This window comes from Cynocephalus volans, chromosome 13, assembly GCF_027409185.1.
Source record: "Cynocephalus volans isolate mCynVol1 chromosome 13, mCynVol1.pri, whole genome shotgun sequence".
NCBI classification, from domain to species: Eukaryota; Metazoa; Chordata; class Mammalia; order Dermoptera; family Cynocephalidae; genus Cynocephalus; species Cynocephalus volans.
The window spans coordinates 45,783,173-45,855,261 of NC_084472.1; the positions used below are offsets into that span (position 1 = coordinate 45,783,173).

A 72,089-nucleotide genomic window follows, 5' to 3' on the forward strand; every position below is an offset into this window, starting at 1 on the left:
GCTACCTGCTGCCTGCTGCCCAGGTGCTGTCTGTACATTTCTGTGTCCCCCTAAAGGGGGGATCCCACAATCAAAGTGACCTGCAAGGCCAGAGGGACCCACCTATGGGACATGTTACGAGACCTGGACTATAGAAAGCACAAAACCACCAAGACCAGGGTAGGAAGAACAGGCTTTATTACTTGCAAGTAAGGAGAACACTGGGGAAGACAGACTGTTCTGAAGACAAATTTGTATTTGGGCCTGGGAGGGAATGTGAACTTTGGGCAGCAGTGGGACTTCAGGGAGTTGTCACATGAGCTAAGCCTTGTGCTCTTGGCTAATACAAGTACAGTCCATAGGTGGTGAATTGATACTTCCCAGAGGTAGTTGACTGTTGGGCTGGATCACAGACCCCTCTACCTCATCCTGTGCAGGTCGCGTGAGTCAGGTAGTTGAAAAAAGATTCTGGCGGCAGATAACGGAATAGACATGCTTCATTCCAGATGCAAGCTCTGCCACCAGTGGTTCAGAACCACTGTCTTCCTTACAGAAAGTACACATGTGTGGCAACCAGCCAAGGGGTTACACAGGCACACATGTGCACTAACACTACTCTTATGTAACTTTACAACAGATGTGCTGAATCATAAGCAGCCAGATCGGAGGCGAGAGGGTCTGACTAAACTAACTCCATTTTCCTCACAGTTGACCCATGACATAAACAGGGACAGGTAGGTTGTGGAAGTCCCAGCTCCTGCTTGGGCAGAGGTGTTAGCATTACAATGAGGCAAGTTCATCTCTGGGGCAGTATTTCAGTTTCAGCCGGTGTATTTGAGGACAGTCCAGTATTTCATGGCTCATGACTTCCTGTCCCCTCCTGCAACAACAGAAACTCAGAACAAAGTGTTATGACCCGTTCACTTCCTCTTTCGAATTTTTTAGCCCCAGCGATTGCTTGGGCATTTACGAAATCCTGCATCCTAGCATACAGACAGGACTCTGGTGGCCATGGATATCCCAGGAAGCTTAGAGTGAAGGTGCCTTGGGTGCCCGGCCGCTGCACTGCAGCGGTGGGCACCATCACCATGGGCACCAGGGACGCGGGAACTCGCGACTTACCCTAGCGAGGAAGAGCCGAGACTCCTCTCAACTTCAGCCAGAGAGGCGGGGGAGAGCCTCGCTCACACGAAAAAGAAGTCCAGGTTCTAATTACAATCTATTTACCACCCGCAGTTTATACACTGTAAAAACCAACTGTAAAGCTCTAGGCAGATGGCATCTTCCTTAAAAGGGAGCAGCCTGGGATTGCATAGCACCTGGGAACCTTATTGTTACGATGCTCTTCATTGTGAGGGTTTACAATCTTGGAGCGACGCCTCCACGGTCCCCCTTATGTCCCGCAGCAGCCTCGACCCTCGTCCCTCGCCCACCTCCTCAGAATCCCCCTGGAACCTCTACCAGGGCATAAGGACTTCAAGAACTCGGCGTCCCACTAAGGAGCCCTGCAGAAGCCGGGTCCCCATGGAGTGGCTCCAACCCCGGCGCCCGCCTACGGGAGGATGAGTTTCCACGGGGAAATCCCGCGTCCCGGGCGCCCAGCGCGCCCCGAGCAGGAGGGGCCTCAGCTCAGCGACAGGAGACCCGGGCTGTCCCAGGAAGTCCCCGCAGACACTGTCCACAGCCCGGGTGGCCCTCTGAGGAGCACGCGGCCCTACCGCCTCTAAGTCAGGAGAGGCAGATGGCAGAGCCAGGCCGACCGGGCTCGGGTGCGAGGACAGGCGGGACAAGGAGCGCCCCCGAGTGGTCACAGGACCTTGACACAACCTGGAGCACGAGGCTGAGAAAACATCCGACGGGGGCAAGCTGGAGGCTGAGGCCCAGCCAGAAACAGGGGTCGGCGACCTGAGGCCACCCAGAGCAGCCTTTTCCTGGGGCATCTTTTGGCCCCTGAAACCTGTCCCCACATTTGGTCATAGGCCTACGTCACACAATAATATCCTTTGCACAGGTAATGGCCCTTACAGGGATTCAATCCTGCTATAATTTTACTTCTTTGTTTCATCTGTAATTTTTACATTGGAAGGATTGCAATTGATAATATTAAACTGTAACAGCTTAATCATTATTAAATGCTTCCAATTCTGAACTTTTAAATGTATCCTCAAAACAACCTTTGAGACAGCTTCTATTATTATCCAATATAAGGATGAGGAAGCTTAGTCACTGAAAAGATAAGTAACTTGCTTAATTAATTTAGCTCATAAACATTGGAATTGGAATTTAAACTGATTTGGTATGACCGTTTCAATAAAAACCATTTGCTATTATAGACCCTAGATCAGTGCAAAGCACTGTTCTTAACTCTCTGCACATATTAACTCATTTAATCCTCACAGCAATATTTTTAAGATGACTTGTTAAACATGAGGCGCATTACTGCACCAGCAAAAACTCAAATTTGATGACCAGATTTTTAAGTTGTATTTTTTTCATTTCTTAACCCATCTTAAGTTTTTTTTTTTTAAAGGAAATATGTATTAAAATTCAAAACTGATGAGAAGATATTTGTAAAAGAATCTGTTTTCCTCTTATTGCTAACACCAAAGTTGACATATGATTTGTTTAACTCCCAAATTTCTCTGAGATGTCTCCTCAGTCCTCAGATGTCGAATGATAGGATTCAGGAACTTAGTTTTTCATATGAAGTGTTCACCTGTTATGTCTGTACCAGTAACAAAGATTTGGTCTTTACAGGGAGAGTTATGAATGATGAACTCATTATCTTTTCAACTGCAGTGAACTAGTTTCAAATAATAATCATGATACATTTTAAAACTAAATTTGAAGCATGTGAGAATTCCTGGTAATATGGATTCCTTAACTCTTGTAGGTGAAGAAAAATGAAAAACTTTCATTCTGCTGGCACAAAATAAATGAAACATGCTAACATTAAAGTGAAAAGAAAAGAATTATTGGGAGACTTGAAGATATTCATTCTCTTTCAGCCAGTGTTTTTGCTCCTGAGACTATCCTGAAAAATAATCAGAATTGGCAGGAAAGATGTAAGCATAAACAATTTCACTGGAAATTATTTTTATTTGCAAGAAAGAAGAAACAACCCTTTCCTTAAACCCATAAGCACCTGAGAAAGAAATCCCATCATGCCTGAATACATTCTACTATAACAGTTATATAATGCAGTTTGAGAGATTGTTGATATGACAAATGTTCATATTATTTAGGTAGCTTGGTAGTAACTAATAAGAAAATTGAGGGTTTGGGAGCAAAGTGGGAGCCATTAATTTGTGTAGAGATCTAAAATTTTGCAGTTAATTAAGATAATCTTGGAAATACATGAATTATAAATTTAGCCTTATACAAAAATAGATTGTATAGATTGCGCAATAAAAAGAGGTTTATAAATACACCAGCCTTACAGGATTTCTTCATCCTATCATTGTCTATAGCAACAGTTATGGGTTGTGTGCACAGTTGAACAGGACATGAAAATAACCTCACTATACAGAGTTGACTATTCCAATAGTATGTAACAATGATTTGAGATTTACATTGATTGTAAATGAAATTTCCTTAAGGAAAAGAGAAGGAAAACAAGAGAATAAGCTTCCCTTCTCCCCAAGAGATGAGTGCATGTACAGCCAAGTGATAAACATTTATAGAAACTACATAGAAATTGACCTGTCTGGCTTTCCTGAAGCTTCTTATTATAGACCTGATTAGTAGTGTCTGCAATGAAATGATGCTGGAATTTTGATAAGCCTTACTTTTCTAAGCCCCAGTATTGGACTACTCTTCACTTTTTACTAATATCTCTACTAATTTACTAATAATATCTTTAAAAGTGATTTAAATAAATTACAAATAGACAATGTAGTTGTATAACCTATGTATAGTACTCAATCACAATTTGTGTGTTTGTGTGTATGTGTGTGTGTGATCATTCCTGTGTTGTAAAAATTGTCTATCAAGATGGAAATATTAGGTAGAAAATATATGTGACTATTTTTGTCCAACAGTTTTTGTCTTCCATTTTTGTTCAATAAATGTGCTGCTTACCCTTTTCCACCATACTCTGCTTCAGAGAGCTGATCTTTATGAACTGCTTCATGAATAGCCCTTCACTCCTGGCTTGCAGTTGGCTCAATCATTGGGGAGGACCAGCAGGAGGTCTAAGACTTAGAGGAGAATGAGGAAGGGTGCTTACCCTCCCAGATCTCTCCCTGCCAATTCTTTGTGGGTAATCACATCTTTTAGCAAATTCTGCAGCTCCCTGTCAGGTGGCCTGTCCATACAGCTGTGCTCACTAGGTTCCCATAAACTTTGCCCTTCAGGCTTAGATGTAGTAATGGCTTGCTGGTGTTGCAAACTGTAGGGAACTTACCACTGCTTGTGGCTTTCCCTAAATACGGTCTACACATTTTTTGCTGGGATTCTAACTAACATAGAGTATTTACCCTTTTTGTTTTTTGGATGAATTAACCCATGTTTCAAAGTATTACAACAAAATCTGTGACTAATAAAAACTGGAGTTATTTCCTACTGTAAGGCTCCTATATTGATTAATCTTCTATATCTTTTTTTAAAACAAGAAACCAATGCTCTCATTTCCAATCACCTCTGAGCCTCTCTAGCACCCAGCTCCCATTACAGGCTGTCAGAATTTGAGATCATTCAGTCCATAGTCATTGTTAGGGTTGGACATTCTACTCCCCATAAGTAGAAAAATGTCAACAAAATATATGAAGTATCATGATGTCTGCATCCTAACTTCAAATGGTTGAGAAAAAAAAAATCCTAAAGAAAATGAAAATACAAAAAGACCAAAACAATATAAATCCAAATCTAGATGAAGATAAACAAATGAGAAAAATACTACTAATTGGTAAATCTTGGTGACAGTTATATATAGTACTATTTTTTCCATTTTTCTGCAAGGTTGAAGTTTTTTGAGTAAAACGTTAAGGGAAAATTTTTCTGTGAAGAAAATTTTGGCCAGCCTGATTTTTCAGTTGTGTATGTCATTTTATTTTTCTGCTTCAAGGCTTGCATAAATCTCTTTTTGTTCCTGAAGTTCGTTACATCAATTAAATTGTGTTTCTGTGTTCAGAATCTTACATTAAAATTTCCCAGAACATAGCATTTTTTTCCAGATGGTGCACAATTGTGGTGCAGCTGTGTATTTATTTACTTACTGGTTTTCTCGAAGTGAGAATTATTAGAGATCTGGAATGGACAAATTAAGATACAAATTAAGAGTGACAAAGTGAGAGTCATTCAAAACTCTGTGAAAAGATGGGATGTCTGGGGGTGCAGCTGGGAGGCAGCACCATGATGTCACAGACAAACACAAGCATCAAGTCAGGGAAACTAGGGTTCAAATCCTCATTTCACCATTTACTAGATGTGGAACATTAGTCTGGTCATTGAATCTCTCTGAGCCTCACTTTCTCCATCTGTAACATGGGACTACAAGACTGGTACAGGATTAGAGACAGGGAATGTGGACACCTAGTCCGTAAGTGACACTCAATAAGTGAGTAATTAGTACCTGTTCTTAGTACAGTAGGGTCTAGGTTACTGCACCCTTACAAGTGCTTTCAGAAATTGGTGGGAGGAAGCCACATACATGCCCTCAAGCAGGGACACCATGCAAAGATACTATGCTAAGCAGCTAAGCAAGAATAGGGGCAGCTGATCGTGCCAAGGCTTCTCCCTTCCCCCTGCATTATTAGAGTAGAAAGAACAGGAGAAACACATAAACTTTTGCTGCAGCATTGCCCTTTCACACTTGGGTGCACGTCCTTATTCTAGAAGAATATATGCCAGCAACATTTGCTCATTCATTTAAGGCAGTTTTTCCTGCACCCTGTTAAGTATTTGTTTCTGTAGGGGGTTTATTGCATCATTAATTTATTCATTTTACTGTTCTAGTCTTATATTAAAATTGCATTGTGTGTTGCAGTTTCTAGAAAACAGAAGCTAAATTCTCTGCCTCATTGATATAAATCCATTTAATAAGTTTCCTGCAGTCACTGAGGTAACTGCCTCTCTTCTCTTCCGCTATGTCTGATTGTGTAAGAATGGATCCTACAGTGGCAGACTTCATGCAAACATTAGAACATTATAATTCCTTTGAAGAAATTAATTTCCCTCAATATTAAGTAGACTGTCTGCAACAATAGCATTTGATAAATGTTTCTATTTATTTATTTATTTATAAAATATTTTTGTATACAAACCTGAACATAGCATTGTTTTAATGGTGTTATGGATATATTTATGATAGTAAGAGGAAACTATAAAGAAAGTACTGGCTTTTTGAAAACAACAGAAATATCTGTGACATCTCAATAGGTGGGAAGATATTTTAAACACAATAAAAAATATAACCATACAGGAAGAGTCTGATCAATTTGACTACAGTAAAATAAAGAATATTTGTTCTGCGGCACCTCATTAAAGAAAGTTAAAAGACAAGTAACAAATAAAGAGATCTTTTGTGCCACAATTAACAGACAAAGGATAAGTAACCAAAATACATAAAAATAAAAATTCCTTTCAATCAATAAGATAAAGAGAACTGAAGTTTTAAAAAATGGGCAAATGATATGAACAGATATTTCAGTACAAAATAATTTTTACTTTCTCTTGAGACTTTCTCATTGACCCCTGTGCTGTTTGGGAGTGTGTTGTTTAATCTCTAAGTATTTTGAAATTTTCAAGCTATCTTTCTGTTATTGAGTTCTAGTTTAATTTTATTGTGGTCTGACAGAATACTTTGTATAATTCCTATTCTATTAAATTTGTGAGATGTGTTTTATGGCCTAGAATGTAGTATACATCAGTGAATGTTCTGTGTGAGCTTGAGAAGAATGTGTATTATGCTGTTGTTGGATGAAGTATTCTATAAACATCAATTAGCAACAGTTGATTCTGGTGCTATTCATCTCAACTATGTCCTTACTGATTTTCTGTCTGCTAGATCTGTCAATTACTGATGCAGGGGTGTGGAAGTCTCCAACTATAATAGTGGAATCCTCTATTTCTCCTTGTTTTTCTGTCAGTTTTTGCCTCATGTAATATGACTCTCTGTTGTTAGGTGCATGCACATTAAAGATTGTCTGTCTTCTTGGAGAACTGACCCTTTTATCATTATGTAATGTTCCTCTTTATCCCTTAATAATTTTCTTTCTTCTTAAATCTGTTTTGCCTGAAATTAGTATAGCTATCCCAGCTTTGTTTTGATTAGGGTTAGCATGGTATATCTTTCTCCATACCTTTCTTTTAATCGATCTATGTCCTTATATTTAAAGTGGGCTTGTTGCAGATAACATATATGGTTTTTTAATTCACTCTAACAGTGTCTGTCTTTCAATTGGTATATTTAGACCACTGACATTTAAAGTGAGTATTAATATAGTTGGATTAATATCTACTAAACTAAATCCAAAGCTAGCAGAAGGAAAGACATCATGAAGATTAGACTGGAAATAAAAGAAATAGAGAATGGAAAAATAATAGAGAAGATCAATAAAAACAAGAGTTGTTTCTTAGAAATGATCAAGAGAATTGACAAACTTTTAGCTAAAGTAACAGAAAGAGGAGGAGGAGGAGGAGGAGGAGAGAGAGAAGATGCAAATAACTAAAATCAGAAATAAAAGTGGGGACCTTACCTGCAATCTTACGGTGACATAGTTTTGTAACGGAATTTTATGAACAATTGCATACCAATGAATTAGATAGCCTAGGTGAAATGAACAAATTTCTAGAAACACAAAAATTACCAAAGCTGACTCAAGAAGAAATAGAAAATTTCTGAGGCCTATAACAACTAAAGAGATTGAATGAGTAACCAAAACTTTCCCAGATGCTTGGGAGAAGGAGGAAAGGGGAGTTATTGCTTAATGGATACAGAGTCTCAGTTTAGGAAAATAAAAAAGTTCTGGAGGTGGATCATAGTGATGGTTGCAGAACAATGTTAATGTACTCAGTGCCATTGAACGGTACTTAAAAATGGTGAAAATGGTAAATTTTATGTTGTGCATATATTACTGCCAGCACAACAAAAAATACATTTCCCAACTTGAAAATTAAAAAAAAAATCTCCCAACAAAGAAAAGCTCAGGACCATATGGTTTCACTGGTGAATTTTGCCAAACTTTAAGGAAGAATTAACACTAATTCTTCTCAAATTCTTCTGAAAAGTAGAAAAGAGGGAACATTTTCTAACTCATGTTATGAGGCCAGCAGTCCTAATACAAAAGCAGACAAAAACATCACCAGAAAAGAAAACTACATGCCAATGTTGCTTATAAATATAGATGTAAAATATCCTCAAAAATGCTAGCAAGCTGAATCTAACAGCATGTTAAAAGGATAATACACCATTATACTTCATGCCTGTTATGGACTGAATGTTTATGTCCTCCAAAATTCATAAATTGAAACTCTAATCCCCCAATAGTGAAAGACTAGATGCTTTTCCCCTAACATCAGGAACATGACAAGAATGGTTTTTCTCACTTCAGCTATTCAATATTTTACTGGAAGTTCTAGCCATAGAATTAGCCAAGAAAAAGAAAGAAAAGGCATCCAGATTGGAAAAAAAGTAAACTATTTCTAGTATTAGAAGACACGATCCTATCTATGGAAAAATCAAAAGAATCCACAAAAGCAAATACTTGAGCTACTAAACAAATTCAGCAAGGTTGCAAAGTGCAAGATACAAGACAACTTTTTAACTGGGTAAGGTACATCTACTTAAAAATCTGTAGCTAATGTCACACTTAAGAGTGAAAGACTGAATACTTTCTCCTTAAGAGTGCCAACAAATCAAGGATGTCTGCTGTTGGGAAAAGCAGTCATGCGCAGCTTCTCAATCCATGCATGGGTACATAAGAATGACCTTGGGTCTGGAACACTTCTTTACAAAGAGAGCCCTTACAGACTATGCTGGTGATATCTCTTTGTTTGGGAATATCTTTCCCTGTTCCAGGGTTGATGTGTACTTTTTCATTATGCCTAAGTATATGTATCATGTGGTACCTGGTCAACCCCACTGCTATGGCTTCTTCCTGCAGCGGGAAATGGGGTCGTTTACCTGCATCACAAGAGGGATATGTACAGACCAGCTCTCTGTGTTGGTTGTGGGTCTAGACCTGCTGACCATAGGGAACTGATATTCACTATTGAAGCTGATCTTGTTCTGTCTCTTCTTTATGTGAGTAAAGCCTTGTTCCATCCAGTGCTACTATGAACCATGTCTCTGGCAACCATGACACCTGCAAACCATGCAGTGGGTTGACATCCTGGGGCTGCTGCTTCTGGTGGTAGGTAACAGGTGTCAGTTGTTCAACATCTGTTCTCATGACTTCTATTCAACATTATGCTCATACCCTAGCCAGTGAAATAAGGCAGAAAAAGAAGGAAAAGCCATACCTATTGGAAAGAAAGAAATAAAACTGCCCCTATTCTCAAATAAGATGATGTTCTCTGTAGAAAATCTCAAGAAATCTTAAAAAAAAAAAAAAACCAAAAAACTCCTAGAATGTATAAGAAGTTTAGTAATGTCTCAGAAAAAAAGGGTCAACACAGAAAATTAATCGTATGTTTATATGGACATCATATCAACTTGGAACCAAAAAATTTTAAAATCATGCTGTCTTAGTTTGTTTTGTGTCACTTAGAATACATGAAAGTGGGTAATTTGTAAAGAAAAGAGTTTTATTTCTTACAGTTTTGGAGGCTGGAAAGTCCAAGGTTGAGGAAGCACATCTGGTGAAGTCCATCTTCTTGGTGGGGACTCACTTCGAAGTCCCTAGGCAGCCCAATTCATCACATGGCAAGAGGGTAAGAACACACTCATGTGGTAGCTCAGGTCTCTCTTCCTCTTCTTACAAAGCCACCAGTTCCACTTCCATGATAGCCCATTAATCCATTAACCTTTAATGGATTCATTCATGAGGGCAGAACTCTCATGACACAATCACCTCTTAAAGGTCCCACCACTCAAAACTGCCACATTGAGGATTAAGTTTCAACATGAATATTGGAGGGAACATTTAAGCCACAGCAAATATCATTTATAATAACTGCAGAAAAAGAAATACAAAGACATAAATTTTACAAAATATGTGCTATATCTACTTTTTTTTTTTTCTTAGCAGCATAAGGACAAACTTTATTAAGCCCCGCAACCCTAGTTCTCTTTCTCCTGCACAGTCTTGCTTCACCAGTCTGGCCCGCAGCAATGAGACCGACTATGCAGCCAGCAGGGGCATCTCTGCGGACCCGCAGCAATGAGACCGACTATGCAGCCAGCAGGGGCATCTCTGCAGTTGGTGGAGGGTTTACCGATGTGCTGGTGGTTGCTTCCTCCAAAAGGATGCTCCTTGGGGCTCATGGCCACACCCTTCATGCATGGCCAGTAGTTTCTCTTTGCCTTACACTGGTGGTAGGCTTGGCCAGCGTTCAAGATGGGTTTGTCAATTCGGCCACCTCCAGCCATCACACCGACCACAGCTCTGTTGTCAGAGATGACCTCCCTGGAGCTGGAGGCAGCTTTGTGTGGGTCTTCTTGGTCTCTGGGTTCTGTGAGATGGCGGTAGTGTAGTTCCTGGAGGCCCGGACCAGCTTGCTGTGGTCCCCAGACTTCTCCTCCAGGCAGCACAAAATCGTGCCCTCAGACATGGTGCCTACAGGAAGGACATTGCCAATGTTGAGCTGGGCCTTCTTGCCACAGTACACGAACTGGCCTGTGTGTGTGCCCTCGGCGGCGATGAACAGCCGGGTCCGCTTCTTAAGCCAGTACAGATCCTGGAAGAGCACCTTGGCGAGGGGTGCGGCACGGCCCCTTCACGATGCCCTTGATGTAGCCGTGCAGCTCGGCAAAGTCCGTGGTGGAAAGGCGCAGCGCGCTTGCAGTGCTTCATGTGCAGGTGGAACAAAGAGCCAGCACCCTCCCTCTGCCCGTGTATCACGTGGCCCATGGCGGTGGTCTGCTCACCAACGGGGCCCAAAGCGTTCTGTATCTATATGCTGAAACTTACAAAATTCTAATGAGAGAAGTCAAACAGGATCTAAATTAATGGAGTGATATATTATGTACATGGATTGGATGATTCAGTGTATTTAAGATATTAGTGATCCCCAAGTTGAGCTACAGATTCAACACCGTTCCAAAGTATCAGAAAAAATCTTTTGTGTGTGTGTGTGTGTATATATATATGTATATATATATATGTATATGTATATATATGTATATATACACACACACACACACACAAATTGATTTTAATATTTATATAAAAACAGAGAAACTAGAATAGTTCAACTAATTTCAAAAGAAGGAAGAAGAAATTTGGTGGATTCACGTGACTTGATTTTAAAACATAAAACTACAGTAATCGAGACAATATGGTATTAGTGAAGGGATAGAAATAGATCGATGGAACAGAAAAGAAAGTCCAGAAATAGATCTATTCACATGTGGCCAATTGATTTTTTGCAAAGATACAAAGGCCATTCAATGGGAAAAGGATAGTATTTTTCAACAAATGATGCTGGAACAATTGGACATCCACTTGCAAAAAAAGTGAACTTGGACTCAAACCTCACACCTTATAAAAAAAACTGACTCAAAATGGATCATACATATAGATTTAAAACATGAATCTATAAAGCTTATAGATGAAAACACAGGAGAAAAATCTTCATAACCTGGAGTTAAGCAAAGAGTTCTTAGATAGGACACCAAAAGTACAACCCATTGAAGAAAAAATTGATAAATTGAACTTTATCAAAATTCAAAACTTTTGCCCCATGAATGACACATTAAAAGAATAAAAAGACAAGCTAAAGTCTGGGAGAATATCCAACAAAAACATTTATTTAGAATATATAGAGAATGCTCAAAACTCAACAGAAAGAAAACTAAAAACCCAATTTTTTTCCCTTCCCCTCCCTCTCCCCCCTCCCTCTCCCCCTCCCTCCCAACAATGTCATTTCTGTTTGCTTGTCATATCAACTTCAAGGAATTGTAATTGTTATGTCTAAACTAAACAACCCAATTTTTAAAATAGGCAATAGATTTGAACAGACATTTTACAATAAATTCATGAAAACACGTTCAACATCATTAGCTCTAGAGTGTGATGATGAAGAGACAACACAAACAAATTGTTTTGGGTAATGAAACTCTTCTGGTTCCTGAAGTGATGGTATTTCCACAAATCTACACATGTGTTAAAATCAAAGAACTGTAATCACATAAAAAGTCAATTTTGCTGTATTTTAACTTAAAAATAGAATTTTAAAATTTAATTTAAAAAAATAAGGAAACCTCCTATGTCTGAAGACCAAAGTGGCATACGTTTTGTTTCTTTAACCATTTCTCTGTGATGTCTCTAGATGTGTTTTACACATACTGTATTAAAAAATGACAAAGTTTAGCAATATCAGTTTTACATGGATTGGTACCTGTTGCTATGCCTGAAACAGATTTAGTATTCATGGTGAGCACTATGAATGGTGAGCTTATTCTTTCACCCCCAGTGCTAACAAATTTCTGAAAATAGCCATTGTACACTTAAAAATGGGGGATTGAGGACTGGAATTAGGGTTGGCTTAGAGGTGGGATTAGGGTTGGGTTTGGATGAAAGTCATAGTAATTTGTATTCCTTAACTCTCATTGGTGAGGAAAAAAATAAAGACTTTTATTCTATTGGCCAGAGGTGAGTGATCCACATCATTAAAGAAGGAAGATAATGTTCTGTGTTGTTACTTTATAGTAACTCAAGAGCCTTAAGCAAATTTATCTTCATTGTCCTAGAAGCTATCCTATTGAAGTAATCAGAATTATAGTCAAAGCTTTTAGCACAGACATTTGTTGCAATGTTATTTGTAATAGAAAAAACTAATTAAAAATTAGATTTCAAGAGCATGCCCGGGGTCCTGAGGCAGGAGCTGAGAGCTAGCCCCCTCCTCTTGTATGCAGGCAAGAAACAGAGCACAACTGAGGTCCTAAGGCAGGAGCCGAGGGCAGCATCCCTGAAAGAAGCACACTGAAAATACCACTTCCACATGGATGGTCCACCACAGCCACAGCTGCCACAAAAGTGGCAGGCATCACAGCAATAGCCACAGCTACCATGTAGGTGGCCCACCAGACACTCAACTACATTGACACAAGGAGAGCCACCAGCAGAGACTGGAAAAAGAAGAGGATGTCTCTCTCCTCAAAGCCCACTCCAGAGTCATAGAAAAAGCAACTACCCTACCAGATGACCAGATGTCGACATAGAGATGCTAGAAATATGTAAACCCAAGAAAATATGACTCCACCAAAAGAACACAGTAATTCTCAAATACCAGACCCTATAGAGCAGAAAACCCTTGAAATGACCGAAAAAGAATTCCAAGCAACAATCTTAAGGAAACTCACTGAGATAGGAGAAGACTCAATTAGACAACACAATGAAACAAGACAAAAGATCCAGGATATGAAGGAGGAAATTTACGAAGAAATTAATACCTTAGAAAAAAATATAGCATTTTAATATAGGTGTTTACAAGTATAAATTTTCCTCTGATCCCTACATCCTATAAATTTTGCTATGTTGCACTTTAATTTTTATCTCAAAGTACTCACTAATTTCTCTGTGATATTTCTTTTTACCCATTGTTTATTTAGGAGAGTGTTGTATAATTTTCACACATTTTTGAATTTTCTAAATTTCTTCCTGTTATTGTGGTCAGAGAACATATTTTCTATGATCTTAGTCTTATTAAATGAGACTTTGTTAAGACTTGTTTTGTGGCCAAACATAAAAAATAAATAATTTTTAGAAAATTAGATTGCATTTAAAATAGAGGAAAAGGGGTGATTTTCAACTGGTTTTAATAACCTGGAAAAATTTTTAAATGAAAATATGAATGAGAAAGCAGAATATATTATTTTACATATAGTAATGTCTCAAGGAAAAACACCCAAATGTTCATGAGAAACACAGAGGGACAGTTCTGCTCCAGGCATCATTCAAGGCTGGGCTCTCTGTGGTTGACAGGATGAGCTCTTGGCCAACACAGTGCTCATATGTTAACAGGGGAGACAGTAAAAACGGATGTGAAACAGTGTCAGGTGTTAAGAATGAACAGATAACACGAGGGTGGCACAGGAGAGCAACATTAGATGGAGTGAGGAAGTGAGCCTGACACCGGCCAGGGGAGTGTTATGAGGAGGTGGGAGAGGACGGCATCCTGAGCAGGTAGTGTTGACAGAGGACGCCGGGAATGGTCCACACATTACCATTTTATCGTGATGAAGGAATTGAAGCAGCTTCCCAAACAATCTCCGTCTTGGGTTGAGTCTCATGATCTCAGTGTTCTCTTGTTCTTAAGAGAAGGATAGAATGTGGCTAGGGCCTAGAACAAACTGATTAGTGTGTAATTTGCTAACTGTGAAAGAAGTTATAAACAGTTTTAAATAGCTGAAGCATGAAGAATTTTTGCTTGAAACTGCACATTTTTAACTTTCTGATGTAACTTACAACCAATGACTGTAACATCTGTATTTGGCCCACCAATGAGAACGGAATAACTCCACTCTAAGGTGGTCTCTGAGCCTCTGTAACCTTCCCTGTAAAATCTTTGTTGCTTGTAACAAACTCCCAGAGCACTTCTCAACTATGCTGGCTGGTATTTCCCACATCGATCCTCACATTTGGCTCCCAATGAACTTTATAAAGTTATTTTGCCTCAACAGCCTGAATTTCAGTCCGCAGTCTTCAGGAGCAGCACCAGGACCTATTTCTGATGGGTAGTATAATGAGTTTTTGTTTTATTTTTATTCTTTCCTGTGTTGTTAAAATTTTCAGTAAAAAATGTGTGCTACTTTTATGATCCAAAAAAGAGAGTGTTCAAAAAAGAACAGAGTGAAGTTGAGCTTGATAAAGTTTTAGAGCACGTGGACTTCCTGTCTGTGTCTACGTAGCCCTGACTTTGCTTTTCGTTTTGCTGGTGTCCTCAAGAAGAATGGCATTGCCCTGCCATCTTGTGGCCATGTGATGAGCGAGACTTTCAGCCAGCATTACAATAAAGGAAAAATCCGTTTTATCAGGATTGAAGAAGACAACAAACATAAGTCTTCTAGGAAAACTTTGATTTAGTTGACACTTTATTGATACCCAGCACAGATAAGGTATTCTGTTTTGTGGCAATATCTCATCCTTTTGACATCTTCAAGGAACATAGCTTCTCCACTCAAAGCTTAACACTTAAGGAATTTCAGAATGATTAAGTGAATACTCTCACACATTTCTTAAACAGGATGTATTGAACACAAAAACTATTCCTTTATAGCTGATGGTCTTTTAAAAAAAAAAATCTTAGTCATAGCAGCAAATCAGAAATACATTTGAATCTAGGGGATGGAATAATATTTTCTTACTGTTACCCCCTGTATTGGTTTGCCACAAAAAAATGCCAAATGACAGGCTTAAACAACAGAAAGTTATTGTCTCACAGTTCCAGAGGCTAGAAGTCTGAAACCAAGGCATCAGTAGGATTGGGCTTTTCTGAGGGCTGTGAGGAATGGATGTGTTTCAGGCCTCTCCCCCGGGCTTATAGATGGCCATCTGCTCCCTGTATCTCTTCACATCATCTTCTTTCTATGCCCAGCATTAAAATTCAGTGCATGTCCTGCTGAGTTTCAGACTTGTCTGGGACCTGTTACCCCTTTCTTTTGGCCTATATCTCCCTTTTGGAATGGGAATATGTACCCTATGTTTGTCCCACCATTGTATCTTGGAAGTAGATAACTTGTTTTGAATTTCATAGATGGGACTTTGAACTTTGGACTTTTTGAAATTTGGACACATCTCTGTGTCCAAATTTTCTCTTTTTTATAAAGACAATAGCCATCTTGGATTAGGTCTCACCGAATGACTTCATTTTCACTTAGTTACCTCTGTAGAGACCCTATCTCCAAATAAGGTCACATTCTGAGGTATTGGAGGTTAGGACTTCAAAACATTAATGGGGCAGGGCACACTTCAATTCCTAATGCCCCTAATGTAATGTCACATTTCAGTAGGAGCCCATGACGCTCAGGTAGGTACCTGCAAATCCCCGTCCCCATTTTTCCTCACATCTTCTCTTTCTTCTGCCTCAATGGTTTTTAACCCTAATACATTTTAGAATTTTTTAAAATCAGAGGTGTTAACTTTTTTTTTTTTTTTTTTTTTTTATCCTGGACCCCACTCCTACACCAATTAAATCAGAAAAAAAATTTCAGGAAACACTAACCAAGGAAGAAGGATCAAGGAAGCCTTTCAATAGGAGGGGATTCATTAGCTCAGTTTTAAAATCTGAGTGGAAATTATTGAGATAGAAAATAAAGAGGGATGTAGACAGAAGAACATCATGAACGAAGACTTAGAGGTGTTAAACAAAATGGATAGGCTTGTGTGAGTCTTTGTTTCTGGGAGTGTAAATCTACTGTGTCTGGGTTTGTCCTCTCTGCTATAACAATATTGTAATGTCGTGAGAGATTTCTGTTGTAATTTGACCATTCACTAGATTATCTGGGAAATTTATTTGGAGGTTCTAATGATGTATGATAAATCTTTGATGTGAATATTTAAAACCTTACAGTTTATCATAAGCATCCTTGAAATACATGAGTTATTAATTTGGCCTTATATAAGATTTACACAAGATTTATAAATATAATTGTTATACAGAATGTGTACTTCAGTATGCTTGCTTGTATCCACGTAGACAGGGATTTTCCAAAACATGAAGTTTACCTCATTATACAGACTTGGACATTATAGTGGCAGTTAATAAAATGAAATTCTAACTGTGTTTTCCTTTTTATTGCTAAATTGTCCTTAAGGAAAAGAACTTTCAGGAGGTAAGCAAGAAAAATACCTTGGTTCCTGGAGTCTAGAACATATTCAGCAAAACGAAAACATTGATATAAATGATAGAGAAATGGTCCTTTCTGGCATTTCTGTGATGTGTTATTAGAGATTTGATTGGCAGCTGCTTCCACAATTAATTGATTCTGAAAAATTTGGCAAGTCTTACTTTTCTCTACCTCAAAAATTGGACAACTGCCCACTTTGTAAATATCAGTATCATAATATCCTTTTAAGTGTTTTAAATGCTTTGGGAGAAATCTCTATCAAATAAAAGACATAGTTATGTAACTTATTATAGTACTTATAGTATTGATGCCTGTTCTGAGAAACAGCTTATCAAACTCACAAAGGATTCAGTATGTGAATGACATAATGTAAGTGCTGGCTCTCTTCCACCTGCCCCTCAAGATCCACTCTCTGTGGTTTTTATCCAGCCTCTGGACAGCTAGGAAGTGGTGGAGGGAGGCGGGGGGCCCTAAGGGAACTGCCCTGACTTATATGGAATGCTTCAAGGGTTTCCTTTGCCTTCTGGCTTCAGGTTGGGGTCCAGCCAGTGGGAATGGGGTTATCAGCAAAAGACCTATAGGTGGGAGGAGAATGGAGGTGGGTATGTATCCTCCCAACTGGTGTGCTCTGAAGCTATACCAAAGGCCACAGTTCCTGTCAGGTGACCCTTCCATGGAGCTGCCCCTCCTCCATTCACATGGCGTTTACTCTTTGTGCTTAGAGGTAATAGCTGCTCCCTGAGGTTGTAAACCCTGGGGAATTGCATCATCACTAGTTACATTCCATAAACTCTGCCCACACATTTTAAGTAGCGCTTTTTATTAAATTCTCCTCCAGTGATCCAATTTGAGTTTTCCGTCTGTTTCTTGCCAAGACCTTGAATGATACAGCATGTTTACTCTTTTTCTTTGTGTGGATTAAGCATGTGGTAAAAGGTGCTAAAACACATCTCTGATTATAAAAAACTAGAGAAAGTTTGTATCATAAAGCTGCTATATTAATATATGTCTTCTTCCTTTTCTTTAAGTAGAAATCAATGCTCCAATTTCCAATCAGTACTTAGTCTCTCTTGAGGTCAGCTCACCCACAGCCTGACTGGGTTAAAGGGGTTGTTCATACATTGTTATTGTTGGGCTGGGCATTTTATACCTCCATAGGCAGCAACCATTCTTTAGAATATGTGAACTAGAGGAGATTTCCAGTCAAGATGGTGGAATAGATGGTCCCCAGTGTCACTCTCTCCCACAAATCAACCAATTTACAACTATAGAAATGTAACATCAGACAAACTGGGGCTTCTGGAGCTCAGGGTAAGAGGAAGACAGACCTATGGAGTCATGAAGGTGGGAGAAACCACAATGAGAGAAAGAAAAACTGCTCTGAGTGTTTTGGGCAGTGACTGCTTTAATGCTGGAGCTGCTGAATACGTGGAGCAGAAGCTGGCAGAAGCCACAGCTGTGCCCTTCAGATGGAGTTACTTGGAGGCGGCAGGGAAGAAGAGGGCCTTGGTAGTCCCCAGGACAGCAAGACCACTAATAGGGTTCCAGTGGACCCATGCAGGAGCAAGGAGCCAGAACAGCTGAAAAAGGGGAGCCATTCAGAGGCCAGTGAGTCATCGCAAGGGACCACTGCAGGGCCCATCCCATGGGAAGTATTTGGAGCACGGGCAGTGGGGGAGACAGGCCCACCAGGAAAACACTGGGACACAGCAAGGACAGCTGATCCACCCCGCAATCAGCACAGGACCACTCAGAGAAAACTAGTCAGGAGTGCAGAATTTCATGGGGTGCAGTTTGATGAAAAAACTCAGGCCCAGATCAGAGTTTCTACACAACCCAGGTGCACTGAGTCTCTGGAGAGCTGGAAGTACCTATAAGGTCAACCATTAAACCTGAACTGCACAAAAATCCTTCCCTAGGGAAACAACAGCAAAGCAGCAATTTAGCTCAACCACACAGCTCAAGTACTGGTTCCCACAGAAAGTTCCCCTGAGTTAGAAGTAATTAAAAAACAAAAAATTAGTTCCGGCCCAGGCACATCACCAGCACCTTGGGGCCTGCCAGGGTAGGCCTGAAGTGCACAAAAATCCTTCCCTAGGGAAACAGCAGCAAAGCAGCAATTTAGCTCAACCACACAGCTCAAGTACTGGTTCCCACAGGAAGTTCCCCTGAGTTAGAAGTAATTAAAAAACAAAAAATTAGTTCCGGCCCAGGCACATCACCAGCACCTTGGGGCCTGCCAGGGTACATGAGGTATGGAGCCAGGGACAGGACCCCTGCCCACAACCACTCACACCGCCAGCACCTCAGGGCCCACCCAGAAACCTGTGGCTTGGATCTGGGGACCAAAATCCATTCCCACATCCAGGCATACCGCCAGTGCCTCAGGGCCCACCTGGGGACCTGAGGTATGGAGCCAGGGACCAGATACTCTCCACAACCAGGCACACCGCTGGCACCAAGGAGCATGCCAAAAACATCACCTTCATGTGGGTGGGCTGCCACAGTGACCACAATAACCATGGCTGCTATGAAAGTGGCTAGACACCACAACAACCACAAAGATGGTCCACCAGCCACTGAAGTGCATTGACACAAGGAGAGTCACCAGCAGAGATAAAGAAAAGAAGAGGATGTCTCTCTCCACAAAGCCCATTTCAGAGTGACAGAAGAAGCATCTGATCTATGATAATATTGGGGGCCCTGATCACACCTCTCAGCATTGGACAGATCATCTAGGCAACAAATCAGCAGAGTAACCATTATTCTTTCAGAAGAAGAGAAGAACTCTAGGGTAATTAGGGTGGGAGGGGGAGGGGGGATGGGGAGAGATTGGACAAGGAGCATAAAGAATAATTATGATTTGTAACAATATATATGCTAGTAATATTGATTTGATCAACATATCTCAATGTTGAACCTCCAAAATATGTGTAATCAACTTTGATTCAATGAAAAAAAAAGAATATGTGAACTAGAAAGAGGATGGATTTTCTTATTATTATTGAAAAATTGTTAAGTAAATATTGTCCTGTATGTCTTTGTCCTTTCCCCTTAGCAGGCAGCTGGTCCTCTCATCTTATCCTCTTATTCTTTCTACACTTTGACCACATTAATGCTAGACTTTAAGGGCTGGCCCATGGCTCACTTGGGAGAGTGTGGTGCTGATAATACAATACCAAGGCCAAAGGTTCGGATTCCTATATAGGAATGGCGGTTGGCTCTCTTGGAAGAGCGTGGTGCTGACAACACCAAGTCAAGGGTTAAGATCCCCTTACTGGTCATCTTAAAAAAACAAAACAAAACAAAAAAACTAGACTCTAGCTTCTAGATATATAAAAGGTTAGCCTTTTATAGTAAAAAGTATACACACACACACACACACACATACATATACACACACACGTGTATATGTATATGCTATGGACTGAATTGTGTTTCCCCTAATGTGACTGAATTCCAAGATACAGCATTTATAAGGTTATAAGGTCATTAGGGTAGAGGCCTAAACTAATAGGATTGGTGGCCTTATAAGAAGAGGAAGATCTCCCTCTCTCTCTCTCTCTCCCTCCCTCCATCTCTCTCCACCACATGAGGACACAGTGAAAAGGCAGCTGTCTGCAAGTTAGGAAGAAAGCCCTCACCAGGAATTGCACCAACTGGCACCTTGATCTTGGAGACTTTCCAACCTCCAGAACTATGAGAAATAAATGTTTGTTGTTTAAGCCACCCAGCCTATAGTATTTTGTTATAGGAGCTGAAGCTGATTAAGACAGTGTGTTTTCTTTTAGGATATTGACAACACAAAAAAATTCTATAATAGCACTAGCAATGTATGTAACTTCTATTAACCAACTTGGCATATTTGCTTCTAGTCAAACCTTCCTTTTTAAAAAAAACTTGTACTGGTTTACTTTTCCTTTAAAATATAGATGCTGAATGAGTGAGAGTGGGGAAAAAAACAAACCATAGTGTTTTTCCCTCTGTGTTCTTACTCAACAACAATAATCACAGAAGACCAACTTCTGTGACAAAATGTATGGAAATTTCTCCCCACTAACAAGCAGGCCAGCTATTCTTCATTAGACACCAGCTGGGTGTCCTCCAATTTAACTCCGACTCTTCAAACTGGAGATAGTGTCAGATCCCACAGCATGAGGGCTCAGTACTCAAGACTGCCATCCCCTCACCCCTCCACACACACCTTCAGATGCCAGTTCAAGTTCAGGCCTCTGGAACTTCTGACCAACCAGCTATAAATCAGGGTTTCCACAACCTCTTCCTTGGGTTCAATGAATTTGCTGAGTGGCTCACAGAACTCAGGGAAACGTGTTTATTATAAAGGACATTACAAAGGATACAGATGAAGAGATGCATAGGGCAAAGATGTGGAACTTCTGTGCCCTCCCTGGGCATGCCACCTCCCAGGAACCTCCACCTGTGAGCTATCTGGAAGCTCCTCAACCCTTGTGTTCTTGGGTTTTTATGGAAGTTTCATTACATAGGCATGATTGAAGCATGTATAACCATGTAGAAATGTGGTTGGACAAAAAGAATATGATCTAACACTAACAGACTGGGTAGGGAAACCCAGCAATGCCTGTTTGTTCAGATTATTCTTGGTCTCTCTGTGAAGTGTTCCTTCCTCCTGGGTATAGGGCAAGACACTTCAGGTAAGGCCCTGAAGTGAAGGTCTTATGACCTACAATCAGCTAAGATAGGTCAGAGAATTTTCTGCCTCCGGGAGAAAAAGGAGCCAGTGAAAGAAGGGCAAGAGAAGGTTAGAGAGTAGTATTAGCCAGGAACCTTGAATGAAAACTAATATATAAATATGATAATGTCACAGATGCTTACATAAATTTAGAGAGCATCAAAATGCATAATAAAAATAAAAATGTCACATCACATCCCACTGCCCAGAAGTAATTGTAGTTATTATTAGTTAGCATCATTTCACACAACTTTCTTATCATGTATGTGATTAAAGAAATATCTAGAGAGAAAGAAATACTTTTGTAAGAATGGGACCACATTATAACTATATCGTTTGCCCTTAGGACCATTTTATAGGCTTTAAGTGGTTGTTTTAAAAATACTTTTCACCAATTTCATTAGGGATAGGATCAGCAGAGCTTTCCACACTGTCATGACAGAAGTCAATCTGTCAGGCAGGGATAGAGGTAATTTTGACGCACTCTTTGAAGTTTATTTTGACCCCAGGAGGGCTCTTCTTGGCTGTCTCTTTCCCTAGTTCTCTCTGGTGATCTAGCTGGCCTTTGTTTTAGCTTGTTCTGCTTAATTAAGAAGAGCTACCAGCATTCTATTATTTACTTCACACCAAAATCTCCATCATTTCTGAGGGTACCCTTAGGCTTGAACTTCCCCACACTGTTTTAAATATAGTCAGTTGCTTCATGCAGAGCTTCAGAACTCTCTTCTTAAAGGCTACATCTTTTCACCTGGGAAAAACCTCTGAACCACTGCTCTAGGCACTGGATAGAGGTGGTAGCCTCTGGTCTTCTTGGCTTGCCTCTCCCAGCATGTAACCTGTGAGTGAGGGATAGGAACTCCTGTGAGTGAGGGGAACTGTGGCCCTAGTAGTCTTGTCCTGCCGAGCCTGGGGTAGACTCTTGACCCTATGAGTGGGAACTGTGTAGAAGAAGGGAGTCCTTTAACTTTCTGAACATACTCACACTCAGAAATTTAGCTATCTTGGTATGTTTTAGCTACTAAAACAGATTGCCATAGACTGGGTGGTTTATGAACAACAGAAATGTATTTCTTACAGGTCTAGAGGCTGGGAAATCCAAGATCAAGGCACTGGCAGATTCAGTATCTCTTGAGGGTCCACTTCCTGGTTCACAGATGACTACCTATGGCGAACATCCTCACATGGCAGAAAGAGTGAGGGAGATCTCTAGAATCTCCTTAATAAGGACACTAATTCCACTCATGAAGGCTCTGCCCCCATGACCTAATTACCTCCCAAAGGTCCCATGTTCTAGTACCAGCACATTCATTCATTATTTAAGCTTCAACATATAAAATTAGGGGATGGGGTGGGAATAAACATTCTGTTTATAGCATTAACCTTGGGCACCAAAGATGATTGTCCTAATATAAAGAGAGCCAGGTGGAAGCTCTACTGTCTTTTATGAACTAGCCTTGGAATTCACACAGTGTTGCTTCTGAAGTATTCTATTCATTGGAAGTGAGTCACTAAATCCAGCCTATTTTTAAAGGGAGGGGAATTGGACTCTACCTCTTTATGGAAGAGTACCAAAGAATTTGTAGACATGTTTTAAAATCACAGCTGCATATGTATAGATATATATGGAGCAAAATGTTGTAACATGTTAACATTTGAAAAATTTAAGTGAATTGTATATGAGTATTTATTGTTCTGCTCTTTACATTTTTATATATGTTTGAAATTTTTTAAAATAAAAAGTTTGGGGAAAATGTTACTGTGCAGTTGTCTGAGGTCAGCCAGATTTTTTCCCCCCTTTTGTACCCAATTTGCTTTTTCTTCATGCTTGAAGAATTCTTTCTTTATCCTTGAGGTTGAATAACTTAACTTGGATATTTCTAGTTGTAGAATGTCTCTTAATAAATTTTCTTGGATTGCAATATGCACCTCCATCTAGAGGTTCAATTGTTTTTCTAGGTAATAACCTTTTTACATCTTCTGGTCCATTTTTGAGAGGGGCACTTTGCATTTAAAACACCGATTATCCTCATATTGGATTATTCTATATTCTGATTCTCTGGGCTTCCCTGTATTTATTTTACATTTTTTTCTTTTTCAGTTGCATGTGCTGTGATCATCTTAAGCTTTTCTTTTAACTTGATATTCAGTGGTGTCTTTTTTTATTCCTTGCTGTTTGTAATTCAGTGTATTAGTTCTGTAACGGCATTGTTTGGATCTTCAATTTATACATTAATTCACCCTTTATCTGTGGGAGATATCTTTCAAGACCCCCGTGGATGCCTGAAACCCCTGATAGTACTAAACCCTATATGTACTATGCATGATTTTCTTTTTTATTCTTCACATTTTCATGGAAAGGAGATTGGTTGTTGACATAGATATTAGCAACCTCAGAATACAATTTTTTTTCTTTTCTTATTAAGTAGAGACTTTTTACCTTTTCACTTAAAGGAAGCACTTTATGGCTTCTCTTTGGCATATCTGGATTGCCAGCATCACTACTCTTACACTTTGGGGTCATTATTAAGTTCATTAAGGGTTACTTGAACACAAGCACTGTGATACTGTACAGTTGATCTGATAATCGAGAGGGCTACTAAGTGACTCACAGGCAGGGAGCATATACACTGCAGATAGGCTGGAAAAAGGATGATACACATCCTGGGCAGGAAGGAGCGGAATTGCTTGAGATTTCATCATGCTACTCAGAATGGTGTGAAATTTAAAACTTATGAATTGTTTATGTCTGGAATTGTCCATTTGTTATTCTCAGACAGTGGTTGACTGTAGGTAACTGAAACCACAGAAAGTGAAACCACGAATGGGGGAAACTACTGTGTATTAGTCCATTTTTGTTGCTTATAACAAAGTACACTGAACTGGGTGATTTATAAAGAAAGTGAAATTTATTGCTTACAGTTTCTGAGGCTGGGAAGTCCAAAGTCCATTTGGTGGTAGCGACAGTGACCCAGGGGTCTCACATTGCAAGATGGTGGAAGCAGAGAGAGTAAGAGAGAGACAGACTTTTCTCTTATTTTAAAGCCCTCAGAACCACACCCCTGACCACCATTTTTAACCCATTCACTACTGATGGTCCTACAATCCAATCATCTCTTCAAGGCTCTACCATTCACTTACCATAATAGGATTTGCCACCCTCCCAACAGTCACAGTGGGGTTAAGTTTCTAATACACAAAACTTGGGGGGCACAATTCAAGCTTCAGGGAGTTTTGGGGGCACATAATTCAATCCACTACATACTGTATTTTTAAGTCTGATGATCTCCTTTTACCTCTTTCTGTTGCTTCTATTTATATTCTTTTCTATGAGGTTTTATTTTTAATTAATGTATATATAATTCATATATATATATAATTTCTTGCTATTCTTTTAATTATGTATTCTCCCATGTCAGTTTCTTTATCAATGTCTGCATGGTTTGTTTCTTGCTTCTCTTTCTGTTACACCTCTTGCAGTATAACAGAGAAGAAAAAAGATTACTCAAAGCAACATGAATACAATGAGAGCCCAAAGGGGCTGCATCTCAGCAACTCCTCTGTTAGAAGGAGAGACTGGATAATAGCCTCAAGTTGGTTTTTGCTTCAATTTTCATTGAAAAGACAAGGAAATTACAGGAAAAGAACAGATGGTTAATCAATAATAGTAAGAACATACAGAAATTGGCTATGTAACAATTTTCATCCAAGCATGCATTGTTCAAAATAGTTTAAACAATATACCAACAAAAGAGTCATGAATCTAAGTAACATGCAAGAGAAACAATAAAACAATCATGAAAGTGCCTGACTTCTCGAGAAACTCACAGAAACAGCTTACAGCAAAATGTAGAAAAACCCCCATGTACTAAGTAATCTAGCAAAACATCCTTGCAAATCTTAACTCACAAGTTTTCCCATTATTTAAGCTTTGTTGTATTAAAGGTTATTGCCCACAGAACAATCCTTGTTCTGTTTCAGTTCTCGTGTCCACATCAAAGGCTTTAAACCTGTGTGAGTTTCCTTTTCACAAAATCTTCCAATGAACCCATTATATTAACAACCAGTGTATATAATCCCTTACCTAAACACTGATTAGAATTGATTCAGTGGGCTCTTGCCCCCCTAGCTATAAGCTCTTGCTTATTGTCTGAGGACTTTTGTCCCATGCATGCATTACCTTAAAACCCTATCTAATAATCAAATAGGAATCAAGATTTCTAACCCTCTACACCTTTCACTTTTTTTCCTTTCATTTTCTTTCATTGTTAAATGTCCTGAATGAATGTTCTGCTTTTCACAATGTCAATTCCTTCTGGGGAATACTGCCAACTTTTTGGTCATTTTCTTAATGGGAAACTAGACTCAATTAGAAAGAGACATGGCCATGAAGAGGGAAGAAAAGAAAGGCTATCTCCCAGTTGCTAATCTTCAGATTTCCTTCAACTCTCAGATATGTGGCTCTCCAGGTGACTTCATGGGTAGTGTGTGGTTAGGAGCCAGGCTATGCTGTACCTATCCTCTCTGTTCCAGAATCCTGTTTCCCTCCTTGATATCAGTTCTTAAAGTTTATCAACTTACATTATCTCCCTTTCTTTGTTGGAAAATAAATTATTAATAATTGTTCTGAGGTTTTCTTTGGAGAGGATTTTTTAAAAAGAAATTTTATTTTGGGTGCCTTTAGTTAAAAAGTAGGATAAGGAAAATTTGTGAGGCAGTTTCAATTCTTCTTTTCAACTTAGAAGCCTATTATCCTCTACTTCATCATATTTGTATTATAAAAGCAGGCTACAGGAACTAGGAGATACTTTTCACAAGAAAGGAAACCCAATGCTTTGAGCTGGAAGTGATCTCAGATGTCATCTCTTTTCCAAGTCCACAGAGCCAGTTAGTGACTGAGCTGGGACTAGGAAAAGGTCTCCTGACGTTTCTTCTCATCTTCTTCTGTCTCTCTAATGGGTGGAATTTTAGACATCAGAAAGAGAGAGACAGAGAGAAAGAGATCTTTCTTGCCTCTAATCATATTATATACCTCTGGGCCTTTCTTTGTTAAGGGCAGCTCTGGTGGCACAGAAGTTGGGACTCTGACTATAATACTAAAAAAGTATACATTGGATAAGGACTCAATAAAGTTAAGAAGGAACACTAAGGAAAAGTGTAAGTCTTTCTTTTTTCTATTCTCTCTGGTTAAAAAACAAACAAATAAACCAATACCACCAGGATGATAAATCATTTTATGGCATGAGATGTAAAAATTAGGAGTTTAATTTTCTGGGATGATTCAACTCAGCTGCTGTGACAGCTAATGAGAATTGAAAAATGATCTCTGTGAGAACTGTACTACAAGGACATGTATTGGATTTTAATTTTGCCAGTTAGAAAAAGACTTTTGAAAACAAGCCAAAGGACTGTAGTTTAGTAGGACATGTAAAATCATAATCTGCTTTGGGTCAGATCTGATCAGTGAGGCATCTCAGCATACACTCCATCTATTACAATGGATGTTCCCTCTTCTGAAAGGAAGACCTCTCAGCACCAGAGAGTTATGAAGCTGTCCCGGAATATATTAAACCAATCTGTCTTTAGTCATTGGTCAAAACCATTGGGATAAATATTTCCCAAGCTGCCAGAAATACAGATTTCTGTTGCTTAAAGAGATCCTTAATCTTTATTCTACAATGTCTTAGTTGAGTCTGACTTAGGGACATCCAGAAGTTAAACTTGACAACCAGGTACAAGAAAAAAAAAAAAAAAAAAAGAGAGTTACCAGACTCAAGGAATCTGCTTCCTGGAGAGTATATTCCAAACTCTGCTGAGATCAGATTGAAGAAAGAAAACTTTATTACTAGTAAAAAGTAAGGAGAATACTGAGGATAGCTCCCAAACCACTTTTATGATACAATCAGGGAAAATTGAACATTGACGAGGTATTTTAAATTCAGAAGTAATTGCTAAAATATTTACATGCGATGATATAAACAGTATTTTTAAAGAGTTTTTATTTTTAGGAGATAAATATGGATATATTTCTGGATGAAAAAATACAGTGTTTGAGATTTGCTTCAAAATATTCCAGTAGGCAAAGGGTGGGAGGAGAGGAGCTATATATGAAACAAGATTTGTGATAAGTTAAAAATGATTGAGGCTGGGTGATAAGTTGAGCATGGAGGTTCATTACACTATTCTAACTTTATGTTTTTGAAAATTTCCATAATAAAAGTTTTTTTTTGTTTCTCCCTTTTAAAAATTGTGTTAAAATGTGCATAACATAAAATTGGCCATCTTAACCATTTCTAAGTATACAGTTCAGTGGTTTTAAATACATTCATAATGTTGTGCAACAATTACCACCTGCTATGAGTTAAATGTGACCCCCCAAAATTCATGTGTTGGAAACAATCTCCATCATAACAGTGTTAAGACGGTGGGAAATCCTATTATGGTAATTGGAAGCTGGGTTCTTTAAGAGATGATTAGATTGTTATCAGTTTGTGAATGGATTAATCCATTGATGGGTTAATGGGTGGTCATGGGCATGGTTCTGATGGCTTTATAGGGAGAGTGAGAACCTTAGCTCACTCTTCACTGTAGAAGGCCCTCACCAGATGTGCCCACTGAACTGTAGACTTCGAAACCTCCCAAACTGTAAGAAATAAATTTCATTTCTTTGTAAATTACTCACTTTCAGGTATTCTGTTATATGCAATGGAAAACAGACTACGACACCACCATTTATCTCCATAACTCTTTTCATCTTGTAAAACTGAAACTCTATACTCAAAAACAATTCCCCATTCCTCCCTATCCCCAGCCCCTGGCAATCACCAGTCTGTATGATTTTGATGATTCTAAGTACTTCATATAAGAGGAATCATATGGTATTTGTCTTTTTGTGACTTCCTTAGTATAATGTCCTCAAGGTTCGGCCATGCTGTAGCATATGTCAGAATTTCCTTTTTAAAAGCTAGATAATATCCCATTGTAGGTGTATACCACATTTTGCTTACCTATTGATGTTGCTTTGCCTCCCATGGATTTGTCACCTTTTTTCCCCTGGGTGACGGAGCCACCAATGGTTACTCAAAGCCCATCTCTTCTGAGCAGTGGGAAGACCCAAAAAGGGGTTAATCTGGAACCCTCAAAAGAGAGGCATTCCTTCCATTTTGGACATTAACCCCAAATTGGGGTTCTCTTCCTGCATTTATTCTCCAGACCAGGAAGTTACAGGAAGAGAACATAGAGGGGGGTTTTGCTAAGTATAGTTTAACAAGTTTAACAATAGAAGTTAGTAACATTAAGTAAAACAAGCAAGGTGGCATTCCATAAAGCAATTTTCAAGTTAAGTTGATCCACCAACAAAAGCTTGATCTTAGCAAACATTCTCTTCTTACAGCAATTTCCCAGTATCTTTACATATCAATCAGTAACCTGTCTGTCTTTGAGCCAGCAACCTTGCTGTGTTACAATTCTTTATCTTACAACAAAGACTATAGCCTGGGGAAAATTTCCTGTCCTTTGCAAGGTTAACATTTGAAACTGCAAGGCTTTGGAAAACCAGGCCCTGTGAAATACATTTGCTTTATGTATACTCCACACGTTGATATGTAGATGGACACTTGGATTACTTCCACATTTAAGCTATTGTGAATAATGTTGCTATGAACATGAGTGTATGAATATCTCTTCAATACCCTGTTTTTCACTCTTTTGGGAATATCACCAGAAGTGGAATTTCTGGATCATAAGTAATTCTATTTTTAATTTGTTGAGTAATTACCATACTGTTTTCCAAAGTGGCTGTACCATTTTACATTCCCACCAACAGTGCATGAGGGTTTTAATTTCTCTACATTCTTGTTAACACTTATGTTGTTTTTGGTAGCAACCATCCAAATATGTGATGTGGCATCTTATTGTGGTTTTGATTTTCTTTTCCCTAATGATCAGTGATGTTGAGCATCTTTTCATTTGCCATTTGTATATCCTTTTTTCAGAAATGTCTACTCAAGTCCTTTGCCCATTTTTGAATTACATTGTTTGTTTTTTTGTTGTTGAGTCTCAGGAGTTCTCTATATATTCTGGATATTAATCTCTTATCATATATATAACTTGCAAATATTTTCTCCCATTCTGTAAGTGAACTTTTTACTATGTTGATATTTTCCTTTAATGCACAAAATTTTTTAATTTTCATGAAGTCCAATTTGTCTATTTTTTCTTCTGTTGCCTGTGCCTTTGGTGTCATATCTAAGAAATCATTGCTCAATACAATATGGTGAAACTTTTGCCCTGTGTTTTCTTTTAAGAGTTTTATAGTTTTAGGTATTACATTTAGGTTTTTGAACCATTTTGAGTTAATTTTTGTTTGTGGTGAGAGGTAAGGCTCAGAACTTAGGGAAACATGTTTACCATTTAATTATAAAAGTTATAGGCCAGCCCGTGGCTCACTCGGTAGAGTGCGGTGCTGATAACACCAAGGCCATGGGTTCGGATCCTATATAGGGATGGCCGGTTTGCTCACTGGCTGAGCGTGGTGCTGACAACACCAAGCCAAGGGTTGAGATCCCCTTACCGGTCATCTTTCAAAAAAAAAATAATAATTATAATTATAAAAGTTATTACAAAGGATACAGATGAACAGCCAGATGAAAGAGGTACACGGGGCAAGGTATGAGGAAAGGGGCATGAAACTTCCATGTCCTTTCCAGGGCCAACTACCACCCTCCCAGCAACTCCATGTGTTCAGCAACTTGGAAGCTCTTTGCCAGAAACCAGGGCAGAGACCAAATATGTATTTTTTATTATATTACAATATCACAGAAAGTTTTCAGTCTTTCACTATTGGGTATGATGTTTGCTGTGGGTTTTTCATATATGGCTTTTATTACATTGAAGTAGTTTCCTTCTATTCCTAGTCTGTTGAGTTTTTTTATTGTGAAAGGGTGTTAAACTTCATCAAATGCTTTTTCCACATCAACTGAGATGATCATGTGGCTTTTCCCCTTCATTTTGTTAATGTGGTATATTACAGTGACTGACTTTCATGTGTTGAATTATCCTTGCATTCCAGGAATAAATTACACTTGGTAGTGGTGTATAATTCTTTTAATATGCTGCTGATTTTGTTTTGCTAACATTTTGTTGAAGATTTTTGCATCAGTTTTTATAAGAAATATTTATCTGTAGTTTTCTTCTCTTGCAGTGGTATCAGGATAATTTTGGCCTTATAAAATTAATTAGAAAGTGTTCCTTCCTCTTCAGTTTTTGGGAAAAGTTTGAGAAGGATTGGTATTTATCTTCTTTACTTGTTTGGTAGAATTCCATCAGGTCCAGGGTTTTTCTTTGTGGGGAGACTTTGATTAGTGGTCCAATCTCCTGACTAGATATGGGATTATTCAGATTTTCTATGTCTTTTTGATTTAGTTTTGGTGGGCTTTATGTTTCTAGGAATTTATCCATTTCATTTAGGTTATCCAATTTGTTGATGTACAGTTGTTCACAGTATTCTCTTATAATAGTTTTTATTTCTGTAGAATCAGTAGTAATGTCTCCACTTTCATTTCTTTCTTTCTTTCTTTTCTTTTTTTTTTTTTAAAGATTACTGGTAAGGAGATCTGAACCCTTGACTTGGTGTGGTCAGCACCACGCTCTCCCAAGTGAGCGAACCAGCCATCCCTATATAGGGATCCAAACCCATGGCCTCGGTCTTATCAGCACCACACTCTCCCAAGTGAGCCATGGGCTGGTCCCCCCCACTTCATTTCTAATTTTAGTAATTGAGGCTTCTTCCTTTTTTCTTAGTCCATCTAGCTACAGCTTTGTCAATTTTGTTGATCTTTTATAACAATCAGCTTTTGGTTTCACTTATTTTCTCTATTGTTTTTCTATTCTCTATTGTTTTTCTGTTCTCTATTGTTTTTCTGTTCTCTATTTTATTATCTCTGCTCTCATCTTTATTATTTTCGTCCTTCTGCTGCCTTTAGGTTTAGTTTATTCTTCTTTTGCTAGTTCCATAAGTTGTAAAATTGGATTGTTGATATAATGTCTTTTTTTTTCTTTGGCAGCTGGCTGGTATGGGATCTGTGTTTTTTAATGTAAGCATGTATAGCTGTAAATATCTTCCTTTGCATTACTTTCATTGCTTGTCATAAGTTTTGGTATGTTGTGTTTCCAATTTTCATTCATCTGTAAGTATTTTCTAATTTACCTTGTAATTTCTTCTTTGATCCATTGGTAGTTTATAAGTGTGTTGTTTAATTTTCACAAATTTGTGAATTTTCCAGTTTTTCTTCTGTTATTGATTTCTAACTTCATCCTATTGTGGTCAGAGATGATACTTTGTATGATATTTACCTTTTAAAATCTACTGAGGTTCTGGTCAAGGTGGTGGAATAGATGGTCCACAGCGTCACTCTCTCCCACAAATCAATGAATTTACAACTATACAAATGTAACATCAGCCAAGCTGGGGCCACTGGAGCTCAGGTGAAGAGAAGGAGAGACCTACGGAACTCATGAAGGCAGGAGAAACCACAGTGAGAGAAAGAAAAAAACTGCTCTCAGCGTTTCAGGCTGTGGCCACTTTAATGCTGGAGTGCATGGAGCAGGAGCCAGCAGAAGTAGCAGCTGTGCCCTTTAGATGGATTTACTTGGAGGCCCCCAGGACAGCAAGACCACTAATAGGGTTCCAGTGGACCCATGCAAGAGTGAGGAGCCAGAACAGCTGAAAAAGGGGAGCCATTCAGAGGCCAGTGAGTCAATGCAAGGGACCGGCACAGGGCCTGTCCCATGGGAAGTGTTTGGAGCACAGGCGGTGGGGGAGACAGGCCCACCGGCAGAACACTGGGACACAGCAAGGACAGCCAATGTGCCCCCCAGTCAGTGCTGGACCACTCAGAGGAGACTGATTGGGAATGCAGAATTGCATGGGGTGCAGTTTGATGAAAAACTCAGGCCCAGATCAGAGTTTCTACACAACCCAGGTGCTCTGAGTATCTGGAGAGCTGGAAATACCTATAAGGTCAACCATTAAACCCTGAACTGCACAAAAAGCTTTCCCTAGGGAAACAGCAGCAAAGCAGCAATTTAGCTCAACCACACAGCTCAAGTACTGATTCCCACAGAAAGTTCCCCCAAGTTAGAAGTAAGCAAAGGACAAAAAATTAGTTCTGGCTCAGGCACACCACCAATGCCTTGGGGCCCAGCAGGGGACATGAGGCTTGGAGCCAGGGACAGGACTACCATCCACAACCATTCACACTGCCAGCACCTTGGGGCCCCACCCAGGAACCCAAGGATTGGTGCTGGGGACCGGACCCCACTCTCACATCCAGGCACACCACCAATGCCTCGGGCCTGCCCAGGTGCCCCGCGGTTAGCAGCCGGGGATCAGACCCCCTTCCCACAACCAGGCACACCATGATAGTGCCTCAGGGCCCTGCCCAGACACCTCTCCCACAACCACGCACCCCATGCCAGTGACTTGAGGCCTGCCTGGGGACCTGGGGCATGGAGAAGGGGACTGGATCCCCCTCCCAAAACCAGGCACACTGTGCCAGCACCTCGAGACCCACTCAGGGATCCGGGGTATGGAGCCGGGGATCAGACACTCTCCACAACCAGGCACACCACCAGCACCAAAGAGCATGCCAAAAACGTCTCCATGTGGGTGGCCTACCACAACCACCACGATAACCATGGCTGCTGCAAAGGCAGCTAGATGCCTCAATTACCACACAGACGGTCCTCCAGCCACTGGAGTACATTGACACAAGGAGAGTCACCAACAGAGATAAAGAAAGGAGGAGGATGTCTCTCTCCACAGAGCCCATTCCAGAGTGATGGAAGAGGCATCTGCTCTGTGACAACATTGGGGGACCTGATCATGCCTCTCAGCATTGGACAGATCATTTGGACAGGAAATCAACAGAGTAACCATTATTCTTTCAGAGGGCAAGAAGAAATTTAGGGTGATTAGAGGGGGGAGCGAAAGAGGGATGGGGAGAGATTGGACAAGGGGCATAAAGAAAAATTATGATTTGTAGCAATATATATGCTAGTAATATTGATTTGATCAACATATCTCAATGTTGAACCCCCAAAATATGTATAATCAATTTTGATTTAATAAATAAATTATAAAAGGAAATAAATAAATAAAACAACACTAGCTACCAATAATAAATAAATAAATAAATAAATAAATAAATAAATAAATAAATAAATAAATAAATAAAATCTATTGAGACAATCTGTGGCATAACATATGATCTATCCTGAAAAATCTTCAATGTGCATTTGAGAAGAATGTGTATGCTGTTGTTGGGTAGAGTCTGTTAGATCTAGTTGTTTTATTGTATTGTTTAAGTTCTATATTTTCTTACTTTTCTTCTGTCTGGTTGTTTTATCCATTATTAAGAGTGGGGTATTGAAGTCTTCAACTATTACTGTAGAACTGTCTCTTACTCCCTTCAATTCTGTCAGGTTTTTTTTCGTATATTTTGATGGTCTGTTATTAGGTGTATAAATGTTTATAATTATTATATCTTCTTGCTTTATCAAACTTTTTATTCATATATAATGTTTTCCTTTGTCTTGTCACCTTTTTTGATTTAAAGTCTATTTTGGCTGATGTTACTATAGCTACCCCTACTCTCTTTTGATTACTATTTGCATGGAATATCTTCTCCCATCCTTTCACTTTCAACCTATTTGTGTCTTTGAATCTAAAGTGAGTCTCTTGTAGACACCATATAATTGTATCATGTGTTTATTCTGCTAATCTCTGTCTTTCATTGTATAATTTAATTTACATTTAAAGTAATTACTGATAAAGACTTCTGTCATCTTGTTATTTGTTTTCTATATAAGTTATAGCTCTTTTGTTCTTCATTTCCTGCATTACTATCTTCTTTTGTGTTTAGTTGATTTTTTTGTAGTGAAATGTTTAAATTCCTTTCTCATTTCCTTTTGTGTATATTCTATAGCTATTTTCTTTGTGGTCACCATGGGGATTACATTTGACATCCTAAAAGTATAACAATCAAATTTGAATTTCTACTAGTTTAACTTCAACAGAGTACAAAAACCATTCCTTTACAGCTCTGTCCCCACCCCTTTTGGTTGTTAATATAGCAAAATTACATCCTTATATGTTGCATGTCCCCAAACAAGCTAATAATTCTTTTAAATGCTTTAGTTTCTTAAGTTATGTAGGAAAAAAAATGTGGAGTTGCAAATCAAAGTTGTGATAATACTAGGCTTTAGACTAATAATTGTTTATTTTTAAATGTATTAGTTACTCATACCAGCCAGCCACCAAAAAATAAAAATAAAATAATTTATTAGTCTCTTAAGTCATATTGAAAACAATAAAAGGAGTTATGAACCATTGTTATAACAATACAAGCTTTTATAGTTGCCCACTATTTTCCTCTATAAGACTTTATTTCTTCATATGACTTTGAGTTACTATCCTTTCATTTCACCTTGCAGGACTCCCTTGAGCATTTCTTACAGGGCAGGTCTAGTGATAACAAACTCTACTCTTCTTTATCCAGGAATGTCTCAATTTTTCCTTCATTTTTGAAGAACAGGTTTGCCAGATATAGGATTCTTGGTTTTACATTTTTTTCTTTTTTTCTTTTAGCATGTTGAATATATCAGTCTACTGCCTCTGGCCTCCAAAATTTCTGATGAAAAATATGCTGATATTCTTATTTCAGAATGCTTGTATGTGACAAGTTACTTCCTTCTTGCTGCTTTCAGGATTCTCTCTTTGTCTTTGTCATTTGGAAGTCTGATTACAATGGGGTTTTGTTTGGGTCTCTTATTGCTTTAAACTTGGAGTTTGTTGAGCTTCTTGGGTGATTATATTCATGTCTTTCATCAATTTTGAAAACTTTTCAGCTGCTATTTCTTCAGATATTCTCTCTGCCCCTTTTTCTCTATGTTCTCCTTCTTGGTTTCCCACAGTGTGTAAGTTGGTCTACTTGATGGTATACTACACACATGTTCCTTAGGCTCTGTCCGCGATTCTTCAATCTTTATTTTCCCCATTTCTCAGACTTGATAATTTCCATTGTTCTATCTTCAAGGTCACTGATTGTTTCTTCTTCCTGCTCAGATCCCCTTTTGAATCTGTCTAAATGAATTTTTTATTTTAGTTACTGTACTTTTAAGTTCCTGTAGAGCTAGAGCTAGGGTCTGGAGCTCACAGACCTCTCAAGCCCGTTCACAAACCCTTCACACACTGGTCTATGAGCTGGGTAACCAGCAAAAAGGTCCTTGGAGCCTTGGTTGAAGAAGGAATAGTCTTTATTCAGCACACACAACACTATAAGCTAAGCAGTCCACAGGAGAAACTCAGAACCTCAACTGCTACTGGCAAAGTCCAAAGAAAAACTGAAATAGAGCTGCTGCCAGGAAAGTAAACATGCTCTATTTTTAGACGTGGGCTCTCTGCCACCACCCTGCTTCACAAACTGCAGAACACACAAAAGCTACAAAACTAAAAAGATACATCGGCACACATGTACACTAACTCCAGCCACACACAATATTTACAAAGAATTAAGAAGGTGCTACTCAACCCAGCCATACCTGAGCCGAGGGAGCCTGACTAAATTATTCTATTTTCCCCACAGCTCCAGAATTTCTTTTTGGTTTCTTTTCAGGTTTTCTGTGTCTTTATTGATTTTCCACTGTGTTCATACATTATTTTCTTGACTTTCTCCACATCTTTCTTTAGTTCCTTCAGCATAATTAAGACAGGTATTTTAAAGTCTTTGTCTAATAGATCTCCAATCAGATCTTTTTCAAGGACAGATTCTGTTGATTTTTTTCCTTTGAGTGTACCATCTTTCCTGTTTTTTTTGTATACAATGTAATTGTTTGCTGAAAACTGGCCATTTGAATCTAATGATGTGGAACCCTGGAAATCAGATTCTTCTGATTCTAGGGTTGTTTTTTGCTATTATTTTTGTTCATTGTTTTTGTTTTTGTTTTTTATTGTTGTAGCCTGTCTCTGTGCCAAGAATCAGCCTGAGGTGTAAACTTAAAGTCTTCTCATGTCTTTGGAGCCTGCATCTTTCCCTGGGCATGTGTGGTCACTTTCTGATTTTCCCCATATATGCAGTTGTTTTTGAATGTTCTAGTTTTTAATGTCTGTCTCCCCAAAGGATGGAAAATGGATGCTAGCTCTTTAAATCCCCTGCAAGTCACTTTAGCCTGAGGTGGTGGGGTTTGCAACAATTCAGGGAGGTACAACAACAATGGCAGTTGTCCTTTTTGTCTACATCTCTGTAATCAGAAGCTGCAATCAGTGATCAGAGCCCAGATCCCAGATATTTGGATGACAGGCTCCTTTTTGCCTCCTCTGGCTCCTGCAAGTTGTGTGCAAGCCACTCCAGAATCATATGCACAGCTGCCTGCCATGGGGTTGAAGGTAGGGAATGGGTAGCTGCTACTGTGTTAAGAGTGAAATTGATGGAAATTAACCACAATTTAACATCCAAGCCTTCTCCTGGAAGTCCAGAGCCTTCAATAGACTCCAGAGTTCCAAAATAGTTATATCAAACAGTTTCTGCCAGTGAGGTTGTTGTCTAGGTGGGGAGACAGATTCTGGTGCTTCCTACTGCACCATCTTCCCAGAATTCTAATAAAAGATTTTTAAAAGTAATAAGTGTAAATGGCCAAGGCTTCTATTTTCCTATGTAGAGGAGATAAAATTTTCTTTCACCCTCTTAGGGTCTTTGGCTGGGGCTGACATAAAACAGATTAATAGGAGAAAAGCATACACATTTTAATAATATTTTTACATGTACATGAGAGCCCTCACAAGAAAAATAAAGACCCAAAGGAGCAGTTAGAGCTGAATGCTTAAATACTAAATTGGACAAAGAGTAGGAAATTGTGAAAATGTGACCAGACAAGGGGCTTGGGCTAGGGCTGTTAATCGTGGAGAAGTGACTAGGAAGACAGGCTTAGTTTAACAAGGTTTGTCTGTATGGATATCTCTTGGCCTCAGCTTCCCATCTCTGGTGTTAAAATGTTTCTTTCTTCTTGACATAGTGAGGACATCTTTCACATGGGACTTTCAGTTCATCTCCTGCTTTCAGGAAGAAAAAGGAAGGTCAGGGTGCTCTTCTTTCATCTGCTGTTTTTCAGGTATCTTTAACTCGAAATAATCAATATGCCAGAGTGACATATTTTGGGTGGCATGCTCTGAACTCCTTCACCTACCCAGTATCTATGCTCTCCTTCTCCCTTACAAATAGAACCCCTATAGTTTTGAGGAGGCAATGTAACTGTCCAGATTAAATTTTCTAAAAAATATCTTTTTGAGTCTCCCTTGCAGGTGTGACCACTGACGAGCAGATAAAAGCCACTGGGTGTGGCTTCCAGGAAAGTGCTTTAAAGGTGCTGGCTCAGCTAGTAAGTGAGCCTGTTAGGCTTGCCTCTTCCTATTTTTCTGCTGCCTGGGACAAAGATCTGATGACAGAGACCAGCAACCTTAAGGTCAGAATGCATGCTGCTACCGACAGCAGAGCCCAAAGATGGAAGGCATCTGGTACCTGATGACTGGAGCTACCACTCCGGCCCTGGGATGCTTTTCCCTTTTATTCAACAGGGAAACTTAAACAACTTGCACTTTATTTAAAATTTTTATTTGCTCTTACAGACGCTATAAGCCCCAGGAGGACAGTGTCCCTGTTCTTTCAGCTCAGAAACGTGTGGCTGGTTTTTGCAATTATTTGGAGTGTTGGCATTGGGCTGGTCAGTTAGCTCATTTGGTTAGAACACAGCCTTATAAACACCAAGGTCAGAAGTTCAGATCCCCATATCGGCCAGCCGTCCCCTCCCCACCCAAGAAATCCCAAGGCTTGGGGCGCCATCTCCCCAGTGTCTGATTTCACTGATTTAGGATAGTCCTAGGCGTTGAGTTGTTTTACATGTGCAGCCAATTTCGAGAACCACTGTTTTAGCTCGCCATTTTATCTCTGGTGCCTTCATCCCTGGGTGGGCAGCGGTCCGGACTGGGTGACTGACTGAGGCCCCCGGTGGCCGCCGGGAGTAGGAGGGGCACCCGCCTTGGCAGTCTTTCCCCCGCCCCTCCCCGCCCCGTCCGTCTCGGCCCCGCCCCGCCCCGTCCGTCTCGGCCCCGCCCCGGCCCCGGCCAGCTGTGGTCCCTGGTGACGCGCAAACACGTAGTGGAGAAACCGGCGTCCGGTAGCGCGACGTGCGCCTGCGCAGTGCCTGGGCCGGCGGGCAATTTGAATTTTGCTCTCGGCGTCGCGTCTCGCGATCCCCGGCTTCCGGCAGAGACCGTGGCGTCCGCAGCTCGTGACCCAGCCGAGAGTGGGCCCGATGATCCCAGACCGGCGCGAGGTTGGAGTCGGGTGTTGGGGACCCTGCCCTCGGAGGCAGCCGGAGGCATTGCTTGGCGGGTGGGGAACTCGGATGGGGCTGGACATGCCTCCGCTTGGTTTAGCTGGAATGGGTGTTTTGGACGGACTCTCGGGGTGAATAGTAATCGAATTCTCTTTCCGCCTCCTTACCGACCCCAAACTGTAAAACCCCAACCCCCCACCCAGAGGAAAAATGCTTACCGGGCCCTTTTCTTTGAAATTATAGTGTTTCTTTAAAATGCATGAGCATTTTACGTTTTTAAAGAAAATGCCAATGTTGTCTTTATATGTAAGTAGTGCTTTTGTCCTCCTCAACCCTTAGGGAAATGGCCCGGGTTTATCCCCTGTACGCTGATTTGGGATCCATTGACTGCAGAAGGCTCTAAGACAAGTCAGTTCTGTACTTTGATTAGAAAAGGAATTTGGTATTATTGAAAGAAATTGCTCTTGAGTTTTTGTACTTCCCTTTCAAGGATGTGATTTATTCGATATTTACTATTGCTGGATTTTGAAAGTGAGCAGAAATTTGTTTGGCTTTTCTTTTTTTTTATATATATTCCTTTTCTTCAGCGGCTTAAAAGATGGCCTTCTCAGACCTGGAGCAATTATGCTTTCATGTTAATGAAAAGATTGGCAATATTAAAAAAACTCTGTCATTAAGAAACTGTGGTAAGTAATACAGATTCCACTGACTTTGTATATGCAAAATGCATTTTGATTTTTGTTCCACTTTGAATGGCGTCTTATGTCTGCTTAAATGCATGTATCTTAGAAAGGTAACTTTAGATTTCTTATAGTGATTTTTAAAACATTCCAGTGTTAGTATTTTGAGTATTCTCAAATGTATGACTCTAGAGAGAGGTGCTAGGATTTGGGGCTGGGAGGATTAGAACATGCTGCTTTAAATGTCTTGTGTTTCTCTCTGCCAGGTACTCCAGGGTTATCACCAGACTTTTATACTACTTTCTCCACTTAGGGGTTTTGAATGGTGTGGTTAGTGTGAATATGATTCTCAAACTCAAATGAATCCCAAACCTACATTACAAATTCCCAAAGAAAACTCCCTTCAGCCTCACCCCCACCCTCTCCACAAGCACCCACCTGAGTGCCAGTCCAAAGTGTAATAAACTTATCTGCCTGGCCAGTGATTAGGATTTTTCAGGTTTGGGCTTTCACTGAAGATCCATCCCATAAAGAGGGCTCCTGGACTTATTTGAGATTCTGCTTCCAACATCCTGTGATTTGAAGCCCCAAAGCCTTGGATCTTATCCTCATTAAAATCAAATATACGGGGCTGGCTGGTTAGCTCACTTAGAGTGTGGTGTTGATAACACCAACCAGGGTCAAGGGTTTGGATCCCCATACTGGCCAGCCACCCAAAAAAAAGAAAGTAAAAAAAAAAACAACTAAATATATTCAGTTGCTAAAATGGACAACCTCCTTGCCAGCATTCCTCCAGATTAGGGCTGCTGCAGCATCAGCTCACACATACCGCCTGGTTTGTGGTTCCTTTCATATTGGGACCCTTGGAGACTTACCTTATTGTCATGAAAGCTCTGCTATGCGTGTAGAAGGGTGTTTATTTTATCTACCATTTCTAGGTGTTTTATCGTAGTGGAGGAATTTGCCAGAAACACAAGACTCAGGGGACACTTTGTACTTGCCTGTCCCCTCCTTCTCTTCCATACTACTTAGAAATGAGGTCTTAAGATTATCTACAGAGACAAGGGATGAAAGAATAGTCCTTTTCCCACCCCCAGTGTCTGCTCCAAGTGTCTACTTCATATGGGTACTTGTTATTGCTTTTCTGTGAACCTTGTTTTCTATTTTACCTTTGTTTATAACAGGCCAAGAACCTACCCTGAAGAGTACCTTAAATAAAATAGGCGATGAGATCATTGTAATAAATGAACTTCTAAAAAAACTGGAATTAGAAATACAGTATCAAGAACAAACCAACAGTTCACTCAAGGTAATATTTTTCTAATGAAGAAAAGGCAATAAATGCAAATTTCTTAATCCCCAGGCAATTCTTAAGGATTCTTTAAGTTTATAATGTTCTTAGCTTTATAAATTATTAATGGTACAGAGTGACATTTGTGTTTTATTTTTCTACTATAAAGGAGTTCAGAGCTCCATAGCTACTTCTTTCTTCATGCTGATGGCCAGTGGAATGGAGCTTTATTAAAAAGGAGGGTTTTCTAAATAATTCTTGGTAGTTTTAACTTAAACACACGGTATCCTGGTAGACTGGTGTGTAAAGAACACCTGCCTTGGGTTAGGAGATGTGGATTCTCACCTTGGCACCCCCTTCCACCCTGAGAAAGCCATTTTTACCTCTTGGGATCTCAGGATCCTCATTTGAAAAATAATGAATCATACTGGTCTGTTTCTTAGCTCACTTGTATTTCTGTGTTTTTATATTTTTGTAAAATGTAGTACGAGTATAAAGATTCTCAAGTAAAGGAAAACTTGAGCTTCATTCATATGCACTTTTTGTTCTAAATATGCCTTCTACTTGACTTCAGCTATTAAAAGTGCTTGTGAGCTTCCTGATGGGAAAATACTCAAGTCTGTACCATATTTACTTCATGTTGTTAGAACCATTGAAGGATTCATTGGGATTGCACAAGGTGGCCTCTACAGTCCCATTCAGCCCTATAATCTTTAAGGTCTGTAAAGATTTTTCAATTGCAGGAATGGGCTTGATTATGTCTATCCAACTATATTAATAAAAATGAAATTAGTATCTGTGATGAACATCATTCAGCTCTTCAAAAAAAAAGATGTCATATAAATTCAAAATGGAAACCAATATTGGTATTTCAATTCCAGTTGCCCAAGAACGCACAGGCTTAGGTGCAGGACTAGAAAATGTTCAACTTAGACCTAATGGTTATTTGGAATTTCTGTTCACATTATGACTGGGAATCAGATGACAGGAATCCAAAGGCACAGAATATTTTCCTTATTAAAATTTGAATGAGAGCGGGCTGGCCCATGGCTCACTTGGGAGAGTGTGGTGCTGGTGGCACCAAGGCCAAGGGTTCGGATCCCATATAGGGATGGCCGGTTGGCTCACTTGGGAGAGCGTGGTGCTGACAATACCAAGTCAAGGGTTAGGATCCCCTTACCGGTCATCCTATAAAAAAAAAATTGAGTGTGTTCATAGCCACATGTTCTAATGAAGTTAAATAAAGATCAAAAAAACCAAACAAATCCAGTTATGATCAAGAAAATATTTTCATTAAGCTGGAATGTATGGATGTCAGCAATGGAGGTCATTCCAAGCAGCATCATGTGCTGGCCATCTGAGCATGCATTGTCACTCTGGTGCTGTTACATTAGTAATACTGGGGATCATTTGCTAAGTCAACAAAGCAATTTACTGGAATGAAAAGCATAAATCATTCATATATTTCTTAGTTGCCTCTCAAGGTTAAAGTATTTAGGGAAGACTTAACTTCAACCTTGCCTTGTAATTGTAATGTGATTATAGTGATTGTTATCTGAAAAATATCCAGTAGAGAAAAATATTGTATCACCATCTAGAAACAGCTCTAGAAACCAAAGGGCTTTTTTTTTTTTTATTGCTACATCCAGTGCTTTTTCACTTCATTCTGTATTCTCAACACTCAAAATCACTGTGCTTATGGTCACGGTCCTTCCTGCTTTTTATAATGTGTTAAAACACAAAGGGAGGACAGAGACTTATTTGTGAGCGTTTTTTAAATTTTAGGAACTCTGTGAATCACTTGAAGAAGATTATAAAGATGTGGAACATCTCAAAGAAAATATTCCTTCCCATTTGCCTCAAGTAACAGTAACCCAGAGCTCGTAAGTGTATTTATAATTATTCTTGTTATCTGAATGTATAAACCCGTGAAAATAAATATCTCAGAGCTTTTTGTTCTTTCGTGTACTTGCAGTTTTATCAATGATTATCCAGTTTTTTGTAACTCATACTAGAAACTATTTCTCCAATTGTCACCAGTTTTCTTGTCTTGCTGTCTCTGAGGAAAATGTCACCCCTCTTTCCCAAGAGCAAGTCTCTCTAGGCTCTCCTTTTTCACTCATTTCTTCCCTTTAGAGCGTTTTGTCAACCTCAGCTCCATTGACATTTTAGGCCAGATAATCCTTTGTTGTCAGAATAGGATGTTTAAGAGAATTCTTGATCTCTGTCCACTACATACCAGTAGCATCCCCCTACCTCCACCCAGTTATGACAATGAAAAATGTCTCCAGACATTACCAGATGCCCTCTAGGGGCAAAAATCTCCTTTGACCTTTGAAAACCACTGCCTTAGGGTAAAAATAAGCTTAATGAACTACTCATCTTAAAGATAGCCAAAGGCATTAGCTCTTTTTCCCCTCAAAAACCATCCTACCTCTGTATGTCTGTTCACTGACAGTACTAGTTTGTCGTTTGCCTTTCTCCCAAAGGCCCTAACTTCCATCTTTGTGTGGATTACCTTTGCTTGTTCCTCTGTTAGACCTATGTATCCTGGATCTGGGGTCTTCTTTCTTGGAGTAGTCAAGCCACTGTGGCTTGACTTGCTGCTGGCAATAGAGGTTGGTTCCTTCCCTGGCTGTTAAGCCACCTAAAAGCTACATTTGTGTTTCTAGGCTCCATTTGCTAGTGGGGCAGAAGCTATATGAGGACACTGCAGAGAGTTCGTGGAAAAATGGAATTGAAAGATAATATAAATCTTTCCATGAACTTTTAGGAGACCTCTCATATTAGTAGGCTTCTCACTGACTCTAAAATTTGGACAGACTGAATTCAAGGGTGACCCATGCTCAGTGCTGGCAACGAAAATGAGTTTGCAATAGGCAGAGACTGACATTAGCGATCATCAAGGTCAATTAGAATAAATAAAAGTATAAGATAACTGATGTTTCCAGGTTTAGAACTGGGGAAGTCAGGAAGAGAAGCTGTTTAGGGGTTAAGTTAAACTTTATACATACTGACTTTGAGGAGCCAGTGGGACAACTGATGAAGATGTCTAGCATATGTACTACTTATACTGCATTTGGGGTATGTAAGTAAATCTAGCTATATTACTGAAAATTTGGGACTTAATTTTTCAACATTCCTTTCACTATTTAGATTTTCATGAACAACAGGTAAGGATAGAAATAAAAATGTTGGCTATAAAATCTGTTATAACAGGATGAATCATGTGTTTAATATTGATTATTTTCAGCTGGGAAAACTTTCAAGTATGCTGCTTAATTCTTACAATTACCTGTATGTATGTACATCTCTATTCTGCAGTTTTAAGGCATCAGGTCTTGACCCTGAAAAACCAGTCAAAGTTGAGGAACCTGTACCCACAAAGAAGCCCCCAAAAGAACAAAGAATTATTAAAGAAATGCCTTTTATAACTTGTGATGAGTTCAGTGATGTTCCTGCGTAAGTATATAAGATAAACTTTAATGTTCATCTCCTTAATAATCAACATACTTGATTGTATAAATCATAAAGCTTGATTATATTAATTGTAATATGCTGTGTTCAAATATTGATCTTTTCTAAAATAGTTTTACATTGTACTGTGAAAATGTAGGAGATTTTTTGCTGATTCTTAAAATCATGTTTTTTGTTTAGTTGTAAAACCTCTTTTTACAGAAAGATATAGAAATGGATCAGTTTACTGCTTAGGTCCTCTCCGGGACAGTTTTGTGATGCAGATTTACCAGTTTACATTTTAGAAGTAGCCTCACTTTTGCTGTAATTTTAAGGAAATTGAGTGTGTTGGGTAGATTTGGGAATTAGAATGGAGAATGTATGTGTGTGTGTTTGGTTTCCATTTGTCCTTTGTAGCACACACCTGTTTGATTCAGTGCTATATATGGGCCCTGGGTTACTCAGGAGAGTATGGGAATGTATAAGGCGAGATGCCTCCCCTGAGGGAGGTCTCCTTTGCTTTTTATAGATGGCAATAATGTCTTTAAACTCTCATAATTCTGGGGCTTTGCTTAACTTCTAAGCTTTAAATTATATTACATTTCTTGTTACTTTTTTATTATACATATAATGCATGTTGTTAGGAAGTGACTGTTGTCAGAAAATAAAACTCATTTGTAATTCTTCTATTCAGATAAGATAGGGCGTTTCAGATTTTATTTGATTGCACGTGTATAACGGGGTATTTCTAATTGTTATTATAACAATGTAATTATACTAGAAATACAATCGACTTATTCTTTTATTATGAGCATTTTTCCATCATTAACAATCATTGAAAACTTGGGTTTTCATAGATGTAGAATATTTCATCCTGTGGCTATCCTATAACTTATTTAAGCATTCCCTTATTAAGTATTTGGGAGATTTCATTGTTATAAATAAATGGTACAGTGAAATTTCTTTTAGACAAGTCTATTTAGCAATTCCTTATTTCCTTGGGATACAGTCCTAGAAGGAGAGTCCCTGGAGCAAAGGGCATTATTATTTTACTTCCCAGAGGGTTGTCCAGACCAGTTTCCTGTTCTCATTTTTGGCTTTTTGTTTTTTAGCTAATAGACTCTGTTTGTTAGAACTCTGCTAGTTTTAAGTTAACAGAAAAATTGAGCAGATAGTAGAGTGTTCTCATAGCCCTTCTCTCCTGCATACAGTTACCTCTATTATTAACATCTGGTATTAGTGTGGTACATTTATTAAAATGGCTAAACCAATATTGAAACACTATATTAACTAAAGTCCATAGTTTACATTAGGGTTCATTCTGTGTTGTACATTGTATGGGTTTTGACAAATGCCTAATGTCATGTGTCCATCATTACAGTATCATACAGAAGAGTTTCACTGTCCTGAAAGCGCCCTGTATTCCACCTCTTTATAGCCCCCACTGAACCCCAGAATGTTATAAAGTTGGAATCATACATTCTGTAGCCTTTTCTGACTGGTCTCTTTCACTTAGCAATATGGATTTAATATTCCTCATGTCTTTTTGTGCTTTGGTAGTTCATTTCGTTTCATCACTGAATATTATTCCATTGTTTGTACCACAGTTTGTTTATTCATTCAGCTGTTGAAGGACACCTTGGTTGCTTCCAGTTTGGGCAATTATGAATAAAGCTGCTATAAACATTCATGTGCAGGTTTTGTGTAGACATAAGTTTTGAACTCATTTGGTTAAATACACAGGAGTGCAATTGCTGGATCATATGATAAGAGTATGTTTAGTATTGTAAGAAATTGCCAAAGTGTCTTCCAGAGTAGTTTTACAATTTTGCATTCCCACCAGCAATTAATGAGAGTTTCTGTTGTTCCACATCTTGGTTAGCATTTGGTGTTGTCAATGTTCTGAATTTTGGCCATTCTAATAGGTGTGTAGTGGTATCTCATTGTTTGAATATGAAGTTCCCTAATGACATTTGACATTGAGCACCTTTTCATATACTTATTGTCCATCTTTATATCTTCTTTGGTAAGGTGTCTGTTCAGGTCTTTAGCCTGTTGTGTTTTTTTCTTTCTTTTTTTTTTTTTTTCCATAAAGATGACCAGTAAAGGGATCTTAACCCTTGACTTGGTGTTGTCAGCACCAAGCCAACCAGCCATCCCTAGATGGGATCCGAACCCATGACCTTGGTGTTATCAGCACCACACTCTCTCGAGTGAGCCATGGACTGGCCCCCCGTAGCCTGTTCTTTAAATGGGTTGTTTATTTTCTTATTGTTGAGTTGTAGGAGTTCTTTGCATATCTTTTTTCCTTCTCCTTCTGGTATTCCAATTATGTATATGTTAAATAAATCTTTTGTAATTTGTCTCACAGTTCTTGATTACTTTAGTCTTCAGTCTGATTCTTTCTTTAGTCTAGACTGCTGACTGAACCCATCAAAGCATCAAAGGTATTCTTAATTTCTCTTACAGAGTTTTTGATTTCTAGCATTTCCTTCTGATTCTTTTTTAGAGTTTATATCTCTCTGCTTACTTTGCTCACCTGTTCTTATATTTTATCCTTTTTCCATTAGAGCCCTTAGCATATTAAACATTGTTATCTGAATTAATTTTTTGATACTTTCAAAATCTCTGTCGTTTTTGAGTCTGCTTCTGATGCTTGTTTTGTCTCTTCAGACTGTTTTTTCTTATTCCTTGTAATTTTTTGTTGAAAGGTGGATGTATTTAGTCCATTTCTTTTGTTTATAACAGTACCTGAAACTGAGTAATTTATAAAGAATGAAATTTCTTTTATTTATTTATTTATTATTTTTTTTGGTGGCTGGCCTGTGTGGGGATCTGAACCCTTTATCTTGGTGCAGCACTCTAACCAACTGAGCTAAGTGGCCAGCCACAAGAAGTGAAATTTATTTCTTACAATTTTGGAGGCTGGGAAGTCTATCGTCCAGGAGGTGCATTTAGTGAGGGCCTTCTTCTGGGTGGGAGTTCTGTACAGGGTCCTGTGGCAACACAGAGTATCACACGGCGAGAGAATAACCAGAGAGCTCTCTTATGTGCTCCTTATAAAGCCACCAGTCCACATCCATGATAATTCATTCATGAGGGCACAGTCCTCATAATCCAATCACCTCTCAAAGGCTCTACCTTTCAAATATCATAATTGGATTTCTCACTCCCTTAACACTGTTACAGTGGGGACCAAGTTTCCAGTACATGAACTTTTGGGGGACCCATAGCATTGGACAACATGTATCTGCCAACAGGACCTGAGATAAATAGGCTTTTGGTGTAAGGTTTTATGTTGGTATGTAGGAGCTGGGCTGTGTTTAATGCTTTCTGTGGCTGTAGATTTCAGAGGTTTCAGGTTCCTCTAATTTCCATTTCTTTTGTCTCCTGTTTTTGGGTTTCCCTTGAATCTCCTTTTTAAATAGATTCTGTGTCTTGCAACTTGCTCAGTTTTAGTCCATTGTTACCCTGAATACCTGTCCTACTGGTGGTAAGGTTTGGGGAAGAAGCATTCTATAATCTTATGATTAAATCTCAGACTTTTGGGGGGCCTTTGTTTCTGGACAGTGACCTTCTGATGTGTTTCTTAGCTAGAGAGGGCTCAAGCTGTTTAATTACCCTAACCCTAGGTCAGATAAGGCTCTGGTGAAGTAGTTTCCCTTGAGTGTAGATCTTTGTTTTAGAGAACAGAACTGCTCTAGGTGCATTTCACACTGGTTACTTTTCCCTGACCTACTTCAGAATGATTACTTTTTCCCTCCTCCTCTCCTGCTGAAGCTCAAGATCTTCACCATGAAAACCTGGGGGGAATCCAGGAGGTAAAACTCATGAAAGTGTGTGGGACCCCCTAAACTGGGTCCCCAGGGGTTTTTAACTTTCAAGCTAGTCCAAACTGAGCCTCAGCAATTTGTCAGTTACTGTTTAAATATTCCTACAGTTACTAGTTCCAGTGGCTTCTGCTCCTAGGAAGTGGTGATTCTCTGTATTTGAGTGTCTCTCCAGTTTTGGGGGCAGTGCTTTTGCCCTGTGATCTCAATTCTCTGATAGATCTAAGAATAGTTATTGATTTTTCAGTTTGTTCTTGTTCTGAAGACAGGAGTGACGGCTTCCAAGTTCTTTACAAGTCAGAGCTCTATATTCTATTCCTGTTAAGCAGTATATGAGAATACCCATCTCATCTCACCCTTGCCTCACTACCTCCTGTTTAAAAATTGTTACCTCTAGAGGCTGGTGAGCTTAGTTGATTAGAGCATGGTATAGTAACACCAAGGTCAGGGTCAAGGGTTTGGATCCCTGAACCAGCCAGCCACACCCCCCCCCCAAAAGAAATTGTTACCAATTAGCCACCTGAAAGATATCTGGCTGTTTCATAATTCTGAGACTAGTGATAAGGTTGACATCTCTCTTTAGTTTTTTTGTTTTTGTTTGGTTTTTGTCACTCAACCATTTCCTTTATTGACAGCTTTATTTTCATGAAAATTGTTTGATGATCTGATGTTATTCAGTTTTGGTTTTTGTTGTTATTGTTGTTGCTAATCAGCTCAGCTAAAGGGAATAGCAAATGGCTATGAAGAACAGTGGAGTTGAAGGGTTTTTAGAAAATGCTTCCGTGGAGATCTATAGGAAAGAAATTAGAATGGTCATGGTAGAGTATTCATTCCTCATCTAAGGGGCTATTGGCAGAGATAGGGGATGGGTATTGAGGAAATTAAGGTGATAGTTGAGAGGATTTGAAGGAATTCAGAAGTGCATTTATGAATTGTGGAGAGCTGTGGTGTTGAGTTTGGAAATCATGGTTAGAAAAAACAGGACAGCAAAAATAAATTTAGAAAAGAGATGTATAATGGAAATGTTTTTTGAAAATATGAACATTCTCTTTTAAATAAGTTTCTATATTTTATGAGTGTATTAAGGAAGTTTTTATTAGAAACTGCCACTTTGCATAGAAATGAAGGACAGAGGTTAACATAATGAATTCAGAATTTGTTGATGGGAAAAAATTGAGGCAGATTCTCGAGTATTGTTTTTGGTGTGTCTCAAATAGAGAGCCTCCTCCATGGCTACTGGGAAGATGGGCAAGAGGGAGACCCAGACTGAAAGAGTGGAACTTAGAGTGAAATAGACAGTGCTCTATGGGAGTTTGAGCTGGGGAATAAAAAGGAACATGGCTGCCCACTGTCTCTTCTCTGCCCTGGCAGATCAAATTCAAACTCTCTCATTTCATTGCATCCCAGCCCCATCAGTTTTTCTTGTCAATCGTCATTGCCATCTTTTTTGTTGTGGTCTTCTTTGTCATCCTTCATCTACCCCTCTCCTCCTCCTTTTTTTCATCTTTCTTTCTCAGAACAGATCATAGTTTATGCATAGCACTAGAGTACTATGAGTTGTATAATTTCTTAATATTTAAATTTTTAGTTCCTTTGCTCACAAACATTTAAAAATGTTTACATAAGCATGGCTTGCAGTTAATCAGTCCATTTGAATCAGAATTGGAGAGCAGGGCTGGCCAGTTATCTCAGGTGGTTAGAGCATGGTGCTGATAACAGCAAGGTCTGGGGTTCGTTTCCCATACCGTCCAGCTGCAAAAAGAAAAAAAAGGGGGGGGGAGATTTTGAGAGCTTATTTTAAATTGTAATATTAATTCTCCATAGGTAAATAATAGGGATTAATCCATCCAAACATAATTAAGGAAGATAAGCTCTGATATGTTGCTATCTATAGTTATTTTTTTAGCTGTTGAGATATGTCTGGTTTATTTGGAAGCTGATATAAAATTGTTTTTATAAAGGGTACTATAGCTTTGCTACTGTACAAAATCATCGTACTTAATGTTTTCCTCTTTTCTTTTCTTTTTTTTTGGTGGCTGGCTGATACAGTGATCGAACCCTGGACTTTGAGGTTATCAGAACTACACTCTCACAAACTGGACTAACTGGCCAGCCCTGTGTTTATGTTTTTCAAAGAAAGTAATTTTGTATGATTTTTTAAAAATAGTTAACCATAGGGCCGAGCCCGTGGCGCACTCAGGAGAGTGCGGCGCTGGGAGCACAGCGACGCTCCCACCGCGGGTTCGGATCCTATATAGGAATGGCCGGTGCACTCACTGGCTGAGTACCGGTCACGAAAAAGACAAAAAAAAAATTAGTTAACCATATACTTTTTTGCAGGTACATGAAATCCCGCTTAACCTATTCTCAAATTAATGATGTCATTAAAGAAATCAACAAGGCAATAATTAGTAAATATAAGATCCTACATCAACCAAAAAAGTCTATGAATTCTCTGGCCAGAAATCTCTATCACAGATTTATTGATGAAGAAACGAAGGATACCAAAGGTAAAATGACAGCATACATGTGTGGTCAATAGAGTATAACTAAATCATGAGGAACAAAGCTAATTCTAGAAAATTCTACGTCTAGAGAGTTAATTCCCAACCAGGGGTAATTTTCCAACCAGGAGACATTTTGCCATGTCTGGAGACATTTTTGGGTGGTACAGCTGTGATGGGGGTGCTCCTAGAATCTTGTGTGTAGAGGCCAGGGGTGCAGTGACAATGCCCAGGACAGCACTCACAAAACAAAGTATCTGGCCCCAAATGTCTGTAGTGCTGAGGCCAAGAAACATGGGTTGAGAGTCTATTGTGGAACTATACCCAATGTTTTGAGAATTAGAATAGTAATGATAACAGTTAGTCCTGTTTATATAGCACTTACTTTGTGCCAGATAGTGTACTAAGAGCTTCAGTCCTCACAACATCCTTATAACATAGTTACTGTTATTACCTCCATTTTGCAGAGTTGGCAAAGAAAGCTTAACTTGCTTGCCCAAGGTTATCTAGTAAAGTGATAGAGCTGCTCTGGGTTTCATCTATTAACCACTATAGCATACTTCAAAAACTTCATGGAATGACTTATTATATTTTAATTCTGTTTTTACACGAACTTTTTGAAGTACCCTCATTATTGCCTCTTGAAAAGTGAATTGTTCAAGAGATACCAACAGGTAGCTAGTGAGCTAATAAGCAGGGCTACAATTCTGAAATGAAACAGTAAATATCATGCAACTTCAGTTGATAGAATATTATCTTAGCAAGAATACCAGTTCTTACTTTTATTGGCTAATGACAGTAAAAATGATTCATGCCATTCATATTCACAGCTAAAGACTCATCTTGAAAGTTGGCCTTGTAAAAGTTAGCACTAATATCTTTATTTTCAGGTCATTACTTTATAGTGGAAGCTGACATAAAGGAGTTCACAACTTTGAAAGTTGACAAGAAGTTTCACATGTTACTGAATATTTTACGACACTGCCGGAGGCTATCAGAGGTCCGAGGCGGAGGACTTACCCGTTATGTTATAACCTGAGGCCATTGCAACCTTTTGAAGGGACCAACAGTATAGAGGCTATTCCTATAATTTTCTTATATATAATTTTTTTGTATATGTTATTTAGCTTTTGCATTTCCTGTTCTTGTTTCTTATAAAAATGAAACTTTTTTGGATACTGCATATACATTTTCAAAATTCACTTCTTTTCAGTGAATATTTAACCACCTGCCATATAAGCCTCTGTACTAGGCACATAATGGAACTAAAAAATGCTCATATCTAGTTTTTGTGTTTAGTGGGCAATACTGCAGATCCCACTAAGATGGGTATACACGTGATACTGGAGGAAAAAGGTCAAGAAGATAATGTCAAGGATATCCAGGCCCTTTGGAATTAAAGGTCACTAGTGTCTGAATTCCATCAATGGCATTTCAGTCTATAGGTTAACTTCCTTGAAGTTGGATTTGGAGGTGGTTTATCCATCTCATTGTTATGCTTTCACATATGTCCTCAGGAAGCAGCTTACCTGAAATGCATTTCAGTATAAACCAGTCTGTAAACTTTAATCTGTAATGAAAGTGTAATAAAAGTATATTCAGATGATGTGATATCGTGATATAATAAGAAATTTCCTTGTTCAGAGCTTCTAAAAACCCTGCAAATTTGCTGGGGATAGGAGAGTCTTGTTCTAATGAGGCAATTCTTGATGGGCTCCTGGTTAACTTCAGGATGGGAGCTGCTCACAAAGACTGTGATTAGAAGATTTAACCTTTCAGCTCTGCAACCCCATGCCACCTCCAAGAAGGGGAGAGGGGCTGAGGATTGAGTTAATAATCCATCATGCCTATGTGGTGAAGCCGTAAAAATCCTTAAATTATGGGGTTTGGAGAGCTTCCCATAATTTGGTTGTTGAACCCATCAATGTGGCAGGAGGGTGGCGCACCCCAACTCCAGAGGGACAGAATGCTTGGGACCTTTCCAGACCTTACCCTATGTACCTCTTCATCTGGTTGTTCATTGGTGTCCTTTATCACATCCTTTATAATAAACTGGTAAACATAAGTATTTCCCTGAGTTCTGTGAATTATAGCATATTTTCAATCCTAACCGAAGGGGTTGTAGGAACCCCCAATTTCTATCCAGTTGGACAAGTTTGGGTAACCTGGTGTGGACCAAAATCAAGGCTGGTGAGGCAGAAATAATTTTATAAAGGTTTATTGAAAGCCAAGCTTGAGGATTGACCCAGGAAACACAAGCTGACAGAGTTGTGAAGTGCTCCGGAGTCTATTACAGACTGGAAAGACTTTATAGGAATGTTTGGAAATGGGAGGGGAACTCCTCGTACACTAGTTTTCCTGTTTTCATTGGTAGGTAAAATACAAATGTTACAATTACTGGCTACAGGTTACAACATACAGGTTAAAAATGTGCAGAATAGGCAGTAAACTTTACGTCTCAGCTACTCTCAAAAACAGCTCATGTTTTGCTTAAAGTCAGGTTATACATTAATTGGTACATCAACCATTTCAGAAACTTACACAATTTCTTTTTTTTTAATTCTTTTATTTAATTTTTAAAATTTATTTTATTTTTTATTGAAATATAATTGTTCGTACATATCTGTGGGATACAGTATTGAATAACAATACCTGTGTGCAATATATGATGCTCAAATCAGGATAATTAGTATATTCAACATTACACAATATAATCATATTTTGTGGCTCTTTACCAATTTCTTGCTAATGCCCCTCCCTCTCCTCCTTTCCCACCTCTGGCAGCCTCAGTTCCATTCTCTCCTTTTGAAAGTTCAACAAATTGTTGTATCTTTCTTTTATTTATTTGTTTATTTTTTTAGCTGCCGCTTACAAGTGACAGCATGCAATATTTCTCTTTCTGTGCCTGGCTTATTTCACTTAACATAATTTTCTCTAAGTTCATCCATGTTGGTGTTAATGTCAGACTTTTTTATGGCAGAGTAGTATTCCATTGTGTATATATACTGCGTTTCCCTTATCCAGTCGTCCATCAGTGGACATTTAGCTTGGTTCCATATCTTGGCTATTGTAAATAGAGCAGCAGTGAACATGGGCGTGCAGGTGTTCCTTTGACATGATTTCCATTCCTTTGGGTATACACCCAGCAGTGGGATTACTGGATCATATGGTAGTTCTATCTGTGGTTGTCTGAGGAACTTCCATACTGTTTTCCATAATGGCTGCGCTAGTTTACAGTCCCACCAGCAGTGTAGGAGGGTTCCCCTTTCTACACATTCTCACCAGTATTTGTTATTCTCTATCTTTTTGATAATGGCCAGTCTTAACTGGTCTGAGATAATATCTCAGTGTGATTTTGATTTTCATTTCCCTAATGCTTAGTGATGTTGAGCATTTTTTCATGTCTGTTAGCCATTTGTAAAACTTCCTTTGAGAAATGCCTGTTTAGCTCCTTTACCCAGTTTTTAACTGGGTTACTTTTTTTTTTTTTTTAACTGTTAAGTTGCTTGAGTTCTTTGTATGTTCTAGATATCAATCCCTTGTCAGATGCGTAGTTTGCAAATATTTTTTCCTATTCTGTAGGTTGTCTTTTTGCTCTGTTAATTGTTTATTTTGTTGTGCAGAAGGTTTTTAGTTTGATATAATCCCACTTGTTTATTTTTTCTTTTGTTGCCTGTACTTTTAGGGTTTTCTTCATAAAGTCTGTGCCCAGTCCTACTTCCTGAAGTGTTTCCACTATGTTTTCTTTTAGTAGTTTTATAGTTTCAGGTGTTATATTTAAGTCTTTAATCCATTTTGAGTTGATTTTGGTATATGGTGAGAGGTTTGGGTCTAGTTTCATTCTGCTGCATGTGGATGTCCAGTTTTCCCAGCACTGTTTATTGAAGAGGCAGTCTTTTCCCCAATGTATGTTCTTGCTGCCTTTGTCAAAGATCAGTTGGCTATAAGTATGTGGGTTGATTGCTGGGTTCTCTATTCTGTTCCATTGGTCCATGTATCTGTTTTTATGCCAATACCATTCTTTTTTGGTTACTATAGCTTTGTAGTATAATTTGAAGTCAGATAGTGTTATGTCTCTGGCTTTATTTTTTTTGCTCAGGAATGCTTTGGCTATTTGGGGTCTTTTGTTGTTCCATATAAAAGTTAAGATTGTTTTATCTATTTCTGTGAAGAATATCATTGGCATTTTGAAGGGGATTGCATTGAATCTGTAGATTGCTTTGGGTAGTATGGACATTTTCACAAAGTTAATTCTGCCAATCCGAGAGCATGAAATGTCTTTCCATCTTTTTGTGTCCTCTTTAATTTCTTTCAGCAATAATTTTTAGTTCTCATTGTAGAGATATTTCACTTCCTTGGTTAAATTTATTCCTAGGTATTCTATTTTTTTTTTTAGGTGATTTCTTGATTTCTTTTTCTGCTAGGTCATTATTGGAGTATAAAAACACAAATGATTTTTGTGTGTTAATTTTGCATCCTGCAACGTTACTGAAATTGTTTATCAGCTCTAAGAGTTTTTTGGTAGAGTCTTTAGGTTTTTCTCTGTATAGGATCCTGTCATCTTCAAACAGGGACAGTTTAACTTTGTTGTTTCTTACTGGATGCCCTTTATTTCTTTCTCTTGCCTGATTGCTCTGGCTACTACTTCCAATACTATGTTAAATAGGAGTGGTAAGAGTGGGCATCCTTGTCTTGGAAATAGCTTTCAGTTTTGTCCCATTCAGGATGATATTGACAGTGGGTTTTTCGTTTATGGCTTTTATTGTGTTGAGATACTTTTCTTCTATACCTGATTTGCTGTCATGTAGGGATGTTGAATTTTGTTAGCTTTTTCTGCATCTATTGAGATAATCATTTGGTTTTTGTCCTTGATTTTGTTGATGTGGTATATCACATTTATTGATTTGCATATGTTGAACCATCCTTGCATCCCTGCAAGGATGATGAATCCCACTTGATCATGATGTATAATTTTTTTGATTTATTGCTATGTTCTGATTGCTAATACTTTGTTGAGAATTTTACATCTATGTTTATCAGAGATATTGGCCTGTGGTTTTCTTTTTTTTGTTGTATCTTTGTCCGGTTTTGGTATCAGAGTGATGCTGACCTCATAAAATGAGTTTGGGAGAATGGCTTCTGTTTCAAGTTTTTGGAATAGTTTGAAGAGAATTGGTATTAATTCCTCTTTAAAGTTTTGGTAGAATTTAGCAGTAAAGCCATCTGGTCCCAGGCTTTTCTTTGTTGGGAGGCTTCTGATTACTGTTTCAGTCTCATTGCTTGTTATTAGTCTGTTTAGTTTTCCATTTCTTCTTCATTTAGTCTTGGTGTTTGTATGTGTCCAGAAACTTACCCATTTCCTCCAGGTTTTCAGATTTGTTGGCATGTAGTTGTTTATTATAGTCTCTAATTATTCTTTGTATTTCTGTGGTATTGGTTGTAATGTTTCCTTTTTTATTTCTGATTTTTCTTATTTGGGTCTTTTCTTTTTATAGTTAGCCTAACAATTTGTCACCTTCTGAAAAAACCAACTTTTTATTTTGTTGATCTTTTGTATCATATTTTGGGTCTCTATTTCATTTTGCTCTGCTCCAATCTTAATTTTCTTCCATCTATTAATTTGGGATTGGATTGTGGTTCTCTTTCTTTGAGGTGTAACATTAGGTTGTTTATTTGAAATCTTTCTGTTCTTTTGATGTGTTTATTGCAGTAAACTTCCCTCTTAATACTGCTTTTGCACTGTCCCACAGATTTTGGTTTGATGTGTCTTTATTTTTGTTAGTTTCAAGAAATTTTTTGGTTTCCTGTTTGATTTCTTCTTGTACCCATAGGTTGTTCAGGAGCATGTTGTTTAATTTCTATGTATTTGTATAGTCTCCAGAATTTTGCTTGTTTTTGATTTCTAGTTTTAATTTTTGTTGTCTGAAAAGATACTTGAAATGACTTCAGTTTTTAAAAATTTGTTGAGACTTGATTTGTGACCTAACATGTGGTCTATCCTATAGAATGTTTCATGTGCTGATGAGAAGAATGTATATTCTGTAGTTGTTGGATGAAATGTCCTGTTGATTTCTGCCAGGTCCAATTGGTTTAAAGTGTAGTTTAAATCCTGTGTTTCTCTGTTGATTTGTTGCCTAGATGATCTGTCCAGTTCTGAAAGAGGGTTGTTCAGGTTGCCAACTATTATTGTATAGGGGTCTCTTTCTTTAGGTCTAGTAGTGTTTGCTTTGTATATGTGGGTGCTCCAGTGTTGGGTGCATATATATTTATGATTGTCATGTTTTCTTGCTGGATAGATCCCTTTATCATTATATACTGGCCTCCTTTGTCTCTTTTCAGGGTTTTTGGTTTAAAGTCTAATATAAGAATAGCTACGCCTGCTTGTTTGGGTTTCCATTTGCATGGTATATCTTTTTCCATCCCTTCACTATTAATTAGTCTGTGTGTGTCTTTACATGTGAGGTGAGTCTCTTGAAGACAACATATAGTTAGGTCTAGCTTTTAAATCCAGTCAATCAGTCTGTGTCTTTTGATTGGGGAGTTTAATCTATTTACATTTAAGATTGTTATTGGAAAGTATTATCTTACTCTTGGCATTTTGTCAATTTTCCTTTGGACATTTTAAATATCTTTTGTTCCATTCTTCCCCTTTTGTTGTTTGTCTTCGATGTTTGTTGGTGTTTTAAGATGGTAAGATTTACTATTTCTTGTATGAATTTTTGTTCTACCAGTGGGTTTTGTTCTTTCTTGTGTATTTGTGGTAGTGATTATTGTTTTTCGGATTCCAGACGCAGGACTCCCTTGAGGATTTCTAGCAGAGCTGGTTGTGTGATGGTGAACTCCTACAGTTTTTGTTTGTCTGGAAATACACTATTTCTCCCTCATTTCTGAAGGATAGCCTTGCTGGTTATAGTATTCTTGGCTGGCAGTTTTTTTCTTTTAGTGTTTCGAGTATATCATCCCATTTTCTTATGTAGAGTTTCTGTTGAGAAGTCTGCTGTTAGTCTGATGAGGACTCCCTTATAGGTGACTTGATGCTATTCTCTTGCTGTTTTTAAGATCCTTTCTTTGAGCTTTGCCAGTTTGACTATAATGTGTCTCAGAGAGGATCTTTTTGGATTAAATCTGTGGGGATCTTTGAGCCTCCTAAATCTGAAGGTCCTTGTCTCTCCCTGTACCTAGGAAGTTTTCTGTTCAAATTCTTTATTTAGGAGCAGGATGTCGACATGGGATCATATGACTTTTCCCCAAGGGAGTTCAGTTTTAGACAGCCTGCTTAAATCTGTGTCATCATTTTATCACTGGGGACCCACTGGTTGTGACTGGTGTTTGAGGTGGGTGCAGTCTTGTGCAACTGAGCCCTTAATCTGTGGGGTCTGCATTAACTCTGGGTACTTAGTGTCATGATTGATGTGGAGGACACCCAGTTGGGGTCCAGAGAGTTGGAGCATTGGTTGGTATGGGGAGAAAACCCCACACATTTGGTGTTAGAGTATTATGTAAATGTAGTACAGAAGGAAACAGTGAGGTTTTCCTATTTAGATGAAAAAGATGATAAAATAATGTGTGTGAGCAGGTTGGTAATGGTCATGGAAAATGGGTAATTGGATTGTATGAACTTAGCCATATTTCTTTTCTGCACCTGGGGAGGCTGCTCTATCTATGTCTGTGCCATCTGCCTGGCAGGCTTATCCCTGTAGCAGAGAGAAAAAGGGTCTTACCAGGCCTTGGTGGTAACATCATCACTGTGGTGACCACAGAGTACCTATAGGCACTACATATTTATTGTTATTCTTTCTCCTTAATGCAGGTATGTTTAATTTTTCATGCCTCAATTTCAATAAAAATAATGGCATTATCCTTTATTTTGTTTTAGGTTTTGCTTGATTTTTCTCTATGAAAAACATTTTCTTTGTTTAAAATATTTCTTCCTGAAACTCATATCAACTATGTTGATAAGTCTTTTCATTTTTCTAAGAATGGGTACTGATGTGAACAGTTAGTCTGTATTTTACTTGTTAGCACATAATCAATTTATTACATTAATTTAGATGTACAGTTGATAAAATTGTATTCCTCAAAAAATAGTGAAAATACCAATTTTCAAACAAGAGCTAATCTCTTACTTGAACTTCATTTTCAAAGATTGTTCTACTTATTCTTGAAAATAACATTTTAAAAAATCTAATTTTGAAAGAATTTTGTGGTCCTGGGTCTCTTTGTTCTCAGATCCATTCCTTGCCTTTCTTTGTTCTGCATCTTCTCATGGAAACACATTCCAGCTGGCTGTCTCCAGCTGACCCTGCAGAGCCTGAGGCCTGGTTTACCCCTCCCTGTCTCACTAGCCTGCAGGCCCTAGGCAGAAGCACCCAGAACCTTCCTCAGACTGGAGTTTATGTTGGTTATTAAGATACTAATTTTTAAGTGATAAAATCTTCGATCTGTTTATTTATAGGTTCTGGTTTTTTTGAAAAGTTGGTTATTTGTACATAAAACATTTTTTCCAGGTAACAGGCTAAAAATGATCATGGGAGATCACCTCTGTCCCGCTTTACCCTTTCTAAGTACACTCTGTCCCATGTTCCTTTTAAATATTCTGTGTCCTGTTTTACTCCTAAGTATGCTCTGTCCCCTTGTACCTCTCCTGGGTAAGCTGTGACCCCTTGTACCTCTCCTTTGTACACTCTGTCCTCTTTTACATTTCCTAAATGTATAGGTGTCCCTCAGATTCTTTTGGTCTCATCTGTATCTTAGACCCTGGGCTGCTTGCTTGTGGAGAGCCCTGACTGGCCCTGCCACCGGCACCAGCACAGCTGGCTGTCCTCTCCTCCCCTGGGTGAGTGCTCTGGCCTCAACAGCACCTGCTATAGTGGCAACCTCTGCAGTGCCAGCTCCCAGACCTGACCTACTTGGACCCCTGCGGGTTCTGGTTCCTCCTACTTCTGGACTCAGATGAAGCACCTGGCCACAGACTGTGGACTTTGACTTCCCCAGCAGCTGCCTAAAGGGGCCAGGTGACATCCCAGATGAGTGGGGGAGTTTAACTACCTGTGGAATGTACTTTTCCCAGTGAAAGATAGGAAATCTCTGCCTTTCCTCCGCAGGGACTGTTCCAAGGCACAGATTTCTAATCTGTTTGTCTGGGGTCATCCTCTGTGGCTAAGTGATCGGCTGTGCCTTTTTGTGGCTCATGGAGCAGTGGCCAGCTTAGGTGTGTTATTTTGTATTTGTTTCCTATCTTCCCCTGTCTTACTTCTCTATTCCCTCACTTTTGCTGCTCTGGGCACATAAGTCCAAATAAATCATTAGCAATGAAGCCTTGCCTTTGGAGAACTTGAGCAAAGAAATATCTTGCAAACCTCTAGTGTGGCATTTCCCAAACTGTATGTTTTGAGCACTAGTGTCTCTCAATATAGTAGATAATTTTTAAAAGATTCTGTGGTTATAGGAGTTTGGGATATGCTTAGTTAACCAGACTTTATTATTGCATGATTTCTCAGGTCCTGTATTATGCTCGTTTATATATATAAATCAACAAAGACGGTTTGTGGAATGGAGCACACATTCCACTCATGGAGTGTTATTTTCATTACTTCTTTAACTGTTTTCGAGGAATACATATATCTCTGGGCATACTGATTCTCCATGAAATACATTTTGGGGACCTTGATATAAAGCAATTTTGAAACCATGCTAATTTCTACTAGTAAATATATGTATGTAAAAAAAAACATTTGTTGAGGCAGCGTAATGGACTTTGGGGTGAGAAGGCTGACCAGAGCTTAAATCCTGGACCTGCTGCTGACAAGCAGTGTAAGCTTCAGTGAGTTAACCTCTTAGAACCACAGTCTTCCCATCTGTAATAATGGACATAATAATGGCAGTCTGGTTCCCCTCGATGATTCCACTTGAGGGGAGGAGGTGAGAAAAGTACTGCTAAAGCTTGAGAGTGCAAAAAGAGACATATATCCTAAAAGTCCGACATCTGTTCAGCCACCAAGTTTCCTAAAGTGCCTAGTGACAGTGACACTATGATGTCACTGGAGTAGAGGGCAAGGGGGAAGGAAGGAGAGCCAGAGTGGGGACAGCCTGTATCCTGTGTTTGGCAGGGCAGGTTCCTGGCAGGTGTCTGACCAACATATGGACCCCTCAACTTAAAGCATCTTGCTAGTGGATCCCATGGACTCTGGATTAAACATCTTGCTAGTACCTTCCAGGAAGGCTACCTGGTGGGCAAGGGGACCCGAGTTATAAGAGGCTGTGGAAGGGATGACATTGGATTTCTTGCATTGGGGAATGTGCTGATTGAGGCCCTTAAAAACCAACAAATGTTTCCCCCACTCCCCAGTGACAAGCATTGTCACAAAGAGAATCAGTAAGCACCAAGGTCAGAGAAAAACTGAGGGCTCAAACTTGATGTGGAGTTTTCCTGAAAGAAGATGGTAACAATCACTTCATGCATATTCACTAGGGTGACAAGATTTTCTTCCTTTGTCAACATTTTGATTATGATATGCCTGGATGTGGATTATGTTGTTTTTCCTATTTGGAGTTCCTTGAACTTCTTGATATGTAGATTAATGTTTTTCATTAAATTTGGGAAGTTTTCAGCCATTATTGTTTTTGAGTTATTTATTTATTTTGGTGCTTATTTCTCTCCACTCCTGGCACTTGCCTTACACACATGGTGCACTTATTGGTGTCCCAGTTTTCTCTGAGGCTCTGCTCATTTTTCCTTATTTTTTTCCCCTATTCTATTCTTTTTTCTCTCTGTTCTTCAAGTGCATAATCACTACTGATCAATCTTCAAGTTTGTTGATTGTTTCTTTGGTTTTTGTACTTTTCAACTCCAGAATTTCCATTTGGCTCTTTCTTATCATTTCTATCTCTGTACTGATATTCTTCTCTATTTGATGATACATTTTCATCCGGCTTCCTTTAATTCTTTAAACAGAGTTCCCTTCAGATCTTTGAACACATTTACAACAGCTGCAGTGACTTGGCTGGACCAGTTCAGTGAAGACTATCTTCTCTGCAGTGTGCAGCCTCTGATGCCACTCCTCAGAGGGTGCACCTTTGGACATGCACAGTCTTCTTGACCTCCAGGTGCCTTGTTGCCAGGCTTTCTTTAACGGTCTCTATTCCTGATCTTCCCATTAAGCTTCTGGCTGGTCTGCTTCTATTGGTAGCGCACTCAGCTGTCAGCCTCTACTAATTGCAAGGTGATTACTCTATTGTTTTTGCCAATGCCCTGGGCATAAATTGCTCTACAATGTGATCTAATTGAAATCAGGCCCCTTGGCAGGGGCATGGTATAGCCAGTCTTTGAGACTTGCTCCCATCTCCTCTGGACAGAACCTCTACTATGGAGCTGGAGCTGGGAGAACATAGGGAACTGTTTTTTACCAGCTTCCCCACCCAGATTCTGCCTATGGATTAGGAGCCAGGGTGGGGGGAGAGGCAGGAACTGGTATCATCACCCACATTTTTGCTCTGCTCAGATTTGCAGGGAACTGAATTTCAACTCTCCCTTACCAAATGACTGCTGACTGGGTTCAGCCGATCGGAGGCACTGGTGGAAGATGGGCTTGTAGGAGAGGGTAGAAGCCAGGGATGTCTCCATCTCTTGCTCTGTGTTGGGTTGGTGGTGTTGGCAGGCTGTGTCTCCTCTGGCTGTAACTGCTGCCACCCAGCCCTTTTTGTGGTTCTGGTTCCCACTGGGCAGCCCCAGCTATAGTTCTAGCTTTATCTGGATGGCCCTGGCAAATAGCGTCTGGTAATGATACCACTTCCTCCCGTGGTCCCGTCAGTGTTAGTTAATGGTATTTGCTTGCTGTTGCTAACCTCTTTGTTGCCTTATTATCTTTTGATTGGCTTCTTTGTTCTTCTATCATCTTTGTCTAATTATCTATATTAAATTCTATTTAATACGTAGAATGGTTTGTTTTCTTGATCAGAACCTGATTCCGAATGGCCGAATTTAGGAACAATTTGAGCATAAACATAAGTAATAGCTAAGTGACTAAAACCCTCGTAAAAACCTATGCATTCATTATGATCCCCAAAGAAAGCCCAAACAAACTGATGGACTCTTCTACACTGACTTCTTTCTCTGAACATTGGTAACTAAAGTAGAATTATTCTGCCTTTTTTCAGGCGGACTCATATTTCAGGGTAACAAAACATCCCAAATTAATAAGGGAAACTTTTCTTTTTAGGAGGAGGCCAGCTAAATATGTCAAATGAATGAATAGTAGAATTAGAAAATCTCTTTTGTAACTTGTAATGAAATAATTGATTTAGGTAAGGGTCATCAATGGATGCTAAAATTATTAGAGATAAAATGTTGGTAGGAAATCCTGTCTTTACTTGCTAGTCACAAGGGGAGGAAGGTAACTAGATGGAGAGGTCTGGCTGTCACTACTTTTGGCAGATTGTATTTTCCAAAGATGTATGGATGGGAGAATTCATATCTCATCCCATATGCTCTTTCAATGTGATATCAACATTCCTCCATCAAGAGGTGGGATCTTTGTTCTCTCTCTTTGAATCTGGGCATATCTTTGTTAACTGTTTCAACCTGTAGAATGGAGAGGAAGTGATGCTGTATGATATCTAAATCTAGCTCATAAAAGACAGTATGGATTCCATCTGGTTCTCTTTCTTGGGCTGCTTGCCCTTAGAACCCTGTGACCATGTGTAAGAAAGTCTAGACCACAGTAACTGCTATTAGCAATTACAAGTCATGTGAGCAAATAACCTTCAGGTGATTCCAGCCCCCAACCTTCATTCAAGTGTTCTTGTTGAGGTCCCAGACATCAGGTAGAATGTCCTGTTATGCTCTGTCTGAATTCAGGAATTGCAGAAATCATGAAAAATACTAAATGATTATGGTGGCTAAAAGACACTAAGTTTTTGCATAATTTGTTATACAATAAGAGATAATACACACTTTGTATCACCAATAGTGGGACATCTTGACATTATGTACCTCCTAATTGTAATACAATATAAAGTAGGCAGTACTGCCTATGAAGTATTAGTGCCCAAAACACTAAACGTGAATCTAACTAAGGTATATTAATTATCATCTAGTTTACAGGAAACACAGGATAGAGAAACAAGCTAAATGTCACCATGAAGAAACAATCAGACAAATTTAGATGTAACATAAATAACCTGGTCTCTTAAAAACAAGCTAAGTTCATAGAAAAAAAAATAGGAGTCTTGTTCTATATTAAAAGAGATTTAAGAGCATAACCAAATATAAACCATGAACCTTGACTGGATTCAGCTTTGAAAAAAAGGATTTAGGGACAATTGTGGAAATTTTAGTAAGGATTTTATATTAGATAATGATAGAGTTTGGATATGTTGTTCCCCTAAAGCTCATGTCAAAATCTGATCCCCATTGTGACAGACAGTCGTGGGAGCTTGTGTGGTCATGGAGGCAGATCCCTCATGAACAGATTAATGCCCTCCCTGGGTGGATGGGGGGTAGTGAGTGAGTTCTCACTCTATTATTTCTCACAAGAGCTGGTTGTTAAAAGGAGCCTGGCATCTCCCCCTCCCTCCTTTTTTCCCTCTTACCATGTGATCTGCTTGTACCCACGGGCTCCCTGCCACTTTCCACAATGAGTAGAAGCAGACTGAGGCTTGTGCCAGATGCAGCTGTCCCAGAATCGTGAGCCAAATAAACCTCTTTTCTTCATAAATCACCCAGTTCCAGATTTCTGTTATAGCAACACAAAAATGTACTAATACAGATGCCATAAGGGAGTTATTGTTTGTTTTTTTAGGTATGATCATGGTATTCTGGTTATGCAGGAGAATATACTTATTTTCTACATATGCATGCTGAGATATTTAGTGGTAAAGTGATATGCAATGTCAATATGCCTTCAAACAGTGCAGCAGTATAATTAGATCAATGCATGCATAGAACATATATGGCAAATTGTTAATAATTGTTCATCCTAGCTGATGATTAAAATAGTATTCATTCTACTATTCTTTCTAATTTTCTGAATGTTTAAAATTTTTTTCCTAGTAAAATTAGTACCCATGTGAAACTAACATACTAATTAGATATTTACATTTCATGAAATGTTCATTGATAAGACCTTGTGGGCTGGTGGAGTGAAGTTGGGAAAGAAGGAAGAGTTGTTAGTGATCAGTTATGAGTGCATATGCTGCTTCCAGCACTCTGGAGAAATTCATCTACCAGTACTTCCCACCTGCATCCATTCTCCCCAACACTACTCACTGAGCCTAGGCTGGGGCTTGAACTTTATGCATTAGATGAAGTGGGTGAAGATATGAATTTCTTGAATTTTATTATATTTAGGTATTGTTATGTTCACACACAGAGCAATGTATTTGGCATCTGACTTATCCATAGAGAAAAGATATGCAGGGTATAAAGCTTGATACATGAAAAATGTTATTTTTAAAGAATTATCTTTTCAAATGGGCTTAGGCAGGACTTTGTGGTGATTAACGTGGACAGATTTTCATTACTGATGCAGATTTATCTTTTTTATCATGAGCCCGTGTCAGGCCTTAAAAACTAATGCCACCTTAAGTGACATTACAAGCGGCGCCATTATGGGCCCACAAGGGTGTATTAACGTGGCAGCCTAAGACGGCACTGGGAGGAAGTAGGGTGGGGGTGTCTGCGGGAACCTTGCCTTAGCCCTTATTGGCCAAATATGCGCTTCTGCGCTCCTGAACACTGCGTGATTGCAATAGCTAGGCATTGAGACAGGATGCATGCTCTTGTAACCTTTAAGCTGATTGGAGGATGTAAAAACCTCCCTTCCCCATTTGCCTTTAAAAGCAAGTGCTTGTGTGATAATAAATGGAACTGCTCGACAGAACCCCCGCCGTATCTGAGTGTCCTTTAAACCGGGCTGGTTGGGGCCGGTGGCTGTGCTCACCTCTCTTCACGGCTCTCTTCCCCCATCTGCTTCCAAAGGGGACCAGAGGGAAAGAGGAATCCGAGCCGTTCGCTTGCCCACCAAAAGGAACGAGGCTAGGGCTGTTCCGGTTGGCCGGCAGCGGACCTGACAGAGTGGTGCCCCGTGTGAGGTGTTTTTTAAAACTCGTGGGTGAAAGGCGAGTGAGTGAGGACCCCGGCTGCTCGGTCCTGAAAGAAGGTTGAGGAAGGGTGATCAACCAGTGGAGTGGCCCCCCGCAACCGGGCTAGTTGCCGTGAAGTAATCCGCCTGCGTGTCAGGGTGAGTACCATAACAGGGGGACGTCCCCGCACTTCTCTGCCCTGTTGCTCCCTTTGTCCCTTCCTCACGGGGCAACATGGGTGGCGTGTGTGGAAAGAGTGACGAGACAGCCTGCAAGCCTCTAAAGTACATGTTAAAAAGCAGAGGCCTAGAAATATCTGACCCCACCGTCACCAATGCCTGGCGTCATGTGGTGAAGGTGGCCCCTTGGGCACCTTCGTCCAATTTTTTCTCGTATGAGGCTTGGGACCATGTTCAGACCCTGGCCAGAAAGAGCAAGATTAGTCACGGGCTAGACCCCCCCTTAGGGTTCTACCCAACCATCTCTGCCCTAAAGCTTTGCTTCCATCCCGAGCATCAGGAAGGGGCAGAAAGGGATTGGGTGCAGTTCGATGAGGAGAGAAAAGAGGAAACAAAGCTGCCAATGCAAGGCCCTGAGCCACTGAGTGATACCTATGCCCCTACCCTGTACCCTCCTCTCCCGGCATACTCACCCTGCCAAAGTTTAGCCGAAGGAGAGAAAGCGGCACCTGAAGAAGTGGAGGAGGCTAGCCCACCTTTAAAAACACCCTTGGCAGAGATGCAGGCTTTTCCTGTCATGGCTCACTGGGAACCCCCAGCCGTCCGCAGCCCGTGGGGGGAAGCGGCCCCTCAGGCCTATCTGGTCAACGTTGTAAAAGAACTAAAAAAGGCTGTTGCCGAGGCCAGGGACTTTATCCTCAGCCTTGCAGGCTCAGACACAAAACTTAACCGAAGCCTTCAAGGCATTTACCGCCCTGATCCCCTCACGAAACAATACTTCCCCACCCTTCAAGGGACAATATTTTGGTTGCGGAAGTCAAGGTCATTTTAAAAGCCAATGTCCTAAGGCTAAAGGCAAAAAACCCCCTACCACACCTTGCCCCCCGATGCAAAAAAGGATTACATTGGAAAAATGACTGTAGGTCCAAATTTGACAAAGCCCCCAGTGGAAATAGGCTGGCTGCTTGGTACCCTTGGGAAGCTCATGAACTTAAAGAGCTGAAAAAGGCTGTTGCAGAGGATGGGCCCAATTCCCCATGGGCAGAAACCATCCTCCAGGGCTTAGCGCACCAACCCTGCACAACCCAAGACTGGAAAATACTCTGTAAGGCTGTCCTTCCCCCAAACTTGTTTATCAAGTTCTGCGCCTTCTTTAAAGAAGAGTGCCATGTGCAGGCAGAGATAAATCAAGCAGTAGTGTTGCCCAATGCCACCAACCCCGGACTCACCTTCCCACGGGTTCTTGGCAAAGGTTCCTGCGTAGGTGCCAACAAACCCTTTTGCAGCACTGTGGCAAATCTCACCATCCCCCCAAATCCGAAATAAGCGGACCCGAAGCAAGCGGGCCACAGGGGCAGCTGTGGTGGCCATCAGCTCCCTCTTGGGAGTTATTGGAGCGGGTACCAGGACCGCCAGAATAGCCTTGGCACATCAACAGGTAGCTTCCCTTAGGGAGGCAGTGGGCATAGATCTTGGCCACTTGGAGGTGTCTGTATCACATTAAAAAAAAAAATCACTAACATCACTTTTTGAAGCTGTTTTAGAGAATAGACGTGGACTAGACCTGTTGTTCTTACAGCAAGGAGGATTATGCGCTGCCCTCAAAGAAGAGTGTTGCTTCTATGCTGACCACTCTGGAGTGGTCAAGGATTCCCTAGCTAAGCTTAGAGAAGGATTAGAAAAGTGAAAAAAGAACATGAAGCCATAGTAATTGGTTCCAAAGCTGGCTTTTAAGTTCCCCATGGCTCACCACCCTGCTGTCCTCCCTGGCGGGCCCCCTAGATTCTCCAGGTTGTGTGCCTTATAAGGCGCAACACCACTTCTCTTGTAATGCTCACCCAGGTGGTAGAGGAGGTGGCCCATAATGAAAACCATGACAGCCCTTGGGTCAATATGGCCCTTTAAAAAATCAACGCCAATCTGTAAGGCTCCGCCCCGCCCCCACTTGGCTGGATAGTCAACAACGGGTAAGATTTCCAGATGGAAACAACCTAAGACAGGCACAGCCACCAGAGGGAATGGAGGCAAGGTTGGGAGGGTTAGCCGCCTCCAGCTGCCTGATTAAAACAAAAAGGGGGAGATGTCGGGCCTTAAAAACTAACGCCACCTTAAGTGACATTACAAGCGGGCCCACAAGAGCGTATTAACGTGGCAGCCTAAGACGGTGCCGGGAGGAAGTAGGGTGGGAGTATCTGCGGGAACCTTGCCTTAGCCCTTATTGGCCAAATAGGTGCTTCCGCGCTCCTGAACACTGCATGATTGCAATAGCTAGGCATTGAGACAGGATGCATGCTCTCATAACCTTTAAGCTGATTGGAGGATGTAAAAACCTCCCTTCACCATTTGCCTTTAAAAGCAAGTGCTTGTGTGATAATAAACGGTACTGCTCGACAGAACCCCTGCCGCATCTGAGTGTCCTTTATCTGGGCTGGTTGGGGCTGGCGGCTGTGCTCACCTCTCTTCACGGCTCTCTTCCCCTGTCTCCTTCCAAAGGGGACTGGAGGGAAAGAGGAATCTGGGTCATTCGCTCCCCCACCAAAAGGAATGAGGCTAGGGCTGCTCGGGTCGGCCGGTGGACCCAACAAGCCTGCTTGCCTGCCTTTTTTTCCTCTAACAAATGTAGTGCAATTTCAGACTAATATTTTAGATTTAGGATCACTGTGGCAACCAAAAAGCTCAGGTAATTAAAATTTCCTTTCTTCTGATGGGTAAACATTGTAAATATGGGCTATTCTAACTAGAAAAATTTTATTGTTATAGTGATTGTGAGCTGTGCCTCATGGGCATACTAAAAATTGCAACTCTAATCCTTAATTGTGACTCAGAAATCAAATTATTTCTTGGAATACTCTCTTTAACTTGAAAAAAATGTTCAGCAACATGGTGTGTCAAAAAGAACACTTAAGCGTCAGGAAACCTGGGGTCTAGACCTAGCTGAGCGATTTACTGACTTTTGGTTCTATACCTTCAAAATATAACCCAAATTTGACCCCTTCTCACAAGCTCCGTGTCTACCATACTGGTCTCAAACAAGATCACCTCTCCTTGGATTATTATGAAAGCCTCCTAACTGGTCTCTCTGTTTTTGTTCTTGTCCCCCTACTGTCTATTCTCCACACAAGCTGAAGTTAGATCAGGTCACTGTGCTATTTAGAAACCTTCAGTAGCTTTGCATTTCTCACAGAATAACATCCTAGTCCTTACAAAGGCTTGCAAGGCCCTTCATGGGTCCCTCCTTAACTCAGTGGCATTTCCCATCCCTCCATTTGTCGACTCTGCTCCAGCCACTTTGGCCTCCATGTTGTTTCTGGAACAGGCCGAGTCTCCCTCACACCATGGCACTGGCTGTTGCCTCTGTCCATGTGACCTCCTTTATATCTGTGCTCAATGTCATTTGATCCTTTAGGCCTTCTCAGACCATCTTATGTTAAAAGTTACAGCTCCCTTCTGCAACAGTGCCCTCCCCTTCTCTGCTTCATTTTTCTTCATGGTACTTATATCTGTCTGATCGTTTATATGTTTTACTTATTTATTTGTCATTCTCCCTCCACTAGAATATAAACTTGAGGGCAATTTTTGTACTTCTCTTCACTGCCCATGTCCCCAGCCACTCTAAAGGGCTCTACAGTAGAGGGCGCTAAATAAATATTTATTGAATGCAGATTAACTGAAACAGTTGGTGGCCTTGGGCATGAGACTTCACCTTTCCGTCCCTCCGTTTCCTCCTGTATGTATTGAGGTGATTGCATACAAATTTCTCTAAGGACATTCTAGTTTTAATATTTTATGATTCTAATATTCCTAGTTATTTCTGTGAAATACATTCATGATAAAATTAAAGGATATTCTGTCTGGCTGGATCATAAAAAATGTAAAAAATATTCTGATAATTACATCGAAATCTCATCTTTTCAGCAAAGAAACTATAAATTATTAAGCTTCAAGAAATATTGAAATTCTAATTTAATAATTACATATTAAAAAGTAAGATGCTTTCATCGACTGAGGACCTTTATAAGAATGTTTTCAGCCAATATCTTCAGTTTTCCAGTTTATTTTGCTTATTAGGTATGGTTGTAAGATTTCACAATTTATAAATAAATTACAGCTAAATTATAGCTAATCATAAATGAAATTACCATGGTATGTGAATAGAACTATGTTTGATAGCATGCACTTTTGTTTCATAATATTAAATGACTGCTTTTTTGAAATATCCTATCTCAATAAACCATTGACATTGTTTTATAAATATATCTACTAATACAAGTGGCAAAAAGGAAAAATTATTCAACATATTGAGAAATCTTCTTCTTCTTTTTTTTTTTTTTTTTGTCTTTTTCGTGACCGGCACTCAGCCAGTGAGTGCACCGGCCATTCCTATATAGGATCTGAACCCGCGGCGGGAGCGTCGCTGCGCTCCCAGTGCCGCACTCTCCTGAGTGCACCACGGCTTGGCCCTTGAGAAATCTTCTTGATACATTTCAGAGTGTTATTCAATCTGGAGCCAAGACTACATAGTTAGAAAGTAGTTATAGTTATACATATGATTAGAAAGTAGAAATATAATTTAATATAATATCAATTGACCTTTGTTAAAGTTAGCCTGACTCAAGTTTCTAAGGAATACACAAAAGAAGTATTTATGAAAAATTATGGTGTGACTAGCAAGTTGTACCTCAAATTCTTTATTATGAGCATTCTTTTGCCTTGGTATATTGAAAAGAAGTAAATTAGGCAGCTAGGAGGCTACATCTTTATTTTTTTTTAATCAAGATAAATTTATATACAGTGAAGTGCACAAATTTTAAGGATACAGATCAATGAGTATTAACTAGTGCATATATTCATGTAACTCACATCCCTCTCATTTTTTCTTCTTGTTTTTAACTAAACTTTTTATTTTGAGATAATTACAGGTTCACATGCAGTCATAAGAAATAATGTAGAGATGCAACAACATCTGAGAATGTAAAAAAAAATGATAATAAAAGAAATGATGTAGAGAGATCCCTTGTACTCTTTACTCTCTACCTCAATTGTAACATCTTGCAAAACTATAGTACAGTATCACAGCCAGGATATTGACATTGACACAATCGAGATACAGAACAGTTCCATCATCACAAGGATCCCTCTTGTTGCCCTTTTATAGCCACACCCACTTTCCTCCCAGCACCTTAGCCCCTGGCAGCCTCTCATCTTTCATTGCTATGATTTTGTCATTTCAAGAATGTTCCATAAATGGAACAATTCAATGTGAAACCTTTTGAGATTGGCTTTTTTCATTCATCATAATTCTTTTGAGATTCATCCAGGTTGTAGCACATATCAACAGTTTGTTCCTTTATATTATTGAATGGTATTCCATGACATAGATGTACCCCAGTTTATTTAATCATTCTACCTGTTGAAAAACATCTGGATGGTTTCCAGTTCATGGCTATCATGAATTAGGCTGCTATAAATTCACACTTGAGTACAGGTTTTCGTGTGAACATAAATCTTCACTTATCTGGGAGTGAAATTCCTGGGAGAGCTATTGGCTATTGCTGGATCCTATGTACCTGCATGTTTAGTTTTTGCTCTTTAGTTGTTTCCCAGAGTGGCTGTACCATTTTAAATTTCCCTCTGAGCACTGCTTTTGCTGCATCTGCAAATTTTGATAAGCTGTATTTTCATTTTTCTCCATTCAGAATATTTTAAAACTTCTCTTGTGACTCCTTTATTGCCCATGTGTATTTAGAAGTGTGTTGTTTAATCTCTAAATATTGGGATTTCCCAGCTATCTTCATCTTATTGATTTTTAGTTTAATTCCATGTTGGTCTGAGAGCATTCTTTGTATGATTTCTATTTTATATTTGTTATGGTGTCATTTCTGGCCTGGGATATAGACTATCTTAATGAATATTCCATTAGCTTGAGAAGAATGTGTATTCTGCTGTTGTTGGATGAACTATTCTATAAATGTCAATTAAATCCATTTGATTGATGGTGCTGTTCAACTCAACTATATCCTTTCTAATTTTCTGCCTGCT

The 72,089-nt window shown here is 39.4% G+C and overlaps 1 protein-coding gene and 1 pseudogene across 1 annotated transcript; one reads left to right on the forward strand and one right to left on the reverse strand.

The window, feature by feature from the left end:
- Positions 1-10,231: 10,231 nt before the first annotated feature.
- Positions 10,232-10,991, reverse strand: LOC134361668 (large ribosomal subunit protein uL2-like; annotated as a pseudogene).
- Positions 10,992-39,627: 28,636 nt separating this feature from the next.
- SKA1 (spindle and kinetochore associated complex subunit 1) lies at positions 39,628-51,829 on the forward strand. The gene is made up of 6 exons (XM_063077545.1): positions 39,628-39,715; positions 40,894-41,018; positions 42,786-42,883; positions 44,325-44,462; positions 50,627-50,796; positions 51,681-51,829. Exons 1-6 carry the CDS (start codon positions 39,628-39,630, stop codon positions 51,827-51,829), a joined length of 768 nt encoding a protein of 255 aa, XP_062933615.1.
- The last annotated feature ends 20,260 nt before the right edge of the window (positions 51,830-72,089 follow it).

Coding starts and splice junctions, on each gene's coding strand:
- SKA1 (XM_063077545.1), top strand. CDS start 39,628: ATGGCCTTCTCAGACCTGGAGCAATTATGCTTTCATGTTAATGAAAAG. Junction 39,716..40,893: donor TCTGTCATTAAGAAACTGTG/GTAAGTAATACA, acceptor TGTTTATAACAG/GCCAAGAACCTACCCTGAAG. Junction 42,884..44,324: donor GTAACAGTAACCCAGAGCTC/GTAAGTGTATTT, acceptor TCTATTCTGCAG/TTTTAAGGCATCAGGTCTTG.